Source organism: Salvia hispanica, chromosome 6, assembly GCF_029641045.1.
Source record: "Salvia hispanica isolate PSC_SH4W2 chromosome 6, Shi_PSC_v1, whole genome shotgun sequence".
Classification (NCBI taxonomy): Eukaryota; Viridiplantae; Streptophyta; class Magnoliopsida; order Lamiales; family Lamiaceae; genus Salvia; species Salvia hispanica.
The window spans coordinates 2,242,641-2,303,348 of NC_142697.1; the positions used below are offsets into that span (position 1 = coordinate 2,242,641).

The window sequence follows — 60,708 nt, forward strand, 5'->3', positions numbered from 1 at the left end:
CCGTTACCGACATACGTCCTTGTTTCAAATTGTAGAACTCCGTTTCCTTTTGCTTTTTATAGCTCTTGGGGATGTACTTGTCGTAAATTCCTGTCTTGAACTGCTCTCAAGTTAGGCTCTATAATTGATGCGGGATCATTGTCTTCTTGCGGGCCTCCCACCAGTAATCTGCTGACCCAGTCATTTGGAGTGATGCACAAATCAAACGCTCCTTGTATGTGCACTGCAGTAAGTCAATCAGGCGCTCTAGCGTACGTATCCACGCTTCTGCTTCTGCGGGGTCGCCTCTTCCGTCAAATGTTGGCGGGTTCTTCTTCAGAAAAGTGTTCACGATCGTCCTATCCACCATTGGGCCAGGTGGGGGAGAAGGTGATCGAGGTGGAGATGGTGGCCGGGTGTTTGCTCGCTGTTCTTCAACCTTGGGTCGCGGCCCTCTACCACGTCCCCCTTCCTCTTTTTCTTCCTCGGGGTCGTCCAGCTAGCATTGGCGCCATTCTATATCGATAAAACATTTCTTTAAAAGTTACTATTGTTGGAAAGATTAAATGATTAAGAAGTAAAAGAACTTTATTTTACACCAACAAATATCACTAGCTTCTACTAAAGACAGGAAGTAGCAGACAAACATATATCTATCTATATATATATATAGGGTAGTGATAAAATGCAAACTTATATATTGTACAAACTCAAAACTCCTCAACACAGCTTCAACACAGTTTCAATACAATATCAACACAGTGTAAAATTTCAAGATTTTAATGTCAACACAGTATCAACACAATATCAACACAACATCAATCATTAACTACCGTTGAAATTCTGTTGAAATTTTCCTGTTGATGTTTTTTTGTGATCTGTTGACATTTTTCAATGATCCAGATCATAGTTTTGAGTTTTGTACAATATTTAGAGTTTTCATTTGATCACATTCCTACATATATATATATATATATATATATATATATATATATGGTCTTGTTAGGATGAGATTTTTGGGCATAATTGAAAAATGAGATGCAATCTCAGCCACTAATTCACAAGATTAACTAAATGTCAACCACTATCTCATTATGTCAGCACAGAGGTATAATTGTCTTTTCATTAAATTGTATTTGAAATCATTTTCTAAAATCCTCCCTAAAACTCTAGCTGCAAAGTCTTTAAATCTTCAAATCTTCAACATTCAAATCTTCAAATCTTCAACATTCAAATCTTCAATTCATCAAATCTTCAACATTCTAATCTTCAAATCATCAACATTCAAATTTTAAAAACTCTTCAACATTCAAATCTTCAAATCTTCAACATTCAAATCTTCAAATCTTCAAATCTTCAGCATTCAATAAAACAACACTTATTAAAATGTCAACAACTAAAAAATAACACTTACAATTCACATATCAATCGAGAATATCGAATGTCAACAACTAACAAATAACACTTACAATTCACATATCAATACAGAGAATATCGAATGTCTTCAACTCATATTAAAATGTCAACAACTAAAAAATAACACTTACAATTCACATATCAATCGAGAATATCGAATGTCAACAACTCGTATTAAAATGTCAACAACTAACAAATAACAATTATTATTCACATATCAATATCGAGAATATTGAATGTCAACAACTCATATTAAAATGTCAACAACTAACAATTAACACTTACAATTCACATATCAATCGAGAATATTGAATGTCAACAACTCGTATTAAAATGTCAACAACTAACAAATAACACTTACAATTCACATATCAATACCGAGAATATCGAATGTCAACAACTCGTATTAAAATGTCAACAACTAACAATTAACACTTACAATTCACATATCAATCGAGAATATTGAATGTCAACAACTCGTATTAAAATGTCAACAACTAACAAATAACACTTACTATTCACATATCAATATAGAGAATATCGAATGTCAACAAATCGTATTAAAATGTCAACAACTAACAAATAATACTTATAATTCACATATCAATACCGAGAATATCGAATGTCAACAACTCGTATTAAAATGTCAACAACTAAAAAATACTCCCTCCGTCCCGCTTTAGCAGTCCCATTGACTTTTCTGCCCTCTTTTTGTAAAAATGATAAAAAAAATAGTTAAAGAGGATAAATGGTAAATTAAGAGAGAGAATAATATAGAGAAGAGTCTTATCTACATTATTGTCTCTCTTACTTTACCATTTATCCACTTTAACTATTTTTTATTATTTTTACAAAAAGAGGTTAGAAAAGTCAATGGGACTGCTAAAGCGGGACGAAGGGAGTAACACTTACAATTCACATATCAATATCGAGAATATCGAATGTCAACAACTCGTATTAAAATGTCAATAACTAACAAATAACACTTACTATTCACATATCAATACCGAGAATATCGAATGTCAACAACTCGTATTAACAGGATTAGTCCAAAACAATCCTGGAAAAGTCCAAAGCATTAGATGGAGAAAACAATATACAATCATACATAATCCTGTATGATTGAGAAAACAATCATACACAGCCAAGAGAAAACTCAAGCTTAATAACAAAACTGAGGATGAACATAAGAATAATAAAAAAAAAAGCCCCACAATCCTCTCACTATGTAACATCTGCACAAAGTCAAAAATCAAAATCAACTGCTCTCCGCATATTTTATCAACAGGATTCTAATCAACACTCGCGACTAAGATATTAGTGTGAATGATCAGTATGAGTTTAAGCCTTTGGGCAAAATACAACGACTAAAACCTAAATCTCGAAAATCGTAGATGATTGAGGAAAGTCAAAGCAGATATCGACCTATCACGAGCTAAATCAACAATCTCCAACAATCATAGCTTCAAACCACAGCTTTAGTATAGCAAATATGATCAGTAGAACAGAAAACTAAAACTGCAAGCCATCATCAACAAAAAACAAAAAAAAAAATGGAAAGAAACATCATCTATGTAGGCCTTGAGCTCAACCAGTGTAAAAGCAAACAAAAAAAAGTAAAGGCTACATATAATTAAGACTCGTGGTAGAACAAAAATAGATGATTAAGAAGTTTTCACAAAATAGATGATGAAGATTGGAATTCAAACCTTGGTAACTCAGAGCTTCAAAAGCAGTGTAGTCGTGAGAGGTTTTCAAGTTTTAACCGCCACGTCACGTCACGTCACGGTGACTCAATTCGCCGGCGACGAATCGCGTCATTCCGCTCCTGCAAACCGATCGCTTTACGAATCACAGCCTTTCGGCACGCCCTCACACCGAGATCCACGCCGCGGATCAAATCCAGCTTCAGCAGCAGAGACATCAGGCTCTCGCTCATCAGCAGCCGCTCCTTCGCGTCCGTCTTCAGCAATTCCACAGTTTCGCGCCTCTTCAGCCTCTGCTCGATCTGATCCACCTCGATTTTTATCTCCTTCATCTTCCGCAGTCTCTTCCTCGCCAAAAACCCCCTCAAAACCTTCTAAATCTTCACGGCTGACTCCGTCCGATCTAATCTCTCGTATCCTGGAAATTGAACCAGAATCCGAACTCCAGCTCCGACGACGAGCATAGCCGCGACGAAAAGCCGAATTGGCGCGGCTTTGGTCGCTGGCATGATTGATCGGAGATATTCAAAACCAGAGATTTGTGTGTGATTGTGATCTAATCAAATTAGGAGAAAGAGGCCGCCGGCGGTTTGGAAGCCGAATTCCTCCTCCGCCTGGTCGAGGAGGGCGACGAAGACCGGAAAATTGAGGAAGCGAGTTGGATTTGGGGGAGAGCAGAGGGGGAGAGCAATGACATGAAAATACCATTCTACCCTTTCATAATAAATTAATCTAAAAATATTTATTATGGGGCAAAATCTGGACCACTCATTTAATAAAAATGAGTGGCTGATATTGCATCTCATTTCTCAATTACCCTGAAAAATCTCAATTGATCATGAACCAATATATATATATATAGGGGTGCATTACCCTCCTTATCACCCCCTAGTATAAAACATAGAACTAATATAAGCCCTTGGATCTATTAATCTAATGGCTTTGATTTAAAGAATCGCCGTACATTATTATACCAGTTTCGTACATTAAGGGCAATTTGGGTATATTACTGTTACATCATTTATATAGATTAGTACATTAACTTAATGTATACATTAATGTGTTAATAATGTACATTAATGTGTTTTAATGTATATGCCCCTTCTACGTAATGTAGGTTATAATATTTTTACTAATTGACGAAAGTTATATCCATTCCCCAAGGGTTTAGTAATCTATGAGGTTAGGGTGTAGTACTGACTCAATAACACAACGTTCACTAGGGTAATCTTGTGGATACTATACCCTAGCCCTATGGATGAGTTAACCCTAGGGGACTGGATCTAACTTCCATCGGTTAGTGAACTTATGTTAATATGATGGTACTACACCCTAGCCCGATGGACTACTAAACCCTTGGTGAATGATGTTAACTTTGGGCCCGATGTGTAATGCGATGCTACATTATCATGGGTATATCATACATTATCATAGGTATATCGTGCATTATCACGGGTATTTCGTACATCACTCTCCAACGGGGTATGAATTTGTGAATTTGTGGATGCTATATAGTATAGCTTCCATCCGCGAATTCATACCCCGGTACATTATCATGAGTATATCGTACATTATCATCGGTATATCGTGCATTATCACTGGTATTTCGTACATCACTTTCCGTCGGGGTATGGATTTCTGAATTTGTGGATGCTATATAGTATAGCTTCCATCCGCGAATTCATACCCCGGTACATTATCATGAGTATATCATACATTATCATCGGTATATCGTGCATTATCACGGGTATTTCGTACATCACTCTCCGACGGGGTATGGATTTGTGAATTTGTGGATGCTATATAGTATAGCTTCAATCCGCAAATTCATACCCCGGTACATTATCATGAGTATATCGTACATTATCATCGGTATATCGTGCATTATCACGGGTAGTTCGTACATCACTCTCCGACGGGGTATGGATTTGTGAATTTGTGGATGCTATATAGTATAGCTTCCATCCGCGAATTCATACCCCGGTACATTATCATGGGTATGTTGTACATTAAAGCTTGAGAATTGTACATTAGTATACAATTTTCATACATTAACATTATGTACTAATAGAACATAATGTACAAATATAACAACATCATGTACCGAAATCATGTACAATTGTGCTTTATCATTTTTACCCTTTTTGATTATTTTATTAATTTTTAAATTCCACGTGGCTTCCATATCAACCATCAGATCACACCTAATCAATGGATGAGATTAGTTTTCCTTTTTAACAGATTTTTACACATTAATCTGAATACACGCCTATATATATATATATATATGTGGGGATGTGATCAATTGCTAACTAATTATCAATCCAAAATTGAGACCAATTTTTAACCATTAGATTAGAAGATCTTGTGGTTGATACAATGCCAAGTGTAATATATTTTAAATTTAAATAATTATTAATTAAATTAAAAGGGTATTAATGTCAAATCCTATATGTAGTAATTATAACTAACTACTTTCTCTCGTCCTCAAAATCATCTCAAATTTTTAAATTTACGTAGCTCTCTCAATTTAAATTATTTTTTCGCAAAAAATATATCAAATTAAGATAATTTAATAAGGATTCCAACGAGATCTCAATTGCATATGTTCCGACAATGTTCGGGTGATGAAATTTGATAAATTATATTTCAATTTTCGTACATGTTGATAAGCAGCTTTTATCAACAAATGCAACAAAAAATCTCAATATATTGTAGGCAAAATCTCAATATTATGCATGTCCAATCTCAATAAAAATGTTTTCATATTTTCTTGTCCTTGTGTTGATATTCTAATGTCATATTGTTGATATTTGTAATACACAATGTTGATATAAAAAAACACTCATGAAAATTATCATATGATAACATAATGACGATATTACCCTTTTGTTGATATTTTGTCTACTATTTATTGAGATTTGTGAGCTTTAATCTCATCCACTCATTTTAAAATCCAAGGGTGGAGATTTAGTCTTGATTTTGGATTAGGGTGCTATAAGCATTAGAATAGGACCCTATATATATGAACATATATTCTCTTTAGATAAATATAATATGATTATTTAATTAATTGATATGTGACAATAATTAATTGATAGTCAATTAATTAAGGTAAAATGTGTCTTATACCAAATAATGTATAATACTAAAAAATCCAATTCTATTTAGGATTCTATCGCATGTCACGTATGTGAGACATAAAATTACATTGTTGTTCCTCTGTGGTGGCTAGCTTAATTTGTATACGGCCGCATCAGACCATCTGATCATATTTACTTTTATAAGTATCAATCCCGTGCAGTTCATGACTAGTTGAATTTTCTTCGCACAAAATTGAAAATGTTAATTAAGTAAATAAAATAATTAAAGATAAAATTATATTCCCTTCATCTAAAGATAAATGTCACATTCGGATGGTGACATGAAATTTTATGAGATATTATTTTACGGAGTACATATTAAGTGGATAAAGAAAATATAATATCTTATGAAACAAACTAAAAAGAAAAGTGTAATACGAAATATCGTACTTTAGCACGAAAGGAATATAAATAATCACAAATATATATAGAATTTATTAATATACAAACCAAGGGGAGTGATCAATTGCTAACTCATCATTTAATTGCTAACTACAACTAATTTAAGGTCACATGATTTTAAAAAACGTGTGGTCTACAATTTGCCATGTGTAATTTTCGTTTTTATTAATTAAATCGAAAAAAATTAAAAAAAAAACGCCAAATTAGGGTTTTGGATGAAAATGTCAATATAATGTTTCGAAAATATCAACACAATGCTTTGAGAATGTCAACACAAATTTAGGATTGACATTGTATATGCTTTATATTGACATATCTTAGCTGTATTGACATTAGCCTGTGTACGAATAATACGAAAATTCTAGATTTTTTTTTTTCAAATTTTGACGTCGGAACATATGCATGTAGTATATCGTTGGAATCCTTATAAAATTATCTTTAATTTGATATATGTTATATGAATTTAAAGTTTTGGGATTTCTTTTAAAAGTTAGTTATAACTAACTTGACATTAATACCCCTATTGATTTTTATTGGAATTAATCATATAGCCTTATTGACGTTTTTTTTATCGTATTGACATTTTGTGGTTAATGATCTAAACCTTTAATTTGAATATCTAATGGCTATTATTGAGTTGTAGTTAGCAATTAAGCATTGACTTAGCAATATAACACTCCCCTACAAACCAATTCCGTTTATTACTAAGGGTGACTATATTATTAATTTATTTTTGGTAAATGTTGGAAAACCAAAATAGCTTTCCATCAACGTTTATTACTAAGCGTGATTATATTATTAATTATTTTTGGTTAAGTATAGAAAAATCAAAATAGCTTCCGGACGATCGTCTTGGTGATTATTTTTGGTGCTTTTGAAATGAAAAAAGTGATATTCATGATTGAATTAATTACACGTCTCATCAATCCCAATCCCTTTAATTAGTAATCTATTAAATTAAGAGTAAACTTCAAAAATAGTCCTTGGACGATGGGTTTATCTCGTCCATAGTCCCTCGACTTTAAAAATATTGTCAGTAGTCCTTGGACTATACGTTTATTCGAAATTGGTCCTTTTGAAAAAAAAATTGGTACGAAAATGCCCTTATGGGGGGTTTTGAGGGATTTGGATAATTTGGTATTCTTACACTTTTAACATTTTAAATATGATATTATTTCAGTTATGTACTAAATCTGATATATATCAAAATTATCATTCTTTTTCTCCTTTGTCATCCTTCACTTTGAAGTCTAGGGACTATGGACGAGATAAACCCATAGTCCAGGGACCATTTTTGAAGTTCACCGATATTAATATTGAATAATTCAATTAATTGAAAATCGATTAACATTAGATCATTAACAAACTTCATTAATAAAAAATACATACTATCAAAATGCAATCAAGAAATGAAAAATTTAATAAAAAAAGGGAATCTAGAATCGTCTGTGCTTATGCAGCTCTGCCCATCCACCGCCCCACTCGTCCATGCTCTAGTTGACTTCATCTTCACCGGTCATCATCTCTAATATTATCATTTTACGTCGGCACAATCTTCTCCATTAGGCCAGTCTGTTCCTATCTATAGGTAAGAAGTTCAAATAAAAATCAATTGCAAATCCTATATTGCAATTTCGAGAAATATTTGGTGATATTCATTCCCTATAACTTTGGAGGATATGTGCCATGGCTAGCCATTTTTATTTTTTTTTTCATTCTTGGAAATTTTTTCGTTCTTGGAATTATTTATAGAGATTTGTTTGTTTCATACAATATTAAAATTGGCTTAAGAGTCACTTCAATGCAATTGACCCTTCTTATTCCTATGTTAATGAGCATTGGTTGTAAAATGAATAGAAGACTAATGTATTAAGGCTATTCGATTCAACTAACTCTTCTTATTTTTTCTATTGTACTCAATTCTATGTTTTTTTGTTTTATACTCTCCCGTCCTAAAAATATAAACCATCTTGTTAATGACAAAGGTTTCAATATATAATTAGTAAAGTAGAAAAAAGATAAAATAATAATAATAATAAAAAAAAACATGGTGGAAAAGGTAGTGAATGGAGTGATATGAATTGTGGATCTATATTATAAATGGTGTATAATTACTATTTATTGAAAACTGAAATAACCGAATTAACTCGTTCATGATTTCCAGTCACCCCGTTCAATTTTGCCAATTCGAATGAGCTCAATGATCATGTAATTTGTTGGACCAGAGAACTTGTTTATTCATTGACGAACCGATATCTTTTTCAGCTATCATAATGAAAACACCTTTAACAACTATCATCATGATAACAACTTTAACCTCTTTTGTCAACTATGTCTATCATCAATATAACACCTTTAACCTCTTTTGTAAATACAAAACATAATAGACAAAAAAGTAGTTCACACGTCGAGGTCTAGTGCGAGAGAGTGAGGCCATTTCAGTTTAAATTTTGTTCGGATATAAAATACAGTCCACAACTTACGTACTTCTTGATAAACTGAAGCAAACCACACGGATAGATACAGAGGAATGGAAGAGAGCAAGGGAATAGTGTGTGTAACTGGCGGAACAGGCTTTGTGGCGTCATGGCTTATAAAGAGCCTTCTTCAACATGGCTACTCCGTCAACGCTACGGTTAGGACCCAAATATCTGGTAAGGGGTGTTCAGTTTGCAAGATTGTATCACATATTAAATATGTAGTGTGTTTGAATTCATGAGATTCAATCCATAATTTAATCCTAGATGGATAATTATGAGATAATTAATCATAGCTAACCCCTTATGACCAATATAATCTCACTAACACAATCCTAGATTGTATCTTGATATTATTTTATCTAGGAAACCAAACACTAACTAAGTATATAACTTAATTTGGATCGGATAGGCTAAATTACTTGGTTTTTTTTTGCCAATGATTCCAACTTTTAGAGTAATTGATGGTACTAATATACTGAAATTGCTAGAATTATTACGATTCAATTTCAGGAGTGAAGAAGGACCTTAGCTTCCTTACAAACTTACCTAATGCCCGTGAGAGACTCCACATATTCAACGCCGATTTCGAAAATCCAGATAGTTTCAGAGCTGCAATTGAAGGATGTGTAGGAGTTTTCCACGTTGCTCACCCCATAAACTTCCAAGGGGAAGAAAGCGTTGAATCAATCACCCATAAATGCGTTGAGGCAACTTTAGGAATTCTCAGAGCTTGCCTCGACTCAAAGACGGTGAAGCGAGTAGTCTACACGTCCAGCCTGTCGAGCGTAGTTGCAAGGGAGAAGCTTCCGCAAGTGTTGGACGAGGATGTGTGGACCGATGTGGATTTCGCAACAAAATTGGAGTTGGGTTTTGCTTCCTACATTGTTTCAAAGACGGCCACTGAGAGGGCCGCTCTTGAGTTCGCGGAGAAGCATGGTATGGACCTAGTCACTGTGGTCCCGTGCTGGATTCACGGCCCCTTCGTCTGCCCTTTCTTGCCTGGATCCGTGTGGTCATCTCTTGCTCTGTTTCTCGGTAAAAATGCTACTCATAACATGATTGATTTTGGTTTTAAGTTTAAGAATGTGTATATATGTGTTGGCTAAGGTGTCGTTCAGTTGCTATGACTCATTGGATTAAGTTGTGAGATTCAGTCTTATGAACCAAACATAATACTAGTTCAGTTGCTATGACTCATTATCATATAATGATATATTTAGGATTAAGTTGTGAGATTCAGTGTCATGAACCAAACATAACACATATTCTCAAACAAAACACGCCCTAAGGCTATTGTGTTTCCTCTGCAGGTAATGAGAAGCAGTTCAAGTATAATAAGGTTACACCTATGGTGCATACAGACGACGTAGCTAGAGCGCATATACACCTCTTTGAGCATCCCGGAGCTAAAGGGAGGTACCTTTGCTCGTCCGTTGAAGTTAAGTACGAGTATCTGTGCGAGTTTCTTGGAAGGAGGTATCCGCAGTTTCAAATGCTGAGTCCAGAGTAAGTTTTTGCAGAATCCGTATTTTCCTCGATTCGGGACAAAACTCATCTGATTTCTTTCCAGGTCTCTATGTGATCCTGAAGTTCCATTCACAAGCATTTCATCAAAGAAATTGTTGGAAACAGGCTTCAGCTATAAGTATGGACTTGAGGAAATGTACGATGAGGCAATTGCATGTTGCAAAACCAAGGGCTTTCTGTGATCTGTTTTATTGCATTTCTTTCATCTTCTCATACAGTATGTTTATTGTGTATATGTACTTAGTTTATTACAATGATATTATGTTTTAGCAAAAGGAATGTTTATGAGAACGACCTAAGTTTACATACCTTTTCTTTGAAACAATCCTTTCCAAGTTATAGTGTATATGCATCAAACCACATTTTAACAATTAATTGGTCTGAGGAAACGGAAAAATGTAAAATGAAAATCGTAAAAAAATGTTTAAGGGATAATCGAGAACAGAGGTATTCCATGTGCCAAATTTTATCGGGCTTAGAATGGGATCATTTTCAAATACTATAAAGTACTAAGGGCATGCTTGGTATTATAGAATGGAATGGAGGTTGGAATGGAATGAAGATATGAATGAAATGTCAATTTTTTTGGATTTCTTTTGCATTTTCATTCACTCACTCATTCATTCCATCACACCAAATAAATGAATAGAATGGAAGTAGGATTCATATTCCATTCCATCATACCAAGAAGCCCCTAAGATCTTTCACCAATACGCCCTCCGTCCTATAAACATAGCCATTTTTAGGATATAAAAATAGACGTATTATGATGACACAAATTTTAATGTGCAGTAATTAGTAAAATTTCCTCCTTCATTCCATGTTAATCTAGTCATTTTTATATTTTGAAAAGTTTTAAAATAATTGAATCATTTTTATTTTTGACAAAAAGTAATTATTTCTTCCCTTTTCTTTCTTTATTAATCAATCATATAATACACTATTCGTAAAGTCCTTGCAAAATAAAATATCTTAACTAAATTAACAATGAATGGTGGGAATACTAAAGATAAAAAGAAAATTGTATGAACATTGTTAGATGACTATCTCGATATTTCTGGCCTAATGTCATGCGGTGTTGGCCCAAACATTTTGTGTAAGGCCCAAAACTAGTAGGCCCAGTCACTTACACGTGGTCTATTATTGTACAACTATTTCCTATTACTGTTTATTCATGTTTGATATGTAATTCCACATTTCATTAATTATTTTTATAATATAAATAACTATACTAAAGCAACATTTATATTTAATACTCATTCCGTCTACGGAAAATATGAACTCTTTTTTTTTTAATCCGTCCCTTTAAAGTTTAACATTCTAATCTTGGAAATTTCTCCACTAACAATACTTTAAATACCTTTTATATCCGTCTCTTTCTTACTTTACCACTTATATGCATTAAAACATGTATCAAACCAAATGTTCATATTTTTCAGGGACGGTACCACTTATTCATTAAAAAATTTGATAAGACACTTTTGAATGCTAATAAGGATGCTAATTTGTTTAATTATACCACCAACGCTTTATAAAGTGTTCTTATTGTTGGTGTTCCAACTATAATTAGGGGATACAAATAGAAGCGTCCTAAAAAAGCAAGAGATTAAGAAATTTGCCATCAACGTAGGGATGCTTTCTTTTGTGTTCTTAATTATGGTTATTTTTAAAAAATTTCAAATGCTAGTACTTGCGTCTTAATTTTTTGTCCTTAAAAGACTTAAAAGACTTTTTAATGTATAAGGGTTTATATATGATACTAGATTTTTATTAATATAATAATAGATAAATAAATTAAAAATTCATATTAACCATAAAAAATCTAATTCTAAAATATGCTTTAAATTTTTTAAAAATATATTTAATTTTTATTTATTTATATGAATTTTAAATTAATATTTAATTATACCTGATTTTAAACATATATCTTAAAATTATCACAATTAATTGATTTACTTCCTATAAAAATGACTATTTTTCATCATTATGCATTGAATTGATCACATATTAATTTTGTCGACAAGCAACTCGATTAGCACGTAAGGCTAACCCGAAACCCAAACATTTAAAAGAGTTAAATATTTATAACCCGATAAAAATCACAACCTGAGAAGAGTTGCCTGAAATTTGTTGGGCTGGCCTGGAATTATTCCATATATCAAATAATTACTACCTCATAACTATCCATATAAAGTATGTGCGTTGGATTTATTCTCAAATATACAAAATTTGAGTATTATTTTCTTCCATAATTCAATTGCTATTACACGTATATGATTATTATTCAATTGTTTCCTATTTGAAATATATTCATCCAAAATTATAAAAGATACAGCAAACCCTTGCTTTGTATATCATCTATAAATAAAGGACTTACAGTAATGTATTTTCTAGGGTGAAAAGATACAGGCAAGGTCTCCTCTCAACATTCATCCCATGAATAAAGAAAGCGATAGGGGGTATTTCTTTTTTTTCTACTAGACTAAAACTTACATTCCATAACTGTACTAGACTTTTTTTAAAATCCGACTTTGGGAGAGACGCATTAAGGTCATGCGTCTCCTTTTAATGAAACGCACGAGCGTCATGCGTTTTAGGGTAAGACGCATAGAGCTCATGCGTCTGCCAATTTTTTTTTTTTTTTATTTGAAGACGCGTGACAGTCATGCGTCTTAGGGTAAGACGCGTAAGACTAATGCGTCTCTTGGTCGAATTAAACAGACGCGAGCAGAGGCAGAGAAGCTCATTCTGCGCGAGAGAGAAAGGGGCCGGCGATATTCCGGCGATTTCCCGTCATATTCCGATATATTTCGGTAAGTTTTCTTCAATCTTTCGATATTTATCTCTTATTTGGTGTTTATTGCATAATTTGTGTAGGTTTCTCCCAATTTTGTAAATTAGGATTTATAACAAATTGTTCAATTTTGGCCTACGTTTTGTTGTTTTGTTAATTGTAATGAATTTTATTGGTGAAATTCATTCTATTGTATAGCTTTTGATATGTTTGAGATGGTTGGTGTTGTAATATTGGTTGTTATTGGAGAAGAGATTAGGGGTTGAAATATTATATGTAAATTAGGCCTTATAAATCATGAATTGTGATGAATTGGAGTTTCTAATATACTCCCTCCGTCCCGGCTAAGATGACACATTGCTTAGCCGGCACGGGGTTTTAGGAGTTATTGGTTTAAGTGTTTAATTGGAGAGAGAGAATGTGAGTGTAAGTATTAAAGTAGAGAGATAAAGAAAGATGTATATTTTAATAGGAGTGAGAAAAAGTGGTTGAGTGTATTAATTGGAGAGAGAAAGTTACCAAAAAAGGAAATGTGTCATCTTAGTTGGGATAAACTAAAAAGGAAAACGTGTCATCTTAAGCGGGACGGAGGGAGTATAATATATGATTGGATATCAAATGGATTAGGAGTGAATCATTTGGTTTATAATATTTTGTTGTTTTGATGATGAATTTAATTGTATATATGTTATTTGATAAACCTCCGTTGAAGGAGAATGAAGCAACTGCTGAAATCGGGTAAAACTTTCGATAGAGAGAATGGAGAAGAAAAAGGGGAAATTTTGTTATGGACTGCATTTTGAAAGAAGTTAATCTGCAAAATACAATAAAGGCCTAATATATAGGCAGAGAGAAAGCTAACACTAACTAATAAAAAGCTAAAAACTATCTAATAAAAGAAAAAATAATAACAACTAATTACAATTTATTTTTAATTTCAACACACTCCCTTAAGATGGAAGCACAAACAAATGCTACCATCTTGGAAAGAAGCATCAAACTAAGAAGAGAACTACAAGCAACTAATTTTTATTCTAACTCCATGTCAAGGAAAGATCCAACTTAATCAATTGCAAACCTTCACTTTGCTGGAATCGGAGTTGCTGCAACAACTACAGATGCAACATAAAAATCTCCACTCCACCAAATGCAGAAAAACCATCACATTGTAATGGAATTATGGTAAAACCTTGATGCCTCAAAACATTCACTAGCATCGAGTACATCCAAGATCACCACACAAACCATACAACAACTTCTAATCCCCAAATCATCTATAAGACTGCAGTCTAGCTCAAGCAAGACTTCTAATCCCCAAATCATCTATTAGACTGCAGTCTAGCTCAAGCACCTACTCTCCTGCTGCACAAATTCACCAAATTGAACATCAGGTCCTCCAGTAACATCAACACCCACAACTCTAGCCACAAGCAAGGCACACCATCATTTTAACCAACAATTTCCTCCCCTCCGATCCATTACTCATCATCAACAAATAAACAGAGGACGAGAGGCAGGAACCAACTTTGCCCATAGGCTAACAAAGAAGCTCTACAGATCAACACCTTTCTATTTGTGGAAATAGTGCGAAGCCACACCAATACGAACAACACCACATCGAAGCAGAGAATAGCCTTTTTTCCTCACCCAAAACCAACAACAAATCCAGCTACAATGCAACTATCTTTCCAAAGCAACGAACAAGGAAATCAGAGATTCCAAGGCATGAGAAAATCCACAATGGATCAGCCACACTATCCCACCAGTCCATTGCTCTACCCCAAATTGAAAACAAAAGCCAATAATAGGCTAGAAAACGATACAGAATCAACCGATTAAAACAATCGGGCAGAATACAAACGGAATCAACCGATATAATCGGGTAGATTACCAACCGATTCACAGATCGGAAACAAAACAGATACATCAGATTAATAAAGAGGTTATAATTGAGAAATCGGAGCATACAACTCCATATTTCATAAGGTCGTGAGGGAATGCGGGGAGGAGGAATGGTTGCTGGAGAAGGTTAAAGGTACGTATAGGCCTAAACATAAGGCGAGCGCCGCAAGTGGTAATTCTGATCAACCGGCGCCCGACGGTGGGGGCTTTCGTATGCATTGTGGATGGAATTCGATTCTGGAAGGTGTGCAGCGGTGTGCCTATATATGACGACGTGGCCGCTCTTCGCATAGAAGTTTTGCAATGAGAAGCTGGTGACGGAGGTTTTGAGGATTAGAGTTTCAGTTGGGAATAAAAGTGGCGGCGGGTGGGGCACCAAGGAGTGAGCAGGGAGGCAGTGGCAAAGGTGGTGCGGTTGGTTATGGCGAGGAATCTGCAGCTGCTGAAGAAGAGAGTGGCTGAGGATAGAGAATTTGCCATATGAAAATGCTAATAAGCTAATTTTCCCTACAATAATTAAGGTTTTATGTCATAAAGGGTATTGATAAAATGCAAACCCATATATTGTACAAACTCCAAACTTTTTCAACACAATATCAACATAATGTCAATACAGTATAAAATTTCAAGATTCTGATATCAACACAATATCAATATAATGTCAACACAATTTCAACACAACATCAACCGTTGACATTGTGTTGACATTTTTTGTTGCTATTATTTCATGATCTGTTGATATTTTCTAACGGTCCAGATCATAGTTTGGAATTTGTACAATATTTAGAGTTTGCATTTGATCACGTCCCATGTCATAAAATATGTAGTGGGATAATAGGCAGTGAAAAAACTAACGGTGTTAAAGTGAATGAAACATAATGTATTACCTTGTAACTCTATTGAAACATTTTGCATGTTATATGTTAACTTAAAACTTTTTTACTTAATTGAAACATTGGTAATGTATTACCTTGTAACTCTATTGAAACATTTTGCATGTTTTATGTTAACTTAAAATTTTTTTACTCAATTGAAACATTGGTGAAACTTCTTGGATGTATAGATTTATTTTTATTTTCTAGGATTTGTATTTTTTTTTATTTCTAGGGTTTGCAATTTTTTATTTTCAACTAATCAATGAATTTTTGTGTTTTAATTGTTCAACATTTTCTATTTTACGAGTAAAATAGCTTATAGTTGTGAATAGTGTAACTTTAATACTTGGGGTTTGGATGGAGCCTGCAGGGTTGAGGAGTTGTGACCTGGCCCAGAAAATTAGGGGAAGGATAACATGGAAGGGATTTGGAACACCCCACCTTTATGACCTGGCCTGGCCGGTGTCTTATATGTTGATAATATTTTGCTTGTTGCAAATGACATGGGTATGTTATATGATCTTAACAAATAGTATCTCTGTAACACCCCACTTTTTCGAACCCTAATTTTAGAGCCGAAAATTTAATTTCCTAATTTATGACTTAGGAGACGTGAATTAATTGAGGAACGAAGTTATGACCGAGTCGGGTTTAGGGTTGCGTTGGAAGTTTGAAAAGTCAAACTTGTTGATTATATGACGTGGCATGCGAATATTTGAATTAAAGGTGAAATTATGTGATGATTTAATTGTTTAAGGGTGAGTGAGATTTTTAGGATACTATTCCATAACCTTTTCCTTGGAATTTTTGAAAATCACCTATATTTGGGAAGGAAGAATTATTTTATTTTTAACTGATCCCTTATTGATTTCCTTCAATACCTAGAATTTAAATATTCTACCAAATCTTTTCATATCTCAAGGAGATCTTGCCATATCTTATTTTAGTTAATATTAAAGATCCATTCTTATTTAAAGGAGCAAATACACGCCTATTTCTTTTCCCAATGGGGAGGATTTTTATTTTTATTTTGCTCCGTGATATTTTATTCTACTCCGTAAAATATACAAAACAAAATCTTGGCTAATTAAAAGCCATATATTGCAAAAATCCCCATGCTTGAACCCTAGATCTTTTTCTTCCTCCCTACTCCACAATATTTGTTTTTAATTAATTGTGGAGAACCAAATCTTACCAAATATTCTCTATTATTTACCTAAAGATCTTATTGAGCACTATAAATAAGAGAAACCCCTAACCCTAGCCATCACAATTTTCGCCCCCTCCCTCTCTCCACTCTCTCTCAATTTTCTTCTACTTTACTCCAATAATCCTTCATCCTTTGAGAAGAATTAGAGTTTGAGTCTCAAGATTTTTGAAGAACCAAGTCTTTACTTCGTTTCTACCGTTCGTTATTCTCAAAAAGGTATTCTCATATTAATCTTCTTCTTTCTACTCGATTCCTCTTCTTTCTAACCGATTAATCGGTATTCTTGAACCCTCATGCATCTTGTTGAGTGAAAGTGGGATAAAGGGGATATGGAAATATATATGCATGTGTGTGGCGTGTGTGCGTGTGGGTGTGGCGAGTGTGTGTGCGTGTGTGTGTTGTGTGTATGTTGGCAAAATACTCTTGTGTGACATATGTTGATGTTAGATCTAGAGTTGAGATGCGAATGGAACTTATGTGATGAATATGGCCTCGATTGATGACGTTAAGATAAATCGATGGGAAAAGGAAAAGCTTTGAGACATGCATGAGTTAGGAGTTTGTGTTGAATCTGATTTGTGATATATGCCTATGTGATTAAAAGGTGAAACCTCGGTTGCGAAGCATGATAACAAAGGAAAGAACATACTTGAAATCTAAGCAGTCGAGGTGGGCTTTATTCTTAAACTCTTTTATGTTGCAAATTTATGAAAGTGGAGAGATAAGGGTGGTTTAACTGTTATGCCATGCCTATGTTTGTTTTGTGATGATATTGTGTGTCTGATGCCTAGTTTGTGAGTACGCTCCATTAGGCTACAGTGGCTATGGATATGTTTAAACGAATTCGGGTCTGAGTACGGGCCGTAAACCCTACCAGGTTGTGTACACGGTGGGATCGGGAGCCGTCCTTGCTAGTCGGCCGGTCTCGTGGGCGAAAAGTGTGGCCACACTTTCGTCGCACTATGGAAATGATGAGATTGTGGAAAGTGATGAGGAAATTGGGGAGTTGTTTGATTGGCCAATCTATGGAAATATTTTTGTGATACTCGTTGAGTATTTATCTTGAAAAGTGTAAAACCTCAAGTTCACTATGGTAAGGGTGGCATAACTTAAAAAATGTTTTGGCAACGAGTTCACTGAGTATTTCAAAACACTCAGCCCTGCATGTGTTTTCCTTATGTGCAGGTTGAACGATGACGAGCAGTGGCGGGTGTTGAACATATTAACTAATTAAGATGGGTGTTTTGAACTTCAAGCGTAGTTGTGTCTCCATACATAGCTGCACTTTCTCTTGGTCGTTTCCGCTGAATTTTCTTTGAAACACTTTAGTATTATTTGGATATTTTGCACTTGTTCCTTTCGTTTTAGAATCTTGAGACATCTTGTGATATCATTGGGATTTATTGAACCCTTCAGTTTTGATCATACTTTATAGTACTTATCCTTCATTTATTTCTCTTGATTAAACCTTTGACTTGCGACTCTGATAGTCCGTTTTATACTTAGGTCAAGCCTCTTTAAATGGAACCATAGCCTATGTTAAACTCTTTTAAGTCAGTTTTGGTAGCAGTCGCTGCATTTATTGTACCCTAGGAGGGCGGGCTGTTACAGTTGGTATCAGAGCCTCAGTTTCTTTCCGCTCTGGACCCAAGAGTCTTTTCAAAATATCAAACCTATCATTGTAATCGTTTACTAACGCACTAAATACGGAAGGCTCAACACCGCAACTCGTCCCGTTCAACCACGAAGAAAGAGGTACAAATTATTATTCTTACCATGACTTATGATTGAAATATATTGCTCTTGAAAATTTCGGTGGGAAATGTTATTTTTGTGAAAATAGAAAGCATGCCAAAGTGTTGGAAATATTGTGAATGTGAAGCGATGCTTCCCGAATGATGATCCGTTGAATGTTGTATGGGAACTTGTGAAAATTGTGAAATGCGGAATGTGATTACGTGAGATTATGTTGCAATGTTTGCGATGCTTAGACCTGGACTTCTTGGAACCTAGCATGCCTTAGTTGTACGATCACAGCGCTTGTTGGTATATTGGGTCGATATTAAAGTAATCCCAGAATGGATCACTGGAAAGCTGTAATGAAAGTCCTCAGGTACTTGCAAGGCACCAAAGAGCTCATGCTTATGTAAAAGGGAGTCTGATGACTTAGTGGTAATTGGATATTCAGATTCAGTCGGATGCGTCAATAATAGAAAATTGACGTTTGGCTATTTGTTGCTTTAAGTCGTGGGAGCAATATTATGGAAAAGTGGAAAATAGTTTGTCATTGCTATTTCCACTATGAAAGTTAAATTTTGGCATGCTTTGAGGCCAAAGATCATGAAAAGTGATTGCAAAATTTAATCTCGGGACTTGGAACTGTTAACATTATAGCTAAGTCGCTGAGATTTTATTGTGATAATTTCGCAGATATCTTCTTCTGAAGGAAAGATAAGTACTTCAAAGGTGATATGCATGACATTGAAGTATTTGTCGGTAAATGAAGAAGTACAAAAACATAAAGTGTCTGTTGAGCATATTAGGACAAATAAAATTGGAACGGATCCATTAAATAGAAAAAAGGTGAAAAAAAGGACAACGTGCAGCAACCTCAGTTGAAGCCGATTTTCCTAGCATTGTTGAAGTCCAATCAGTGATTATTGCATACTATTCTCTTTCGTCTTCGAAAGAGCTTCACATGGATACCTTGCACGTTTCAATCGGAGTTATGTAGAGAAAGTTATGACCATTCTACGAACATTGCGCAGTGCAGTCAAAGCTGATGAAAATTTAGGCGGAAATTTAGAGAAGAAAATAAATTGTTGCCCAAATCTCTCCTATTTCTTGAAGGCCACAAATATTATAAAAAATAAACCTTTTTCCAACCTATAAATACCTCTCAGAGCCTCCAGTCCTTGCCCTCTCTGCACCATGGCCTTTTTGCACCTTTTTTTTTGTCTTTTTCTATCATTTATCAACGAACACATTAAAAATACCAATATGTATAAAATATTCAATTTAAGAACATATTTGCATGATTGACCTTTAAAACGAGTCAAATCTTGTTAGAGTTTGTATCCTAGAAATCACCTTTTGAATGATTGAATATTGTAAAAACTCATATTTTATTTTACAAGGAATAAAACAGATTATTTTTGTCGTGATATTTTTATGTTTTACATTTAATGGATGTTTCTTGCATATTTAAATGTATAAGCAACTTAACAAAGTTTAAGTCTTTGTTTTAGTAGACCGGTTGTGGGCGATGTCCACTTTAAGGTAACACGGTCAGTTCTGAACAAAGAAAAAGAAGAATTTCACGACCCAGATAGTCCTACACTTGCTGGGGTTTTGGTGCCCCTTGCACAGTGGAAGACTTGTACAAAACAAATAAATCAGACAAGGATCTATTTGACCGATTATGCGATTAATCAATTCACATGTTAAACAGATAATTGCATGCTAGAACGCAAATAATTCATGCTTAGAAAATATAAATCCTAAACATGATTTCTACGGTTTAGGGTTACCGATTTTGATTCTACAAAGAATTGACGATTGCTTGCGCCTTCTCCACGATGATCTTCAATACTAAACCACGGATTTTCTGACTGGTTCCCAAACTGTATCTCGATATCAGGGTGGACTGATCTTATCAAAATACTAGGATTCGAATAAAAGGAACACAGAAATTCCTCACGGAGGAGAACTGAAGAATTTTCAAGCTCCTCTACTAATTAGAGAGGGGGACGAAAATTGCATCTATAATAATTGTGATTCTGTCTCTCCTTTATTCTCCTATTTATATTAAGTTCATATTAGGCCCAATCAGGGATCTATGGAGGGTTTTGGATATGGGCTCCCCCAATTAGCTTTTTACTAATTAAATTGAACCCACAATTTAATACAAGCTTATATTGGAATATTACGAGCAGCCACTACAGAAGTAATATTGTACTCCCCATCCAAATCCGAAATTACAAGTAATCCGGGTTTCCATTATTTATATTATTTATTTCTCGTGCTTAAGATATGAATGTCCATTAATTAATTGAAGTCTGCTATGGACTTAATTAATTAACATCTTATTAATTCCAAAAGTGGACTCAGCAAGAAACACTTATTTATTATTCATAGAGTAATAAAACTCCAACTGGCCAGTTTTTCGAATAATAAAACCTTGTTCAAGCTCATCATGAGGACATTATCAAATGAGACTCACCTCGCGCACGATTCAACATAATAGCAATCCTAGCACCGCTAGATATTAATCAACACTACCCAATATATCAGGATTATTGGGTTGCTAAAAACCTACACCATTTGATTAGTCAAGTAGTGCATAATCAATACCGTATGCTCAATGCTAACGTGTGTAGATTAAGAAATAATATTTTATCAAGACCTAGTCTTTCAGTAGATAGCATAAAGACTTGTCTTGCTGTTAGATCCATTCAGTGCTATACCACACCAACGTCATCTTATTTCAGAAAGGCTTAGAAATAATCGGACAGACATTGCAACCTTTCATGATAGGTAACCAAAGCCTATCTAGGTTGTGAAATTCTTCTTTCTCTTTTGCAAAGCATTGCATAGAACCGACTGTAGTTACCTTAAAGTGGACGACGCCCACAACCAGTCTACTAAGCAAAAGACTTAGGCTTTGTTTACTTCTTATGCATTTAAATGTTTGTAAAACATCTTATAAATTCACAAGCAAAAACAATGTAATAATATATTGATTCTTATTCGTGCGATACTGCTCGAATAATACTGAATCAGGTTAAAAGTGGATTGTAGAGTTTTTCGTATACAAGCAAGATTCTATTCGCGCGAAACTTGCTCGAAACATGCTCTTCAATATACCAAACCTAACAACACTACCTATCGAGAAAGGTTGCAATATCAGTCCGCATATTTCTAAGCCTTACTGAAATAAGATGACATTGGTGTGGTAGAGCACTAAAGGGATCTAACAGCGAGACGAGTCTTTATGCTATCTACTGAAAGACGAGGTCTTGATAAATGATTACATCTTAATCAATTTACGTTAGCATTGAGCATACAGTATTGATTATGCACTACTTTGACTTATCAAATGGTGCGGGTTTTTCGCAACCCAATAATCCTGATATATTGTGTAGTGGTTATTAATATCTTGCGGTGATAGGCTTGTTATTATGTTGAATCGTGCGCGAGGTGAGTCTCGTTTAATAATGTTCTCAAGAGGAGCGCGAAACAAGGTTTTTTTATTCGGAACCTAGCTAGTTGGAGTTTGATTACTCTATGAATAATAAATAAGTGTTTCATGCTAAGTCCACTATTGGAATTAATAAGATGTTAATTAATTAAGTCCATAGCAGACATTATTAATTAATGGACATTTATATCTTAAGCCCGAGAATCTAACAACAACACGGAAACCCGGATTACTTGTAATTTCGGATTTGGATGGGCAGTGCAATATTATTTCTGTAGTGACTGCTAATAATATTCCAATACAAGCTTATATTAAATTGTGGGTTCAACTTAATTAGTAAAAAGCTAATTGGGGGAAGCTATATCCAAAACCATCCATAGATCCCTGCCTGGGCACAATATAAACTTAATGCTTCATGAGGCTTACACACCCAACTAAAAATGCTTCCTACTTACTGAACTTAGAAGCCTACACGTGACATGTCATATGATGTGCTAACATCACTTTTTGGCTGTTGGAGGTATGCCACAACCGCCTTCACAATCTCTTCTTCAACCTCCCAAGTGATTGGAAGTATCCCCAGCCTTGATAACCTGTCTTTATTTATGTGTGGAGTTTTGTGTTAGAGTTTGTATACTAGAAATCACCTTTCGAGTGATTGAATACTGTTAAAACTCTTATTTTATTTTCCAAATGAATAAACAGATTATTTTTGTCATAATGTTGTTATGTTTTACATTTAATGGATGTTTATTGCATATTTAAATGTATAAGTAACTTAACAAAGTCTAAGTCTTTGTTTTAGTAGACCGGTTGTGGGCGTCGTTCATTTTAAGGTAACACGGTCAGTTCTAAACAAAGAAAAAGAATAATTTCACAACCTAGATAGGCTTAGACTACCTATCGTGAAAGGTTGCAATGTCAGTCCGATTATTTCTAAGCCTTACTGTAATAAGATGACATTGGTGTGGTATAGCACTGAATGGATATAACAGCGAGACAGTCTTTATGCTATCTATTGAAAGACGAGGTCTCGTAAATTATTTCTCAATCAATGTACGTTAGCATTGAGCATACGGTATTGATTATGCACTACTTTGACTTACCAAATGGTGCGGGTTTTTCGTAACCCAATAAACCTGGTATATTGGGTAGTGGTGATTAATACCTAGCGGTGCTAGGATTGCTATTATGTTGAAATATGCGCGAGGTGAGTCTCGTTTGATAACATTCTCAAGAGAAGCTTGAAATAAAGTTTTATTATTCGGAACCTAGCTAGTTGAAGTTTAATTACTCTATGAATTAAATAAGATTTTCTTGCTGAGTCCTCTCTTGGACTAAATAAGATATTAATTAATTAAGTCCATAGCAGACAATAATTAATTAATGGATGTTTCTATCTTAAGCGCGGGAAATAAATATAAAGTAATGGAAACCCGAAGTACTTATAATTTTGGATTTGGATGGGGAGTGCAGTATTACTTCTGTAGTGGTTGCTCGTAATATTCCAATTTTAAGCTTATATTAAATTGGGTTTAATTTAATTAGTAAAAAGCTAATTGGAGGAGCCCATATCCAAAGCCTTCCATATATCCCTGCCTGGGCCCAATATGTGACTTATTATAAATAGGAGAATAAAGGAGACCGAAAATACACTTAATTATTTTCTTAAATTTTGGGCCCCCCTACTGCTGCAGTGGTCGAATTTTTCTCTCCTCCGAGGGAAAGGATTTTTGTCTTCTCTATTTAAGTCCTAGTGCACTGGTGAGATCAGCCCACCCAGATATCAGTTCACAGTACGGGAACCAGTCAGAAGATCCGTGGTTTTGTACTAAAAATCTTCACGTGGAGAAGAAGCTAGCCATCCTCGATTCTTTGGAGAATCATCAAGGTATAATGGTTGAACCTTAGAAAAGCATGTTTTAGGTTTCAATTAATTTAAAGCATGTTATTATTTGAGTTATGAGCATGATACGTGAGATAATTACGCGAATAGAATTTTTCTAAATAATCCGCTAAATAGATCTGAATTATTTGTAATTGATTTATGTGTGCGCTTCCGCTGCCAGTCCCTTCAATTGGTATCAGAGCCAATCTTTGGACCCGATGGACGAGTCTTTAAGGCAAGACTAGTGGCTAAGCGGTATACCCAAAAGGAAGATGTCGACTACGACGAGACCTTTGTTGGAACATATATACTAAAAAGCATTTTTCGAGTTTATTTTGAATTTGATAAATTGCTTGTATATTGTAAACACTCTTCATTTAATGAGAATAATAAATGTTTTCTTCATACTGTGTATTTTACTTTAATGGGAATTGACCGTATTTAATTATATATTAAATTATATAATTAAAGCGCCGGGAAGTAAAATCAGTCTAAGTCTTCTACATTGAAGGTTGGGTCGTGGAACAGGTCATCACAGTAGGTGGCCCAACCGGTACCTTGTAGAAGTAAAACTTTTTCACAACCTAGATAGGCTTTGGCTACCTAGCGTGAAAGGTTGCAGTGTCCATCCGAAAGTCGTCTTTACCTTGAGAATGACTAGTGACACTGGTGTGGTATAGCATTGAATGGATCTAAAGTATAGACACGTCTTTGTTGCTATCTAATGTAAGACGATGTCTTGGAGATTTAATATTTCCTAATCTTTGTAATAATATAGGACACACGTTATTTAATCATACGCTGCTTTGACTTATCAATAGGTGCGGGTTTTTCGTAACCCAATATTCCTGATATCTTGGGTAGTAGTAATTAATAACTAGTATGGTGTCAGTTTTGTTATTACATTGAATCGTGTGCCTGCGTGGTTTGACTATATCCCCAAGAGGTGTTCGAGAGAAGTTCTATTATTCGGAAACCCGGTCGGTTTGGATTTAATCCAAGAATAAATAGAAAAGGAAAAGTATATTTTGATATACATCTCGTACTAGACAAACTCTTGGAAATAAAAAGATATTAATTAATTTAAAGTCTATAGCAGACTACAAATTAATTAATGGATATAGAAAGTCTTAGATACGGGAAATAATATATTAAAGAGGTTAACCCGGATTGCTTGTAATCACGGATTGGATGGGCGGTCAGTATTTCTTCGATAGTGGCACAAGAAATATTCCATTGGCCTTATATTGAATTATGAGTTATAATTTAATTAGTAAAGAAGGTCCAATTGGGGAGGCCCAATCCAAGCCCCATAGATCCCTAACCTAGCCCATCATAAACTCTATAAATAAGGATGTAAGGAGAGGACACATATACAACACAAAACCCTAGCCTCCACACTTGGAATTTTCGGCCATCTCTCTCTAATAGAGGAACTCGAAATTCCTCTTTGTGTGTTCTTGGTTTTTCTTGTCTTCTCCTTCAAGATCCTTATAATTTCTAAAAGATTCCTCCCACAAGGAATTTAGACCTATAGAGTTAAGGGTCATAGGTTAGAAGATCTTTGGTCTTGCATTCACAATCAAGCTTCAAGATCCAAACGTGGAGAAGTAGCAAGCCACTTCGATTCTTTGGAGAATCATTATTGTAAGTATTCAACATCATAATTTAATTTAAATTATGTGATTAATTGCGCTATTATATGTCTCTACATGTTCAAACATGAAATTGAATCGATCCACATAATCTCCTAAATAGATTCTTTTGTGGATTTATTTAATTTGCAATTTCCGCTGTGATTTCCCCAACAATCTTCTCCTCGGTAGCCATGCTCAAATCAATCCGGATACTGTTGTCTATAGCAGCTTATATGGATTGGGATGTATGCCAGATGGACGTTAAGACTGCGTTCTTGAACGGTAGTCTTGAGGAGACCATCTACATGGAACAACCCGAGGGTTATGCCGTGAAGGGCAAAGAGCACATGGTTTGGAAGCTTAAGAAGGCCATTTATGGCCTCAAGCAAGCATCTAGATCATGGAATCAGTGCTTTGATCAAACTGTTCATAAGTTTGGATTCGAAAAAATGCCCTAACGAGAGCTGCGTGTACAAGAAGGTAGAAAAAGGGAATGTGGTATTCTTAGTTTTATATGTAGATGACATTCTTCTAATTGGAAACAATAAAAAGATGTTGTCATCAGTTCGAACTTGGTTGTCAAACCAGTTCGAGATGAAGGATATGGGAGATGCGGGACACATCCTAGGTATCAAGGTCCTTAGGGATCGTGAGAAAAGGATGTTGTGCTTATCCCAAGAACCCTACATCGATACTGTACTTAGTCGCATGCAAGATGCCAAGAAAGGTTTCTTACCTTTTAGACATGGCATCCATTTATCTCAAGAGATGTGTCCTAAGACTGCATCTGAGATAGCAGAGATGAGAAGGATACCATACGCTTCGGCAGTTGGTAGTCTCATGTATGCTATGCTTTGTACAATGCCTGATATTTGCTTTGCTGTTGGCATGGTAGCAATATATGAGTCAAATCCGGGCCAAGGACATTGGACTGCAGTAAAGAATAGGGGTGAGCAAAATAACCGAAAACCGAATGTCCGAACCGAACCAAACCGAAATTTTGAAATTCGGTTCGGTTTTTTCGGTTTTTCGGTTCGGTTCGGTTTTAAAAATACAAAAATTTCGGTTTTTTGGTTCGGTTCGGTTTTGGCGAAAAAAAAACCCGAAAAACCGAAAAACCGAATTATATTTTAAATATATTATTATATATTTTTATCCTATTAATTTAGTAAATTATATCATATATATAATATATATTCTTCTAATATATTTTTATATAATAAATATTATATAAATTATATTAATTTTATGTTATATATATTTATATTCTACTAGTATATATAAAATAAAATAAATTAGATATATTAAAATATACTATTTTTTTCGGTTTTTCGGTTTTGTTTTGAAATTTTGGTTTTTTCGGTTTGGTTCGGTTTTTTAAGTTCGGTTTTTCGGTTTTTGGTTTTTCGGTTTTTCGGTTCGGTTCGGTTTCAATTTTAGCCTAAATTCGGTTTTTCGGGTTCGGTTCGGTTTGGGCGAAAAACCGAACCGAAACCCGAATGCACACCCCTAGTAAAGAACATACTCAAGTACCTTAAACGGACTAAGGACTATGTTCTAGTTTACAAAGTAGGCGAGCTATGTCCTTTGGGATATACTGATTCAGACTTTCAAGCTGATCATGACTCGAGGAAATCTACTTCTGGTTATGTGTTTACCTTAGGAGGTGGAGCTGTAATTTGGAAGAGTGTAAAGCAGAAATGCATTGCAGACTCTACCATGGAAGCCGAATATGTGGCCGCTTCGGAGGCTGCAAAGGAGGTTGTATGGCTCAAGAACTTTCTTATGGACTTAGGTGTGGTTACGAATCTGCCCAAGAGCATCACCATTTATTGTGACAATTCTGGTGCTGTGGCAAATTCGAAGGAACCAAGAGCTCACAAAGCGAGCAAACATATTGAGATGAAGTATCATATCATTAAAAATATAGTGCAGAGAGGAGACATACAAGTGGACAAGATTGCGTCAGAGAACAACCTGGCAGATCCTTTTACTAAGGCATTGGCGGTCAAACCGTTCGAGCGCCATGTAGAAGGAATGGGAGTTCGACTCGCTCGAGACCTCAACTCGCTTTCAGTATAAGTGGGAGAATTAGACGTAGTGCACATTTTTTTGTATACTCGAAAGCTGTTTTGAGTATAAGTGGGAGATTGTTAGAGTTTGTATACTAGAAATCACCTTTCGAGTGATTGAATACTGTTAAAACTCTTGTTTTATTTTCCAAATGAATAAACAGATTATTTTTGTCATAATGTTGTTATTTTCCAAATGAATAAACAGATTATTTTTGTCACAACCTAGATAAGCTTAGACTACCTATCGTGAAAGGTTGCAATGTCAGTCCGATTATTTCTATGCCTTACTGAAATAAGATGACATTGGTGTGGTATAGCACTAAATGGATCTAACAGCGAGACAGTCTTTATTCTATCTACTGAAAGACGAGGTCTCGTAAATTATTTCTCAATCAATGTACGTTAGCATTGAGCATACGGTATTGATTATGCACTACTTTGACTTACCAAATGGTGCGGGTTTTTCGTAACCCAATAAGCCTGGTATATTGGGTAGTGGTGATTAATACCTAGCGGTGCTAGGATTGCTATTATGTTGAATTGTGCGCGGGGTGAGTCTCGTTTGATAACATCCTCAAGAGAAGCTTGAAATAAAGTTTTATTATTCGGAACCTAGCTAGTTGGAGTTTAATTACTCTATGAATAATAAATAAGATTTTCTTGCTGAGTCCTCTCTTGGAATAAATAAGATATTAATTAATTAAGTCCATAGCAGACAATAATTAATTAATGGATGTGTCTATCTTAAGCGCGGGAAATAAATATAAAGTAATGGAAACCCGAAGTACTTATAATTTCGGATTTGGATGGGGAGTGCAGTATTACTTCTGTAGTGGCTGCTCGTAATATTCCAATTTTAAGCTTATATTAAATTGGGTTTAATTTAATTAGTAAAAAGCTAATTGGAGGAGCCCATATCCAAAGCCTTCCATAGATCCCTGCCTGGGCCCAATATGTGACTTATTATAAATAGGAGAATAAAGGAGACAGAAAATACACTTAATTATTTTCTTAAATTTTGGGCCCCCCTACTGCTGTAGTGGTCGAATTTTTCTCTCCTCCGAGGGAAAGGATTTCTGTCTTCTCCATTTAAGTCCTAGTGCACTGGTGAGATCAGCCCACCCTGATATCAGTTCACAGTTCGGGAACCAGTCAGAAGATCCGTGGTTTTGTACTAAAGATCTTCACGTGGAGAAGAAGCTAGCCATCTTCGATTCTTTGGAGAATCATCAAGGTATAATGGCTGAACCTTAGAAAAGCATGTTTTAGGTTTCAATTAATTTAAAGCATGTTATTATTTGAGTTATGAGCATGATATGTGAGATAATTACGCAAATAGAATTTGTCTAAATAATCCGCTAAATAGATCTGAATTATCTGTAATTGATTTATGTGTGCGCTTCCGCTGCCAGTTCCTTCATTTTGTAGCCATTTTCCCCTTCCACCTTCAATATCTCAGTTAGACAACCTTGAAGAGTAGGGAAAACATTGTTTGAGTGTTTGTGCACTAAGTTCATCAAAAGAGCTTTGCACATTCCTCAACAAATCATCCACACCCTTAGTCAATTTGTCATCTTGTATAGACTGGATGGCTCTTAAAAAACCTAAATCCAACACATTACAGTCAGGGGAATTAGCTGGTTGGCAAATGATATGGAATTTGAATCCATCTGTGTTTGCAACTATGTGAAATTCTGCATCATTTTAGTTTATGTGAGGCTTGGCATTGTCTTGTTGAATGAATATCTCCTTACTTATATTCTCTGACTATTTAGCCTTGATTGCTGGTATGATCTGCACATATGTGTGATGTGTTACAATGGGATGGAAAAAATGGAAACAAAAACAGTGTACCTTTTGATTAGCCATTCTCTCATGGATGTCTTGTTCACTGATTGAATGAGCTTTGTCTCTAAGGTGCCTCTTGGTCTGTTCTTGAAACATCTCTTTGTCTAGCTCTTTAGTAGTGATTGGGAAAATAGGACTTCTCTATTTTCTGAAAAGTATGGTCTACACACAGCACACATAACCATCACCTTTGTGATGAACCGCTTTGACTTACATGATATATATGGCTCTTCCTCATCTGACAGCAGGTAGTATCTATTCATACTCTTAGTCATGAAAAATCACTTCTCATCAATGTGCACTACACTGTGCATTGTGTGATATTTGAGCATACCATTGGACACCACTGGTTGAACATGAGTGAGACCCAATTCTATTCTTGCCAATTTGTTTGTGGCAGTAAGTAGTGGCTTCACAGCATTTGCGTGTGGCCTGAGATGATTTGCTTTCTCCATCCTGCCTACTGTACTCTTGGTTAACTCAAGCTTGGCAGCCATCTTACAGATGGTAGATCTTTCAAAGACTAAAAGAGCTCTTACCTTGTTAACATCAAGCTGAATTTCATCTTTGCGCTTGAAGCCTTTAACACGGTCACTTATGTTGACAGGTACTCCACTCTGAATCTGTTTTTTGGCCTCTGCCCCAGTATCTATGCATGTCTTCCTGCTCACTCCAAACTCCTTTGCTGCCTTTTCAATACATCTATATGGTACTTTAACTAAATGGCTCGATTGTAGCAGACTTTGAACTATCAGATTTTTGGTGGTCACTGCTATGATGTGCGAGTCTCTGTCTCCGTATGCAGGCTCCATAGCCCAGTGATGAAAATTTTCTAAGGGCAATTGTTCAAAAACTCTCCTTTAGTTGTGTAGGTAGTCCTTTTATAGATGATGGTAGTTGAAATTTCCCTCCTAAATTATGTTGTACTCCCTCATAAAATTTGATTTAAGTTTTCTGGGATTTGGGATTTCCCTCCAAAATCCAGATTTGTAATGTGATTATACCCCAGTTTTAGTATTTTATGCAGCAGACTATTTATGAAAAATGGAAGCATTACGCGTAGCATTTGGGCAGAATTTGGGAGTATTTTGGGCAGCAGATTTGGGAGTATTTTGGATGATTAAAACATTAATTACAACAAAAAATGGAAGAAATTTTTTAAACTATACTCCAACAATCATAAATTCAATATTTCAACAAAAAAAAGCAGAAAAAATCAAAGTGGGATCCCTTTTCACTACATACCTTCATTTAAATCAAAGTCAAACAACATTTCTTAAAATCCATGTTAGGTCAAATTGTTCCAAATTACTATTTATTAAAGAGTTAAAAAATGGAGAAATAATAAAGTAAGAGTGAGAATAATGTTCGGAATAATTTTCTCTTTATTTTCATAATGTGTTGGCTTGATTGAATAAATTCAATGGCGATTTGCATTTTGCATTTTTCTACTAGGTTTCAACTTTCAAAATTATATACGGCATCTCTCTCATTGATTCGAATTCTATTAATTTGTTGTTATTGAGAGTGTCAAATTATCAACATTCTTGAAAATATAACCTAAATTACCTAATTGTTGTCGTCTACATAGGTGTTGTTCGGTTGAGAACATTAAGTAGTACCGAGGTACAATATGAGATGGGGTAAGATAGGTTTATCTTGAATTAAATTAGTATTAAGTTTTATTTTGTGTTCGGTTAATAAGATTATGTCCAAGATAGATTTAACAAAGTGTTTGTTTGATAATACTATTAAGAACAAGACTAACGTGTATTAATTTTCAGTTAATTTTTATAACTATAAATACATTTCAAATTAATTAATACTCCCTCCGTCTCCGATTAGGAGTCACACTTTTCCATTTCGGTCCGTCCCTAATTAAGAGTCACACTTCATTTTTACCATATATAGTAAGTAGGTTCCACATTCTACTAACTTAATTCACTCACATTTTATTATAAAACTAATATAAAAAAATGGGTCTCACATTCCACTAACTTTTTCAACTAACTTTTTTTATATTTCTTAAAACTCGTGTCCAGTCAAAGTGTGACTCTTAATCGGGGACGGATGGAGTAACTAATAGTAATTGATTACTTATTTAATTCATTCAAATATTAACAATACTTTATTTATTTTTTATAATGTGATAAGTAATCAAGCATTAGTCTCATTTCTCAGTAATAAAATCTCACTAATGAAAAACAATCCCATTATTGTCTTTGAACATCTATAAACTGATTAGAATTTCCCAAAAACCAAGTGTAATAATTACAAATTCTCTAGTAGCTCAATTCTCTCTCCACTAGTATACTACTAATGCGTGCATTTTTTGCATATAATATTAATCAGATTTGTAACTATAAATTACACACACATAAACACGCTGATATAGATAGATACAGTTGGTGATTGGACCGATTCAGTGAAACGATCTTCGTTCTTAGCTCTTCTACCATATTACAATCATTCATCTCTGCTGTCGAAGATACATCACGGCGACGGGCCTAGATAACTTTGTCTCGGGCCGAGTCGTAGACAAAAATAGAACCGAACAGCAGATTAGAGGAGATGAAGATAAAGAAGTCATGGGCTATCTCGCCAACCGAACGGGGCCTAGATTATTACCATATGTGATTCTGTATAATAAAATTAATCCATATATAAATTATTACCTCACAACTATCAATATAAAGTATGTGCATTGGATTTATTCTCAAATTTACCAAATTTGAGTAATTTTTTTCCATAATTCAATTACTATTACACGTATATGATTATTGTTAATTTTTGTAATGAAATTATTTCCTATTTGAAATAGATTTCACCCAAAATTAGGAAAGATACATCAAAACCCTAGCTTTGTATATCATCTATAAATAAAGGCCTAACAGTAATGTTTTTGTAGGTTAAAACAATAAGAATAATTCTCATCCTTCTTGCGGCAATGTCTTCCCTCAACAACTATCCCATGAAAAAAGAAAGCGATAGTTACCTTCGGCTGGCGAAGCACGTGATCGCCGCCGACGGAAAAGGCGAAAACATCATTCTCTCGCCTCTCTCAATCCATATGGTTCTTTCCATGACCGCCGCCGGTTCAAGCGGCTCCACACGCGACCAGCTTCTCACTTATCTCAAATCAGAGCGCGTGGAACACCTTAATTCTTTGTACACGCAGATTGCCGCCACAATTTTGGACGATGGCAGTCATGTCGGTGGGCCCCTCTTGTCCACCAATAATGGCCTCTGGGTCGATCGGAGTCTCACTTTTAAGCCTGCTTTTCGAGATATTGTCCACAATTCATACAAGGCAGCTGCCCAACTTGTTGATTTTCAAAATCAAGTAGGTTTTGCTTAAGCCGCTTGCAGTATGAGGAATTTTAACATATTTTTCTAGATAAATGTCTTCTTGGTTTGTGATCTCCGCAGAATTTTTAAGCTGAGTGGCAATATACTTGAAATTCTTGAGAGTTAATATTATGTTTTGCTGGGGAGTCTTGAAATTCTTGAGAGTTAATATTATGCAATTTTCATGCATGTTTTGTTAGTATAAACATATGGTACGTGGACCACATGTTTGGTATAGGATAGTTACAACACTTTAATTTGAGCATAGGTTGTTTTCTTAGTTTTTTTTTGCTTCCATGGAGGTCTATGGTTTCTGATTGTTACTAGTACAACCTCCGTCCCACAGAGCTTTTCCCGGTTTCATCCGGCACAGATTTTAAGAAATTATTTGACTTTGTATTAGAAAAAGATATGTAGTGGAATAAGGGTCCCACATTTGAAGAGATTGAGGGTGTATTTAATGTTTATTTTTGGAAAGATTCTAATTGGGACAAACTTTGTGTGACGGACGAAAATGGTAAAATGGGACACTCCTTTGTCCCGGCCTAATCGAGACGTTTCTATTTTGGCACATGAATTTAGGTAGTGGTGTTTACTAATTAAATTAATAATAGTAAAGTAAGAGAGAGAGTAAAGTCAAAGTGAGAGAGAGAAAGAAAGAAAAATAAAAGTAAGAGAGAGAGTAAAGTAAGAGAGAGAAAGAAAGAAAAAAAAAGTAAGAGAGAGAATAAAGTAAGAGACAGGAAAAAGTAAGAAAGAGAAATAAAGAATAAAGTAGGAGAGATAAGAGGAAAAAGTATGAGAGAGGAGTGTGTTGATTGTTGTCAGAAAAGGAAACGTCTCACTTAGATTGGGACGTACCAAAAAGGAAAACGTTGCACTTAGGCTGGGACGGAGGGAGTAGAACGAAGGGAGTACGTACTATTTATAGTGAATGTTAAAGTCATAAAAGGTTGAAATATGTTATTATGTCAAGATTTGGGGAAAATGGGTTGTGTTGCATCAGGAATTGATAACGAATGTGTATGGAGAACAATGAGATCGTCTAGTGTCCTTATATATCTTGTCAATGAATTTTGCTAAATATTAAAGCCGTGTATCTTAATATTTTTAAAGCCAGAAGAGACTAGAAAAGAAGTGAATGCATGGTGCGAAAAGGAAACGAAAGGTCTCATCAAAGAAATACTCCCACCAGATTCAGTCACGTTCAACAGCAGACTCATCTTGGCAAACGCAGTCTACTTCAAAGGAAAATGGACTGACACATTCAATGCAAATCTAACAAGAGATGGCAACTTCTACCTCTTAAACGGCAGCTCTGTTCGCGCCCCCTTCATGACCAGCAGGGATATGCAGTTCTTCCTCGCTTTCAAAGGCTTCAAAGTTCTAAGGCTATGTTACCAGCAAGGACGCGACAAGCGCGAATTCTCCATGTACATCTATCTTCCAGATGCCAAAGACGGCCTGCCATCTCTGACCGAGAGAATTTGCTCCGAGCCCGGGTTCATAGACCGCCATCGCCCTTCCTATGCCGTGACTCTTGATAAATTCCGCATACCTAAGTTTAAGATAGGTTTCGAGATTGAGGCTTCAAGCGTTATGAAGGAATTGGGAGTGGTGGATCTTTTCAAGATGGGTGGTCTGACTGAGATGGTGGAGAATGGAGAGGCTCTGATGGTTAACAAACTACAGCATAAGGCGTTTGTGGAGGTGAACGAGGAGGGCACAGAGGCGGCGGCTGTGACAGAAGCACATATAGCGTTGGGGTGCTCGATGTATAGGCCGCCGCCGAAGCGGTTCGTGGCTGACCATCCTTTCCTCTTCACTATAAGAGAGGATATAAGTGGGGTTGTGCTCTTCGTCGGCCAGCTACTTAACCCGCTTGCTAATGCTTCATCTCAAGATTAGGCTCACAAATTATATTAGTACTTTCATTTCAATGTCATTTATTGTTTTTTGAACTATTTTGGTATTGGATATGTTGTAAATCAGTTTTTCCGGTTTTACTAAGTGATGTTTATTGTTTTTTGAATCATTATATTCCTGGAAAGGATCGTGTTATATTGCTAACTTTTTAAGTTGATAACTATGCTAACTCATTAATAAAGTGTATTAAAAATGTTTGACATTAAAATGTCAAGATATAACGTCAACATAATATATTGAAATGTTAACAAAATTATGTGTTAGACATTTTAATATCATAGTGTTCATATTTTTAATACACTGCGTTGATGAGTTAAAAAATTAGCAACTTAAAAAAGTTCGCAATTGATCACACCCCTGGATACGGTACATGATATAATTACCTAGAATTCTCGCAATGATCAATTATAAAGTAGTATGTACAATTGGATTTATGCTCAAATTTACCAAATTGATAGTACTATTAATTTCTTCCATAATTAATTTGTTGTTACGCTTATGGTTTTTTTTAAATTTGTATAATGAAATTATTGCTTATCTGAGACATAAGCCCCTCAAAATTTTAAAAATATAACAAACCTCATCTATAACTAAAGGGATTTCTAGGTTAAGAACATTTCTCTCCTTCTTGGCGGCTGACGACAATGTCTCCTCTCAAAGAAACCGAGAGTTACCTTCGGCTGGCGAAGCGCGTGATTGCGGCCGACGGCCAAGGCAAAAACCTCATTCTCTCCCCTCTCTCAATCCATATGGTGCTTGCCATGACCGCCGCCGGCTCAAGCGGCTCCACACGCAACCAGCTTCTCACTTATCTCAAATCAAAGCGCGTGGAACACCTCAATTCTTTGTACTCGCAGATTGCTGACACAGTTCTCGTCGATGGCAGCCACGCCGGTGGGCCCCTCTTGTCAACCAAGAACGGCCTTTGGGTCGATCAGAGCCTCACTTTCAAGCCTGCATTTCGAGATATTGTCCACAATTCTTATAAGGCTGTTGCCCAACTTGTTGATTTTCAGAATCAGGTATGTTTTTTTCTTTTTTCATCAACAGAATATGCTTCCCTTCTTTTCTTAATATAAATTATACTCTCTCATCCGTCCCCAATATGTGTCCCACTTGACTAGATACGGGTTCTAAGAAATGTAAAGGAAACTGAATTGAATAAGTTATTGTTACGTGGATCCCACTTTTATATGTATTAGTTTTATAATAATGTGAGAGGGAAATGAGTAACTGGAACATAATAGAGTGAATTAACAAAACTAGTAAAACTGAAGTGAGACAATTAATAGCTACCGAAAGAAATTAGGGTTAGGGATGTGAATTGGTAAGATCACTTAGGGATTTTGCTGAAAATGTTAAAATTTGTATCTTAAAAGACAGAAGAGACTCAAAAAGAAGTGAATGCATGGTGCGAAAAGGAAATAAAAGGCCTCATCAAAGCAATACTAGGGCCAGGTTCAGTCACAGGCGACACTAGATTCATCTTGGCAAATGCAGTCTACTTCAAGGGAAAATGGACTCAAACATTCAATCGAGATCTAACAAGAGATGGCGACTTCCACATGCTAAACGGAACCTCTGTTCGCACCCCCTTCATGACCAGCAGGAAAATGCAATTCGTTCGCGCCTTCGACGGCTTCCAAGTTCTGAAGATGTCTTACCAGCAAGGCAGCGACACGCGCAGATTCTCCATGTACATCAATCTTCCAAGACGGCCTGCCATATCTCACCGAGAGAATCTGCAATGGGCTCGGGTTCATAGACAGCCATCTCCCTTCCAATGCAGTCATTCTTGATGAATTCCGCATACCTAAGTTTAAGATAGGTTCCGAGTTTGAGGCATCTAGCGTTATGGAGAAACTGGGAGTGGTGGATGTTTTCAAAATGGGTGGTCTGACTGAGATGGTGGTGAAGAATGGAGAGGCTTTGGGGGTTAGCAGAATACTGCACAAGGCGTTTGTGGAGGTGAACGAGGAGGGCACGGAGGCCGCGGCTGTGACAGTAGGACGAGTATATGGGTGTGCGAGGCAGCAGAAGCCGAAGCCGATGTTCGTGGCGGACCATCCTTTCCTCTTCACTATAAGAGAGGATACCAGTGGACAGCTGCTCTTCGTCGGCCAGCTGCTCGACCCGTCATCTTAAGATTAGGCTCACAAGTTATCAAGTCAATCTCATCGTATTTACTGTTTATTTCAACCATATGAGTGTTTTGTTCTATGGGTTGCACACGCATTTGAAGATATTGAATAAATTATTTTTATTTATCGTACTCATCCATGATCCAACCTAGCATGGGGTAAATTCTTGAAGTGAACTTGTTTGGGACTCTATGGTAGGAAATGGGCCATTTTTTTTGGTATTTCTGCTTTCGGGAGTTATGCATTTAATATAAAGTCGCAACCTCAGCCCCAAAAAGCTAGGAATTTGCATATCGGTCTTTCAAATTATGATATGCAGTGAATGTGTATGTACTACTACAAGATTATGATTACAGATTGTTTGTTTGTGTGTTCTTTTGAAGTATTTATGAGCACAGATTGTTTGTTTGTTTGTTCTTTTATATTAGGATGGAAGAATAGTATATATGTCACACCCAACTCTTGATGTATATTCTTGTACAAATAAATTTAATTTAAAAGCAAGTAATCCACGCGTCAAATACTTATAGCATTAATATCAGATTAGTTTTAAAACTAATACTCTCTCTATCCTATAAAAATATGAACAATGGATATAATATAGGGATGAAGAAAAAATTGGTAAAGTAAGAAAGGGAATGAGAATGGTGTGGTAAAATAAAAGAGAGGAGGAGAATGGTAGTTAACGTAATGTTAGTGGATAATGGGACCAACATTATTAAATTGATATAACTTTCCAAAAAGAGAATGCACATACTTTTGTGGGACGGAGAGTATATTTATCACTTACATATTTCAAAACATTCTTAATTTGTAGTGGGGATCTTCTCACCCTCTCTATATTACTCCCTCCGTCCCAGATAATTTGGGACACTTTGACCCGGCACGGGTTTTAAGAAATCTAATGGAAAGTGAGTTGAAAAAGTTGGTTGGATGTGGGTCCTACTTTTAAAGTATTAGTTTTATAACAAAATGAAAGTAGGAATGAGTTAGTGGAATATGAGGTCCACTACCAAAAATGGTAAAAGTGAAATATGACAAATTATGTGGGACGACCCAAAATGGAATACTGGGTCGAATTATCTGGGACGGAGGGAGTATACATTTATCTACATACAAAGTGACGAGGAGGTTGCTAAAATGTGTCAGTTGCCGACCTTGATAATGCGTGGAGTTCGTATAATTCACGTCAACCGAAACATAATTGATATCTTAATCCTGAAAAATATTACTCACCCCGTTCAATGTTAATTGAGTTTTTTTTTTTTTGGGAAGTTCCAACATAATTGTGTCATTTCTATTTTTGGCATAATATAATCCTCTCACTTACTTTATTTTCTCTTCATCTCTCTTCCTTTATTCATCATCTCTTAACACGCCATTCTTAAACTCCATGCCAAAAAGAAATGCATCTATTAACAAAGAATTGAGGGAGTAGTTGTTTATATGAACCACAACTCAGTACTATATATAAATTGTACCTTTAATTTTACATCACAAATATCAAATACTCCCTCCGTCTCGTTCAAGATGGCCACATTTCCTTTTTTGTTTGTCCCAATCAAGATGCCCACTTTCCAATTTTGGAAATAACCTCCTCTCTCTTCTCTCCTCATTAAAATATTCAACTACCGTTTTCCTATCTACATTATTCCACCTAACAACACCTCCTAAAGTCTCGTACCACTCAAGAATGTGGTCATCTTGAGTGGAACGGAGGGAGTATAACATTTAACCAACACGGGATGTGATTAAATACAAATATAAATATTGTACAAACCTTATACTATGATCTAGACCGTTAGAAAATGTTAACGGGCGATAAAATAATAGCAAAAAAAAATGTAACACAGTGTCAACGGTTGATCCCTATAGACTACTCCAAATCAAGCCCGCTGCCTCAGCCGTCGCTGCAACAGGCGGCGGTAGCAGGGACTCCTCTGCGGTGGTGCTGCTGCACTTGGTGTTGTCGGCTGATGATGAGTTGTTTTCTTTGGCTGCGGACGGCGGAGTCGAGCTTTGAAAGTCGATGCTCGCGGCCAGTTTGATGGAGCGGTGGGTTTGTGGGTCCGTGCCACGGATGAGAAGTTTGCGTTTGATGTGCGTGTTCCAGTAGTTCTTGATTTCGTTGTCCGTTTTTCCCGGCTATTAGTGAACATATGTGACAGATATTTGAATTTTAAATGTTAGTTACGAAATAGGTGGGCGCTGCCTCTTGTTCCCTACTCGTTGTCTGATGTTCTCTCAGGTACCCTTGGGGCTTACTTAGCTCCTGTTGTTTTCTTTCTCTTTGTTAGTTCATGGTGTGTCGTGCTTTGTTGCTTTTTCTTTCTAGCTTTGTTGGTTTGCACTTGTTTTGCTGTTAGAGCATCTCCAACAAAGAAAAGTAAATGAAAGAAGTATATCTTCTATTTATGTGATACCCCTTCAAAATCGAAAAAGGTATAATACCGTATCAAATACCTCTCCCCTTGGAGGCTGATTTTTCATAAAGAAAAATAAATATGATAGTTATAAAACTTTACCTCTCCATTTACCTTTTCCCTTGGAGATGCTCTTAGCTTTGTTGAGTATTTTTCTTCCATTTTTTAATCAGTATACTTCTAATGGTTTTGTGCTTCTATTCAAACTTACTTTATTTATTTTCGTACTTTATTCTTTCTTAATTCAAATACTTTATTCTTCCTTCTACTTTATTTTATTTTCAATTAATCAACTCAACACAATTCTTAAATTAGGAAAATTATAATTCACTAAAAGATTAGGAAATATACGGCAAACCCTAGCTCATCATCTATAAATAGAGACTTATAATAATGTTTCTGGTCAAAAATATTTGTTTTCTTGTTCCTAGCGGCTGCCGACAATGTCTCCTCTCAAGAATTATCCCATGCAGAAAGAAAGCGATAACTACCTTCGGCTGGCGAAGAACGTGATCGCCGACGGAAACAAAGAAAAAAACCTCATTTTCTCCCCTCTCTCAATCCATGTGGTGCTATCCATCACCCTCGCTGGCTCAAGCGGCTCCGCACGCTCTCAGCTTCTCACTTATCTCAAAACAGAGCGCGTGGAGGACCTCAATTTCTTATACTCGCAGATTGCAGCCACAGTGTTCGCCGACGGCAGCCATGTCGGCGGGCCCCTCTTGTCAACCAAAAACGGCCTCTGGGTCCATCGGAGCCTCACTTTCAAGCCTGTTTTCCGAGATATTGTCCATAACTCTTATAAAGCAGCCACCCAACTTGCTGATTTTCAGAATCAGGTTGGTTTATTCTTTTTTTATTGACAGAATTTGCTTCCATTATTTTTTATCATCAGAAATTAAGGTTGTGGCCGATTTGTGATTTTTAATTTCTCAGTTCAGTTGCTTATTTCTTGCTATGGCATTATTTATGCAACAAATTGGTAATTATAAAAAATAGGGAGGTGAAATTGGCCATCAACAAATTTTCTTTGTCCTTCTCTTTGGTTTCTTGAAAATAAATACTATGGTGGTGTTTGATTTTCTAGATAAAATAATGCTACTAAGATGTAATTTATTGAGTTGTGAGATTATTTTAGTTGGATATTTGATGGGATATTTGCAGTACTTTAATTTGAGCATATGTTTTTTTCTTAGTTTTTTTTGCTTCCAAGGATGTCTATGGCTTCTGATTGTTATTTCACCATCTTTGACAAATATTGACTGAGCTTTTTCAATTATTTATAGTGAATGTTAATGGCCTAAAAGGTTGAAAATTTGTTATAGTGTCAAGATTTGGGGAAAATGGATTGATTTGCATCAAGAACTGTGTTAGGAGAATAGTGAAATCGTCTGGTGTTTATATATCTTGTCAATGAATTTTTGTTGAATGTTAAAACTGTATCTTAATATTTTTGAAGCCAGAAGAGGCTCGGAAAGAAGTGAATGCATGGTGCGAAAAGGAAACGAAAGGACTCATCAAAGCAATACTCCCACCAAAATCAGTCACTAAAGACACTAGACTCATCTTCGCAAACGCAGTCTATTTCAAAGGAAAATGGAATCAAATATTCGATGCAAATCTAACAAGAGATGACGACTTCTACCTCTTAGACGGAAGCTCTGTTCGCGCTCCCTTCATGACCAACAGGTATTATCAATGCGTTGAGGCTTTCGATGGCTTCAAAGTTCTGAGGCTATCTTACCAGCAAGGCAGCGACAAGCGCAGATTCTCTCTGTACATCTACCTTCCTGACGCCAAAGACGGCCTGCCATCTCTGACCGAGAGAATCTGCTCTGAGCCCGGGTTCATAGAGAGCCATCTCCCTTACTCTGCGGTGGCTGTTGACGAATTCCGTATACCTAAGTTTAAGATAGGTTTCGAGTTTGAGGCTACCGACGTTATGAAGAAACTGGGAGTGGTGGATATTTTCGACATGCGCGGTCTGATGGAGATGGTGGAGGACGGAGAGGATCTGGCTGTTAACAAAATACGGCACAAGGCGTTTGTGGAGGTGGACGAGGAGGGCACAGTGGCCGTGGCTGTGACAGAAGAAAGCGATGATGATTTGGGGTGCTCAATGTATGAGGATGAGGAGCCGAAGATGAGGTTCGTGGCTGACCATCCTTTCCTCTTCACTATAAGAGAGGACACGAGTGGGGTACTGCTCTTTGTCGGCCGGTTGCTTGACCCGCTTGCTGATTCATCGTTTCAAGATTAGGCTCACAAATTATTACCGTAGATTCTAATTTCCTACTTTTGCTAAGTGATATTTACTCTGTTTTTAAACCAACATGCTCTTGGATAGCTGGATCAATGAGTAATTTTGTCTATGCGTTGCAAGACAATTTTGAACTTTCATATTCAATGCAATAGTCTAAAAATCGTAGATAAATCATACTAATAACAAATTTGATAAAATATACAAATGGTTTTTACAAAATAATCTAATATTCTCTCCGTCCACAAAAAATAGTCTCACTTGTAGATGCAACGAGTTTTTAATATTAAATTGATAAAGTAAGAAAGAGAAAAAAAATGAGTTATGTATGAGAGAGGGAAAAAAGTGAGAGAAAGAGAAAAAGTGGATAAAGTGTGTGAGAAGTTTCCATTTTTGAAATGAGACTACTTTTTGTGGACATTCCAAAAATTGCAAAATAGGACTATTTTCATGGACGATGGGGCATTACTAATAAATAAATCATAAAAACTTCCCATCTGCTCATCAATAAATGGAATGTAATGACAAGTTGATTTATAAAAAATAGTACTTTCCTTTGTCTCCCATTAGAAGTCCCACTTTCTCGATTTTGGCTCGTTCCTGAATAGAGTTCTGATTCATTTTTCTGTAAATGACAATAGGCCTTACATTCCGCTAATTTCATTTTATTCACATTTTATTAGTATAAAATTGACATGTATAAAAATAAGACAAATATTCTACTACTACCTCCGTCCCCCAAATTTTGACACAATTTACCATTTCGGTCCGTCCCTGATAATTTGACACACTTCACTTTTACCATTTTTGGTAGTGGACCTCATATTCCACTAACTCATTCCTACTCACGTTTTATTATAAAAATAATACTTTAAAAGTAGAACCCACATTCCACCAACTTTTTCAACTCACTTTCCATTACATTTCTTAAAACTCGTGTCGGGTCAAAGTGTGTCAAAATTTGGGGGACGGAGGTAATATATTTTTTAAGCAACTTTCCTTTACATTTCTAAAAAGTCATATCAAGAAAAAATGTGACTCTTAATGGTGATTTATATAGTGAGTAATAGAATAGAATGTAAAGTAAAGTTGATTTAACAAAAAATATTGTAAAAATGAGTATGATAAATTCGTGTTGGATGATAGGTAATTAGAATTTTGCACAATCATTTTCATTCCATAAAATTAATTTATTGGTACATTCGAGGATGAGAATAATCACCAAAAGTAAAAACTAAAAAGCAAAGAAAATTAAAGGGTTTTTAGCCTATAAATACATGAACATTGATTTTTTTTTCCCCAAAACTTTAAAATTTGAAGATAAATACATGAACTTTTGATAATTTTGATTTTTCCCCAAAATCTAAAATCAAAAAACATATGGCAAATTAAAGTTTATGTGGCAATTAAAATTATACCAACATATTTATATTAATTAAAAAATAATAAATTTGAAGTTCACATCAGCCATCTTTCACCCTTCTTGCTCTTTTTTGTCGAGCTCTTCGTCAAGGCTCTGCCCGCCGCCGTCGGGATAAAGCCGGAGATGTTCATGTCTCAAGTTCCAACCTGCCGCCTCTCCATCTTTCTACACACTTTTTTTCAATTTTCCCAATTATTCGGGGTCTCCGAAGAACATTGGGGATAGAGGACTAGTCTCCCACCTCCGTGCTCTTATTTAAGAGCACGGATGGTGATGCTCTAATGTATATACGACCCTCTTCTATATTGTTTTCTCTTACTTTACTTTCTCTTCACTTTAACTATCATCTTCATAAAACAACGGCCAAAAAGAAATCAATCACTTGAGTTGGGACAAATAGAGTACATAGACATAAATATTTACTCATTCCATTCCTTATTAATTGATCCATTTTTTCTATTTACAAAGTTGAGTAATAATTAAGGTCATCTTTATTTTTGGCAAAAAATTAATACTCCTACTTCTCTTTTATATTGTTTTTATCTTACTCTATTCTCTTTACATGTATAGTTTTCCCTTTTTCCGCCATTTTTAATCTCATTTTGACTTTACACAGATTTTAAGAAATAATTTAAGTTTGCGAAGAAAAATGAGGAAATGCGTTAGTGGAAAGTAGACCTCATAGAAGGTGAGTATAATGAGTACGCTTGATTATTCGGCCGGATCCGGTTCTAACCGAACCTATTGACCTGTTAACCGGTTTTCAATTTTCATTAATCCTAAAACTGGAATCGGAACAGGAAGCGATCGGTTTCTGGTTTGGAATCGGCCGGTTCCGCACCGGAACCGATGTGTAATTTTAGTCCGAATTTATTTATATTTTTAAATAGTTCAATACAAAAAAAGTAATAATCCAACATCTAGAAATATAACAAATACTCCCTCCATCCCAGATAATTTGTCCCAGTTTTCCATTTCGATCCGTCCAACATAATTTGTCCCATTTCACTTTTACCATTTTGGTAGTGGACCTCATATTCCACTAACTCATTCATACTCACATTTTATTATAAAACTAATATATAAAGGTAGGACCCACATTCCACTAACTTTTTCAACCCACTTTTCATTACAATTCTTAAAACCCGTGCCCGGTCAAAGTGACCCGAATTTATCCGGGACGGAGAGAGTAGTAATACCTAAAAATTCAAATAAATACACAATAAATATAAACGAACAATACAATAATATTCATAATGGATAAAAGTGATGCCAAGTGTAGTAGGTCATACTAGTTTATGTTAGCAATTTTTTAATACAAAAATAGAAGTTCTAAACTTCAACATTTTTTTTAAAAAAAATGAGTTTTAAAATTGAATTACATTTCCAATACTAATTAATCTTTGTTGTGACTTTTTGGTTTACAACGGAACAATTAATAAATTATTCACACACTACAAAAAAAGCGCTCATTTGCTAGCACCATTGTGCTCGCAAAACACTTAGAATTGTGCTCGCAAAAGCTCATTTTGCTAGCACTTTCCTAGCACATTGTGTGCTAGATACAACGCTTGTCGCAAACTTGTGACGACTTTTGCGAGCACATGTTCGTTTGCGAGCACCATTGTGCTAGAAACAAGGCGAAGTCCGTCCTTTCTACATTGTGCTCGCAAATTTGTGAGTGTCTCCATTGTGCTCGCAAATTTCCGAGTGCATCCATTGTGCTAGCAAAGTTGTGAGTACTCTCATTGTGCTAGAAAATTTGCAGAAACCTTCATTGTGCTAGCAAATTTGCGAATTTCAATTCGTTTGCTAGCACAAAAAGTGCTAGCAATCAATATTTTATTATAAATTCTAATATTATTTTTTTTACAAATTATTTCCTGGACAATTTATTAAATAAAACATAATAAAATAACAATAACTCAGAAGTTACATAAAAGTAATAATATTGTCTTACACTTTTAGTTTATAAGAGTAAACCTATTTTTGACTTCTCATTTGGTTAACTTGTTCACTAAAGTACATCATTTGTTCTAACAACCTCTCATTCTCTCTCAAAATCCGGGCGCAACTCCTCATTTTGTCTCACTAACTCAGCATGCGATGCCGCATTTTTCCTTTCCATCTCAGCGACCAATGCCTCATTTTGCTTCACCAGCTCCGCGCGCGACGCCTCATGTTGCTTCTCTAAGTCCTCTTGCTCTGTGGTCTCCTCTTCATGGTTCATTATTTTGGTTTCCCTCGATGTTGGAAATATCAACTTCCACACTGCCCAATTTACACAATTTCATCCCATTAATCATCATCACAAACAAAACAAGTTAGAGAGATAGAGAGGGAGTGAGAACAACATACTGTATATTGTGGCTGCAAACCATTCATTCACAATCTTCACCGATGTACTAGCCCACCCCACATCAATACTCCATCTGCATTTTCTTACACAATTGTGTTAGGAAACACACACACACACATAGCCTTATCAAATAATCAACTTACTTTCTTGTCAAACTCCCCAATTTCCAACTGATGAATAGCATTGCGAAATACAATCGCCCCCAATGAGAACACGAGGTGGAAGAACCCATATCCGTATAGAAGATCATCTTCTTCCCGTTCAACTTCATCTTTACGCAACTGTATCATCACATGACACGACATACCTCTTAGCATCTCATTGCCAATTTTATCAACTTATGGACTCAATGCCCTTTTTGGCGTATTACATTGGTTAGGACTACAATTTCTCAAATAACATCGAACTTCATGCTATAAGTTGATTTACGGTCTCATGTGGTGGAAAACTGTACCTGGAATGACTGTGAGTTGATCCCCGTTGAGAATGTGGCGATTACAATTGCAAATAGAGCAATCACAAATCCCTGCAAGAAACATAGACAAATGATCATATTGTAAGTGCGACTTCACATTCGGATTCATTTGCACAAATGAAGTAGAAACGCAACAAGAACCGATCACATTAGTGTGTGAGATCTTACAACTATAGTAGACCAACCAATATGATGACCACTTTCCCTCTCATGACTGCATTTCTCAGTAGCAGGCTCACTGCATTCAAACATGACAAATGGAGATTTGATGATTTTGTTGTGTCTTAAAGAATACAGATTGAGATATATGATTTCTATTACCTTCTGATAGCACTCGAACAGAGGAAAACAATGTACGAAGCCATAATCCCCGATGACAGCAGGCCTCTGTTCACCTGTCTCAATCATGACAATGTGTCGTATATCTTTAGATACATTGTCTCTATACGAATAGAAATCAGAAACATGTTGATCAATTTCTTTATTTTCTATAATCTTTCATTGAAACCGTCTATTAAACAGTATAAAGTGATCAATAATCTAGATTAACTTAAATGATGAATTTGTTGCACGTAAAATATTTTATTATGCAAAAGCCGTACCCTTGAATGCAACGATATGGCCATCATTACTATAAGCAGAACTCCAGTCCATGTGATGAAGAATATGTTAAGGGTGCACGACATCTTTGATGCGTAAAGCATGTACATCACTGCGATTCCACAGGCAGAAGCGATGTAAAACACTGTTGACATGAATAGCCCAATGGAACAGTTGCTGCAGACAATAGAGAATTATTTTTGGCATTAGATCATATTTTTTTCTTGAATAATCACATTCAACGCGATAGCTTCATCACTTATCAAATATCACTATATCATGATGTGCTGCTTGATCTATGAGAAACTTTAGGACTCACCAACGTAAAAAAGAAATTAAACTTAAAATTCATGAAAAGCTACGCCATGACTGAGGATGTTGGAGTTGGATATTTATCTAACGATCTAAATTCGATGCAGGTTCTCAGATGGTTCTCTTGATCTTTATTTGGGCAGAGAAAATCCTTAGATCAGAATTGAGCTAGGTTTAAGGAAGGTGATCTCGTACCTAGATTTGTTGTTGTCATCTGGCATCCAATAGTTGTTCCACCATGTGATAAACTCAATCACACTAATGAGCTGAAGAATTAAAAAAACCCTGCAACATGTGAGTTGTTATATCAAATAGTGATGAATATTATTATTGCATCAGAGTGCAGAATTAAAATCAGATATAAAAATATTAAAATCAGATATAAGATCCTGCAACTGCTAGCATTTCTTTTGCAGCACTTCCTTTTTAACTCGAATATTGGTGGTTTGTCAAGCCCACAAATTGCAACATTCCTCCCTACCAAAATTTTGGCAGTCACAAATCCTACTCTTAACAGCAATTGCAATCAATTTTTCAGACGCAAGAGTTACCTAATATCCATCTATCACTCTCATTGCCAACTTGAATTTTAAGGTGTAGCTGATCATCATACAAAGCAGCAACAGAATAGTAGAGGTGTACAGAAATATACTCAAAATTATACTACAAAGCAAAAATGATTCAATTAAACACCTGATTTAGCTCTCCACGAAATTGAAACTGTAAAATTGACACCATTATCCCTAACTATGCAAATCAGTCCGATTATTATAACAATAGCATACATTGCTATATGAACTAAATTATAGCATGCATTGCTCAATTCTGATGCAATCGAACAGATAGTATTTATAAAAAAAAAAAAAAGAAAAAAAAAGAGGAAGACATAGCTGTTGAATTTTTAGCGATCTTACTTTCTAGCGATCTTCACTAGAATTTGTTGTTCCTGAATTTGAGAGAGAGAGAGACTGGCTGGTGGTTGCCGGCGGAGGGAATTGGTCGGTGGCTGATCGGTGGCTGGAGGCTGGCGGCAAAGAGGGAATTGAGAATTAGGGAAATTAGGAGAATCGAACTGAATTAGGAGAAATGATTGAGTTAGACAAATTAATGCGCCATTCATCTTTCCTAATACACAGTCTATACCTAATCAAAATCGCAGGCAAGAAAATGGAAGTACGAAAATTTGGAAATGGAGAAAAATGAGAACGAAGAAACCGGATCTCATGAGAACTAAAGACTTTGCTAGTACCTACACTCAGTGCTCGCAAATTTGCTAGCACATTTACTTTTCACTCGGAATTTGCTAGCACATTTACTCCTACTTGCAAAACCTTTGGTTGAAAATGATTATATTTCTTATTTATGTGAAAAAGTTTTGCTAGCACATACGAGTGCTCGCAAATGGAAGGAAATTTGACTAGCGAGTAAATTTGCTAGCATTAGATGCTCACAATTTTTCTAGCACATACCAGTGCTAGAAATACCACTCAATATTTCGAAAAATGGTTGTTTTTTCCATTTATGCTCGCAAATGTGCTAGAAAATATTTCGAATTTTGCGAGCACAGCCTGGTGCTAGCAAATATTTGGTAGCAACCAGCGCCTTTTTTTGTAGTGACAAACAGATTAAAACCGTATGTTAAATGAATTGTTACATAAATTTGTTATAAAGTTAAATTTCTATCATATGAAATGATATTGTATTTGTATAAGTTTTTTTGGAAATTAAAAAAAAAAACTTATGATGTCCTACTCATTATAGTTAGTTCATAAAAAATGGATTGAGGAAAATAATTGTAGATTCAAAGTATCATGGTGTAAACATTTTAAATACTTAAGAAAATAAAGCTCGCAAATCTAACACTGCTTAAATATAAAAATCACTCAATGTTTCAAATTATTTTACTTTAATTCAAAATTAATTCAACTAAATTAGATTTATCAGTATATTAAATTATTAAAACAATAAAATTGAATTACAATCCGGTTCCTGATTAGGAACCGGAACCAATTTTATTTAAAAAGTTGGAACCAGTACCATAACCAGAACCGAATTTTCCGGTTCCGTTTCCTCAATTAACCGACCGATTCCGGTTAATTGAGAACCGGAAAACCGTTTAAACATCCCTAAATTATTGAGTAGGTCGTCTTATCTAAAATAAAAAAATTAGACTTTAAATCAAAGACATCCCAAAATTGCAAAAGAGACATTATTTAACAAATGGAGGGATTAATATTTAAAAATCTCTCTTAAGCTTTTTGACAAAAAGAGTCGACTCAATTAACAAAAATAAAGTGAGTATTTATTAATTTCGTTTAAAAATAATTTGAAGATCATTATGAAAAGCCCAATTTATTTAATTTGATTAAATAAATTGCCTTCAACAGTGGATGTGAAAAGCCGAATTTGTTAATTTTTCTTATAAGGAAAATTGGAGCCGGTGAATATAATTAATTTTTGTATAGTATACCACTTTTTAAATCTGATTCCCCAATCATCTATCTCAATCTTCTCTCTCTAGGTCTCCTTGGCTGAAATTCGATATTCAATTTGGAGACGATGTCGTCGTCCGCGGATGAGAACGGAAGCAAGAAGATCACCCTGCGCAGTTCCGACGGCGAGGTGTTTGAGGTGGACGAGTCGGTTGCCCTTGAGTCGCAGACCATCAAGCACATGATCGAGGATGATTGCGCCGACAACGTCATCCCCCTTCCTAACGTCACCGGTAAAATCCTTTCCAAAGTCATCGAATACTGCAAGCGTCACGTCGATGCCGCCGCTTCCGCCACCAATGCCGACGACAAGCTCGCCTCCGCCGTCTCCGATGAGGAGCTCAAGGCCTTTGACGTCGATTTCGTCAAAGTCGATCAAGCCACGCTCTTCGACCTTATTTTGGTATAAATCTCGATTTCTATTTGGTTTTGTGGCCTGGATTTTGTTGTGAGAATAAATCTCGGCTCTATTTGATTTTGTGCCCTTGATTTTGTTGTGAGTTGTGCGTAAGGGTTTCCGGTTTATGTTGCTTGCTCTGTTTTTAATTCCAATAATTGCTGTTTTTAGATCCAGAGAATTGTTTATCACTACTCTATTTTGCCTTCATCTTTCTGTACCCTTCCGTCATTTAGTTGTTTCAGCTGGTTTAGAGGTTTCATATCTGCGAACTCTGCCCCCTTGCCCATAATATTTAAGGTCAGGTTCGGTCTGGAAGATTATATCTCATGATTGAATATGTATGATGTGTATGATCATAATAATGAGTTATAGCCAATCACTCCAACTAAAATAATCTCACAACTTAATCCTAGATGGATAATCATAAGATTATTAGCCATAGCAACCGAAGGACACCTTAGTTGATTGTTACTCGCCAAATTTACATCGTCTACTTGTTTAGGGGTAGTGATTGTAATAATGCACGTGCGTGGTGTGATGCTTTTATTCGAGTGGTTTCAATAATCACTCTGCAAGTTGATATAAATTTTAAGTTCTGTAAAACTGAGTCATGGTACCTTTGTTTTTGCAAAATAACTCACCATAATATGTTTGTGCGGTTATATTTTCTGATTTTCTATCATGATTATGATGCTTAATGACTGAACCATGGAATTTGATACAAGATATGGTTTTTGGAATTGAATCTTGAAGGTTACCTGCAAGTTGAGAATGACTTATTTTGGATAGCTGCTCTTGCAATGTAAAATTGCTAACCATTGATGAGTAATACAATCCTTGAAATTGAATCTTGAAGGTTGGCTGATGAGAGTGACTTCTTCTGATCATTGCATTATAACTTCTTCTGATCATTGCATTATGTGCATTTCATTGTGATTTACACAACTGTTTTTGTATTTGTTCACATCAGGCTGCTAATTACTTGAATATCAAGACCCTTCTGGACCTGACTTGCCAGACAGTGGCCGACATGATCAAGGGAAAAACTCCAGAGGAGATCAGGAAGACATTCAACATCAAGAATGACTTCACAGCAGAGGAAGAAGAGGAAGTCCGGCGAGAGAACCAGTGGGCTTTTGAATAGAGTAAGCGCAGGTAGAATATCTAAAGCTGCCAATAAAAGCTTGATTGGTGCAAAGAGAGGATCCAGTGACTCATTTGAGTCATGATGGTCTGTAAGGTTGCCTCTGCCAGGGCTGCTTTTAGACAATTTTCTTGTTTTTCTAACTTTATTTTGTACGGTTATGCATTTTAACTGAACTCGTCCTATCCATATTATATAAGTTTATTTCTTTCCTATGTTGATAAACTTTTTGAGAATATTTGTAGGCCTGTCAAAATGCAGCTGGATAGAAAATCTCCAAATGCTCTAAACTAAGAGCAACTATCACAGATTGCCTAGTGTCGAACAAAAATTATTTGAGTCCTCTATTCTTGATGCTTATTTTCCGCTTCTCATGTTTGATTTTGTGCAGACAACTTTTATGTTTATTAAGTGAATGTTTGCTCTACTAACAACTGTCGTCCTCACTCGGTCTGAGTGATGTTTGGATCACAATCCAGTCAGTCGCTCATGTCTTGTCAGCGCCACTCGGACTGAGTTAGTTTTAGGTACAAACTTAGTCAGTGAGTTTCTCTTGATCGACAGGCTCGGATTGTGCTCGGAAAATAGGTAAATTAATTTAAGGAGAAATGAAAGGCAGAAAATAGACATTTCTACAAAATGACATCTCACTACACATTCTGATGAATATTTGGCTACGACCTGTGAGTGGTATCAACTAATGCAAGATAAATTTAGAAGTTTGTGATATTATAGCAACTTTGAAGTTCATGGAACAAATTAATATTTCGGATAGTCAAGTCAACATACACTTACCCATCGGAGCAGATCACCTATGGCCTTTCCTATGAGCCATGTAGGCTAAATTTTGATATCTCATCAAACCAGAGTCTTGTATACAATCCTAGTTAAGGAACTGTGATTTTATTCAGTACAAGAAGTCATGTATATATCTGTTTAAGTCCCTTAAACGAGGTAGCATTAGAGTTACAGATAATGTTACAAAGTACAAAATAAATAAATTAGGAAAGAAGGATAATGTTTGATCACTTTTTTTATATCAAGTAATCAGATAGAGTTACAAATTCCATCCACATTTTCAAAAGGCTGACAATGCAGTTTGTTGCAACAACCCCTCATGACTTACATCGAAGGAAGCAAGGATTGGCGAGCATAAATCAACTCACTGCTTCGTTCTCAGCTTCTTATAGCTTTCAAAGTCCAGCAGAGAGGCCTTGGCTTTGAGCCAATCTGCAGGTCTTGGCATCATAATTGCAACATACCCCTCTCCCTCTGGCTACAGTCACAGATGATAGTGTTACTAATGAATGATCATGGATGGACTGAAAAATAAACTGAATTTGGCTAAATACATTTAATGATCTTGGAGATCTAAAGAAGCAATACCCATTATTAAGTATTTTAAGAATCAAGCATGCCTATCTGTTACCATTTCCATTTTCCAATCCTAATGCAGCAAGCAACACAGAACCCCGTTATGTTGTTCAACGTACTGTTTTTTTTTTTGTTCAACTTCTATGGACAATTCAAAAGCTTCTAGGAGATAGGAACCAAGAACTTTAAGAGTGATCACAAAAACAAGCGTAGCTTGAGGGAATGGATAGCCATTGAAGATGACACAAATTCACCTATCATCGTGTTAAGCAATTCCGGTTGCTTGATTAGCCTATCATTCACTTCCAATAGAGGCCCTTTTACACAACATCTGGAAGAGTAAATGAAATGTGAGTTCTGATTAATCAAGAGCAACATGATTTAGAAGTAAGAATAAGACAAATTTAACCTCACTATGTAAGAACCCTCAGCAGTCAACACTTTATATAAAGCCGTGTTGGATTCAAAATGCTGTGCATTCTGAAAAAAAGAACATGATTATAAACTCCAATCTATCAGATATATAATGAAATTCGACCTTCAATTGTGAAATAGCTCTTTTCACTAATAAGTACTACTACTACTCATATATTTCTGCAACACATCCAAGAATGCAAACATTAAAGACTAAAGATATACACTAAAAAAAGGATCTACTTAAACTTCTAGGAACTCTATCAACAATAAAAAAATAAATACCTATTGATCCTTGCATGTAAGAGACATATAAGCTTATTGACAAGCGTAACTTAAATCCTCCTAATTAGCTAGCTTTGTGTATTTACTTTACTAAATACCTACTTCAGATGGACTCTGTGTATTATGTCAAAAACAGAATTTCTTTGACTACAAAAAGCAAAAGAGTTTCCACACACTTTTCAATAGGAGAATTTTCTAACAGATGTGTTGCAACGGTCAGATTTACATCAGGCACAATTAGCAATTGGTTCCGAGTTAGTTATCAGCGGAAGAAAGATTACAATCATTACACTCTCGATCTATAGGAGTTAAATAACACTCATATAGCCCTTTTAGGTATCAAACAGACCCCATCTTGAGATATTGATAAGGTGAATACCCATATATTCAATGGCAGGCATAATGAGTATAAGACCCTCAAAAAACCTCTTTTCACCCTATGAACTTGAAGGTGTATGAAGTTTCATATTGGAATTTTTAAACCGATGGATAGAGACTTCATTTAACTTCAAATTCGAGGCCTATACGTCAAAATAATTTCACCTTTGAAACACTTTGGTAGTGCTCCTGAATTAGAATCCAAAATAATGAATCAGAGCACATGGAGCTGCTGAGCATCAAACTGAAGCAAAATCTAGCACACAATAAGCACAAAATGGATAACTACTTCAAAAACACTTGGCATAAACACATTCACAAAGTTACTATCCCCATTCCACTATATCTTCATATCCAAATTATAAACATGATAAAATTACAAACAATCTATGACTAGAAGCTTGGGCCGAAATATTTGCACAACAACCACGAGAAAACGACAAAGATTCTACCTTTTTGCGCTTTCCAGCGACTTTAATTCCGCTAAGGTCCAATTTCCCAACATTAAAATCGACCGAAACAATCCCCCCATTCTTCTTCAAAGCCACGTGGTGCGGAGCCAAACCAATTACACATAGCTATCAATCAGAATAAACAAAACATATCTATAAGTATGTATATAATACACATTCTACTATGATATGAATGAGCACAAGGCTAATAGAAAGAACAAACCCATTGGCATGACGATGAACATATTGATCATGTCCAGGCTTCATCAAATCTAGAAAACAAAAAGGCTAAATAAAGAGAAAACTAATACAAAACAGCATAACATATCACGGTTTAAGAGTTACGGTGAAACTACTTATTGTGTATTTTCTCCTTTTTGTACAGAAAAACATTGAAATTAGGATTTGGAGCATACCTGGAGCGAAAAAAGTTGTGAAATTGGCTTCAATAGAGGAAGGGGGAACTTGCGGCAATTCGTCCAGATTAGGCAACAAAAGCCGTAGAAATTCTTCATCTTCTTGTTTGGGTTGCTTTTGCTCAATCACACAATTGTCGCTTGTCTGTTTAAAATTTGGGGATTTAGATTTAGATGGGAGCTGCGTTCTGCTGCTCTCATTGCTGTTTGAATTTATCGTTTTGTAATACAAAATCCAAGCCTTAGATTAAATGAATCTGAACTTTGTACATCAAATTTTGAACTTAATTGCTGCTGGACTGAAGTCTGCAACTCAATTTTTATTTAATAATTATTCAATTTTTTTTTTATTAGTCACACATGTCTCGCCGTTGCGCTTTTACCGACGGCACGGACGTGCTCTTTCCTAAGAGCACCATCGTGCCGATGGCAAGAGCACGAGCAACCGACGTGACATGCTCTGGTTGACCACGTTCATTTTTAAAAATCTGAAAAAATCTTAAAAATTTCAAATTTAATAAAAAAAATATTTTCCCATTTCCCAATAAATTATATCCATTTTTTCCACACTTTAAATTTATTTTACTCAAAATTCACGCTTTCATCTATAATACCCTCATTTCAACATAAAAAATCACACTACACCAAATATGGATAAATATATCCGTTTTTTACACGCTTTTAACAATGCAATACAAACATTCACAATTTATTGTTTATGTTTTATTTTTATTTTTAATAATATACTCCCTCCGTCCCACTTAAAATGAAACATTTGGAAATCGGCACGTGATTTTATGTAGTGTTGTTTTGTGAGTTGATGAGGAGAGAGTAAAGTAAGAGAGATGAAAAAGTAGAGATAAAGTTGTTTCCATTTTAGGAAACGTTTCATTTTTAATGAGACAAAAAAAAGAAAAACGTTTCATTTTTAATGGGATAGAGAGAGTAATTCTTAAGAATAAATTATGCACTGTCCGTATTTTTAGGGTAATGGAAATACAATAAAAAATTAATTGAGTTACAAATGCAATATTTTTTTCTACGCCAAAATGAAAACAGAGCTCACAATTTCCCACTCTTATATTCTTCTACCTTTTCCATCTAGCATGAGAAACAACTAAATATTTCCTTGGAAAGACTGTAATAACAAATAACAATCCAATAGCAAATTAATTAACAAATCCACAGTTAAGTCTGATCTCAGTTCCAGCGCCGTTGATGCTGCTCATCTTGATCATAGACTTGGCGAATGCATCAAAGAACTCCTTCTCATAGGTGGCGAATTTCGCGACCATTGCCTTTGTCCTGGAATTAGCAACAAGTGCCTGGTCCGACGAAAATATGCTCTTCCCTTTTAACAGCAACTTGTAATAAACATTGTCAAATGCATTTGGAGTGAAGTCCAGATTGGCCCCTGCATTCTTCACCTTGTTGTGCACGGGGCAAACCCGCCTCAAACTGGCTGCAAACGATGGGTTCATCGATGGATCCACTTCCGTTGCGTTACTGAAGCGGTGAATTCTGTTCTGGAAGGACGAACAATGCGAGAAACCAAGTGTGTGTCCTCCTGTAACAGTGGCAGACCCAGAAAATTTTTAATTCCGAATTTCATATATTGGAAGGAACAAAAAAAATTGTATTATATTTTTTGGAGGGGCTGAGGCCCACCTCAATAACTAGGCCCATTACCTGAGAGTGCAACTAAATCATCCAAAGAGAGGCCTCTTTTTGAGAAGCTTTGTTGCAATTGAGAAATGTTGAAAGTGGGAAATGGTAATTGCAATGTATCATTAGCCTTTGAAACTCTTCCATCTTTCCTCCCTTTAGGGACATCCCATGTTGGACCTCCAGACTTGTGACATGAAAAATTGAGCAAAATTTTAAGAATTATAGAAACTACTATTAAATAAATGAAGAAAAGGATCTTAGTAGAGGAATTACAAGTGCAACAGCATCCCTAGCAGCAACAGCCAAAATGTCAGCACACGAGACAACACCGGGGCACATCTTTTCGAGCTCCTTCTTAGCATTGTCAATCACATAAAAAGCATGTAAGGAAATGTTTGGAGGTCCATCCTTTTCTGCCTTCTTGTTTCCCTTGGACTCCAACAGCACCGAGGCATCGCAACCCTTTTAAAATAAATATATATAACTCACATTAATCTCAAAAATTGCAAGAATTTTAATAAGAAAAAGAAGTTACCCTAATGAAGCAGTCATGGAAGTGCAGTCTGAGTAGAGCTGCTGGAGCTGTTTTGTCTTTGATTATGGCTCTCCTCACAGCCTTGGTGATGGTGGCCTCAGCATTGGGACATGTTTGAAGATAGTAATCAGGAGTTAATGCATTTGAAGACTTGACAATCAAACAAAAAATAATACTTAGTAAATGAACAAGTGTGGCAGGCATGGTTGTGGTGTGTTAATTAGGTTTGTGTGAGTTGATTTGATGAGGAATTAGTGCGTTGTAAGTTGTATTTATAAGATTAACAACATGCTCCTATCCCCACACCATGTTCCTTTTTGGTACGTTTTGTTGAGCTAGTACCACTTTGAGTTGTTGTCTTTAATTATTAAATCCTTTGAAATTTGGTGTAAAAAGTGCTAACAATGAGCACATATGCATATGCTTCCAATTATTATGCTGATTGAATTATGTTTAGCCACAGTACAAATTCTGTAACGGTTTCTATGGAACTAATTGTAAAAGGTGACAAAACAATTATACATATTCAAGTGTAATTAGGTTAGGTGTGAAATATGACTGATTTCAAAACTAACAAAATCTCATAGGGATCGAATCTATTCTATGTATTCCTTTCAACTATCTCGTTTAAAATACCATTTTTGCTTTGTTTTTGTTTTTATAGAAAGCAACTTCACCATACACTATTAACCAAATAATTTAGAGTGAACTATATGAAGGGACATGAACTTACATGGTTGCATATTCCACGGTCGCTCAAAAAAATATACTCATTTCGTCTTATAATAGATGTCACACCTTCCTTTTAGTTTGAACTTACATGGTTGCATATTCCACGGTCGCTCAAAAAAATATACTCATTTCGTCTTATAATAGATGTCACACCTTCCTTTTAGTTTGTCCTACAAAAGATGTCATATTTTTCTTTTTGTAAAAAGTTTTCTGACATAAATATAAATATATTATTTTCTCTCTTCATCTAACACACAAACAACATCTCCTAAAATTGTGTGTCATTCCCCAAATATGTCAATTATTATGGGACGGAGGGAGTAGTATCATGAGTGGTCCCTGAACTTTACACTATATATTTGAGATGCTTTTACACTTTTTTTATTTTCTTTAGACCAAATTGCCCCTCAATCTCGTAAGGGCATTTCAGTTCATATAGTACTCCCTCCGTTCACAAGAATATGCACTCTTTCCTTTATAGTCCATTCCACAAATATGCACTTTTTAAATTTGAAAACAAGTATGACTCATTTTTCATTAATAATACTTTAATTATTTTTTTCTTTCTACTTCTCTATTACTCTACCAATTGTGCATTCAAACTCGTGTTGAACCAAAGTGCATATTTTTATGAAATAGAGGAGTATATTTTTTTTACTTTTTTCTCATCTGACATTAATAATCATCTAACTTCTCTCTCCTCTAAAGTAATAAATGAATGTTAATGTCATATGTGAGAGAGAGTAAAAAAATTATATGAACTGAAATGCCCAAGTGGTTGAGGGGCTATTTGGTCTGAAAAAAAAAATCAACGATATGCAAAAGTATCTTAAATGTGCAATGTGTATGAAACTATCTTGATATTTATTTCTTCCAGAAATTATAATTGTGCAACCCTGAAATTTCAAATCCTTTTTTGTGTAGTTTACTCAATAATTTAATATTAGTAGGAGTAGTTTGTATGTGCATGAGTTCACGTAATTAAAAGTTCAGCTCTAAGTACTCAATTGTACTAACTTGTCTCATGATTTTGGTTGATCCACTTGTCAAAGTTCGAAATAATGATAAAGGTATTTAAAAGAATCCCTTCTAGTGTGATTAATAATACAAACCAGTACAGTTAAACACACTTATAGTGCAAAAAGTACGTAATTTTTGTGCATAAACTACAACAAAATAGTGGTAACAGCTGGAGTTAGTCTAACTGCAATGACAAGAAGAATTAAGTCTCTGGATTTGGGATAAAAATTAGTACCACTAAACTGTAACTACTATATAAGGTATGAGTGGGGAGCAAATAGTTGTTATATCTGACATTCACCATTTTCAAACCAGTGTTAGTTATTATTATCATTCCACCTGCCATATAATTCCACAACAATGACAGAGAAAACTCATTTTGCCCACGGACGAGAGGACTTATTATAACATAATTAAAGTTGGTGGCATGTAATTTTAGTGTAATAGTAATGTGCGTTAGGTATATTCATACCAAATGCAATCAGATTCTTTTTGAGAAAAGAAAAATCAAACTATCTCATGATTCCCATTCCTTCTCATAAATAACTAATATGTGTGTTCGATGTTTTATAAGATAATGAAGGGAAAAAGACAAGGGTAATTACAACAATTTCATTTAGGTCTGCCGGCACTCTAACCACCTTCTACTTTGGACTTTGGAGTGAGCACATTTGGGACCCTACTCATCATGGATTACTTGTAATAATACATAGTAAACATACTTGCTGACAAGGAAAATTCTGGTTGATAGGAGTTGAAACAAATAACTTGTGATGCAAAGCGTATAGAGAAATTGACTGAACGGAGAAGAAATTTAGAGAAACCCTAGTTTCAATGAAAATGATATATTATTATCAAAATTCAACTGCGTCCCAAAATAAAAGCAACGCTATTTATAAGCGTCTAAAAAACCCTAGAAGTTCAAAAGGAAATAAAACAGAAAATTAATAATTAAAAATAAACCCGAAAAAACAGTAAATTGCAGTTTTCGCCCCCTAAACGATGTCAGATGGCCAAATTGCGAATTGCATTTCGCATGTACCGTGCGAATTTCAAATCATTCTGACACCGCAGGTTTTTGCCCGTTTTCTACGTTGAAACTGCATCATACTCCCCCTCTTGAAAAAGACTCGACCTCGAGTCTGCTTCATCTGCCGCTGCCACAACTTCATTCATGTCAACTGCTTCATCCTCACTACCACCTTCATATGGGGATAAATCAGCAACATTGAAGGTAGCTGACACATTGTGCTGACCTGGCAAATCCACCTTATATGCAACGGATATGGAAAGGACCATCTGCCCTTGGCTGTAACTTTCCCCAACGCCCTCCTGGAAAACGCTCATGTCTCAAATGAATCCAAACTAAATCACCCTCCTGAAAAACCACCTTCTTCCGTTGCCTATCAGCTCGCAGCTTATACTTGCCATTCTGCTAGATAAAGCGCTGTCTCACTTGCTCATGCAACTCTCAAATTTGCTTAGCGTGTTCTTCCCCATCGGAGCTAAAGTGTTCAGTGATGGGAATAGGCACCAAGTCCAATGGAGTGATTGGGTTGCGCCCATAAACAATCTGGAACGGACTCCTACCAGTTGTTCGATTCTGCGACTGGTTATACGCGAACTCTGCTTGTGCCAACACCAAGTCCCATTGTCGAGGACTGTCACCAACCTAACTGCGCAACAAATTCCCTAAACTCCTATTGACAACCTCAGTCTGTCCATCCGTCTGCGGGTGATATGCACTACTAAACTGAAGTTTCGACCTCATTCTTCTCCACAAAGTTTGCCAAAAATGACTCACAAACTTTATATCGCGATCAGAAGTAAGAGATTTAGGAATACCATGAAGCTTGACGATCTCTCGAAAGTACAGTTGAGCCACCTAGCTTGCATCAAACGTCTTACTGCAGGGGACAAAATGCGCCATTTTAGAGAATCGATCCACCACAACCATGATCGAGTCTTTCTGTCTCTGTGTGCGGGGCAGTCCCAACACGAAATCCAAGCTAATATCCTCCATGGTGCTGTAGGAACTGGGAGAGGAGT

The 60,708-nt window shown here is 35.7% G+C and overlaps 6 protein-coding genes and 2 pseudogenes across 7 annotated transcripts; 5 read left to right on the forward strand and 3 right to left on the reverse strand.

Annotated features, from left to right (window-relative positions):
- The first annotated feature begins 9,060 nt into the window (after positions 1-9,060).
- Positions 9,061-10,959, forward strand: LOC125207757 (vestitone reductase-like). Its single transcript, XM_048107234.2, has 4 exons — positions 9,061-9,300; positions 9,637-10,161; positions 10,437-10,632; positions 10,697-10,959. Exons 1-4 carry the CDS (start codon positions 9,177-9,179, stop codon positions 10,833-10,835), a joined length of 984 nt encoding a protein of 327 aa, XP_047963191.1. The 5' UTR covers positions 9,061-9,176; the 3' UTR covers positions 10,836-10,959.
- Positions 10,960-33,029: 22,070 nt separating this feature from the next.
- Positions 33,030-35,338, forward strand: LOC125205224 (serpin-ZX-like). The gene is made up of 2 exons (XM_089060197.1): positions 33,030-33,425; positions 34,547-35,338. The coding sequence occupies exons 1-2, from the start codon at positions 33,030-33,032 to the stop codon at positions 35,336-35,338; spliced, it is 1,188 nt and encodes a 395-aa protein (XP_088916323.1).
- A 662-nt stretch (positions 35,339-36,000) lies between these two features.
- LOC125205225 (serpin-ZX pseudogene) lies at positions 36,001-37,501 on the forward strand (annotated as a pseudogene).
- Positions 37,502-40,341: 2,840 nt separating this feature from the next.
- LOC125205067 (serpin-ZX-like) lies at positions 40,342-42,314 on the forward strand. Its single transcript, XM_048103871.2, has 2 exons — positions 40,342-40,759; positions 41,380-42,314. The coding sequence occupies exons 1-2, from the start codon at positions 40,364-40,366 to the stop codon at positions 42,178-42,180; spliced, it is 1,197 nt and encodes a 398-aa protein (XP_047959828.1). The 5' UTR covers positions 40,342-40,363; the 3' UTR covers positions 42,181-42,314.
- Positions 42,315-45,513: 3,199 nt separating this feature from the next.
- LOC148923027 (uncharacterized) lies at positions 45,514-48,607 on the reverse strand (annotated as a pseudogene). Its single transcript, XR_016132561.1, has 9 exons — positions 48,264-48,607; positions 47,545-47,634; positions 47,040-47,214; positions 46,759-46,832; positions 46,606-46,675; positions 46,417-46,488; positions 46,106-46,243; positions 45,962-46,035; positions 45,514-45,874 (listed from the first exon to the last, which is right to left on the reverse strand). The product of XR_016132561.1 is annotated as an uncharacterized LOC148923027 (transcript).
- A 1,216-nt stretch (positions 48,608-49,823) lies between these two features.
- On the forward strand, positions 49,824-51,600 carry LOC125205068 (SKP1-like protein 1A). Its single transcript, XM_048103872.2, has 2 exons — positions 49,824-50,244; positions 51,212-51,600. The coding sequence occupies exons 1-2, from the start codon at positions 49,909-49,911 to the stop codon at positions 51,383-51,385; spliced, it is 510 nt and encodes a 169-aa protein (XP_047959829.1). The 5' UTR covers positions 49,824-49,908; the 3' UTR covers positions 51,386-51,600.
- A 672-nt stretch (positions 51,601-52,272) lies between these two features.
- LOC125205069 (uncharacterized) lies at positions 52,273-55,324 on the reverse strand. The gene is made up of 7 exons (XM_089060899.1): positions 55,319-55,324; positions 54,705-54,945; positions 54,508-54,560; positions 54,289-54,414; positions 53,169-53,239; positions 53,014-53,090; positions 52,273-52,657 (listed from the first exon to the last, which is right to left on the reverse strand). Exons 1-7 carry the CDS (start codon positions 55,322-55,324, stop codon positions 52,548-52,550), a joined length of 684 nt encoding a protein of 227 aa, XP_088917025.1. The 3' UTR covers positions 52,273-52,547.
- Positions 55,325-55,713: 389 nt separating this feature from the next.
- On the reverse strand, positions 55,714-57,142 carry LOC125208052 (peroxidase 64-like). The gene is made up of 4 exons (XM_048107600.2): positions 56,908-57,142; positions 56,646-56,834; positions 56,394-56,556; positions 55,714-56,271 (listed from the first exon to the last, which is right to left on the reverse strand). Exons 1-4 carry the CDS (start codon positions 57,109-57,111, stop codon positions 55,874-55,876), a joined length of 954 nt encoding a protein of 317 aa, XP_047963557.1. The 5' UTR covers positions 57,112-57,142; the 3' UTR covers positions 55,714-55,873.
- Positions 57,143-60,708: the final 3,566 nt, after the last annotated feature.

Bases quoted from the DNA above. Each gene is read 5' to 3' on its own strand.
- LOC125205224 (XM_089060197.1), top strand. From the start codon at position 33,030: ATGTCTTCCCTCAACAACTATCCCATGAAAAAAGAAAGCGATAGTTAC. The intron at 33,426-34,546 runs GTAGGTTTTGCT...ATATTTTTAAAG, and splicing joins TTGTTGATTTTCAAAATCAA to CCAGAAGAGACTAGAAAAGA.
- LOC125205067 (XM_048103871.2), top strand. From the start codon at position 40,364: ATGTCTCCTCTCAAGAATTATCCCATGCAGAAAGAAAGCGATAACTAC. The intron at 40,760-41,379 runs GTTGGTTTATTC...ATATTTTTGAAG, and splicing joins TTGCTGATTTTCAGAATCAG to CCAGAAGAGGCTCGGAAAGA.
- LOC125207757 (XM_048107234.2), top strand. From the start codon at position 9,177: ATGGAAGAGAGCAAGGGAATAGTGTGTGTAACTGGCGGAACAGGCTTT. The intron at 9,301-9,636 runs GTAAGGGGTGTT...ATTCAATTTCAG, and splicing joins GGTTAGGACCCAAATATCTG to GAGTGAAGAAGGACCTTAGC. The intron at 10,633-10,696 runs GTAAGTTTTTGC...ATTTCTTTCCAG, and splicing joins TTTCAAATGCTGAGTCCAGA to GTCTCTATGTGATCCTGAAG.
- LOC125208052 (XM_048107600.2), bottom strand. From the start codon at position 57,111: ATGCCTGCCACACTTGTTCATTTACTAAGTATTATTTTTTGTTTGATT. The intron at 56,557-56,645 runs GTAATTCCTCTA...TCATGTCACAAG, and splicing joins CTAGGGATGCTGTTGCACTT to TCTGGAGGTCCAACATGGGA. The intron at 56,272-56,393 runs GTAATGGGCCTA...CCACTGTTACAG, and splicing joins TGATTTAGTTGCACTCTCAG to GAGGACACACACTTGGTTTC.
- LOC125205068 (XM_048103872.2), top strand. From the start codon at position 49,909: ATGTCGTCGTCCGCGGATGAGAACGGAAGCAAGAAGATCACCCTGCGC. The intron at 50,245-51,211 runs GTATAAATCTCG...TGTTCACATCAG, and splicing joins CGCTCTTCGACCTTATTTTG to GCTGCTAATTACTTGAATAT.
- LOC125205069 (XM_089060899.1), bottom strand. The intron at 54,415-54,507 runs GTTCTTTCTATT...TCTGATTGATAG, and splicing joins ATCGTCATGCCAATGGGTTT to CTATGTGTAATTGGTTTGGC. The intron at 52,658-53,013 runs GTGAATTTGTGT...GACTGTAGCCAG, and splicing joins ATTGCTTAACACGATGATAG to AGGGAGAGGGGTATGTTGCA.